Source organism: Xenopus tropicalis, chromosome 4 (genome assembly GCF_000004195.4).
Source record: "Xenopus tropicalis strain Nigerian chromosome 4, UCB_Xtro_10.0, whole genome shotgun sequence".
In the NCBI taxonomy this organism is placed as follows: Eukaryota; Metazoa; Chordata; class Amphibia; order Anura; family Pipidae; genus Xenopus; species Xenopus tropicalis.
In genome coordinates, this window is record NC_030680.2 from 101,611,067 (window position 1) to 101,675,277 (window position 64,211).

At 40.0% G+C, this 64,211-nt stretch overlaps 1 protein-coding gene across 2 annotated transcripts; it reads right to left on the minus strand.

Moving 5' to 3' along the window:
- Window positions 1–1,820: 1,820 nt before the first annotated feature.
- On the minus strand, window positions 1,821–31,789 carry cnn3 (calponin 3, acidic). Of its 2 annotated transcripts, none has more exons than XM_012960766.2 (7): window positions 31,722–31,789; window positions 7,677–7,798; window positions 6,992–7,058; window positions 5,759–5,896; window positions 4,126–4,242; window positions 3,771–3,917; window positions 1,821–3,623 (listed from the first exon to the last, which is right to left on the minus strand). In XM_012960766.2, exons 2-7 carry the CDS (start codon window positions 7,730–7,732, stop codon window positions 3,276–3,278), a joined length of 873 nt encoding a protein of 290 aa, XP_012816220.1. In that variant the 5' UTR covers window positions 7,733–7,798; window positions 31,722–31,789; the 3' UTR covers window positions 1,821–3,275.
- Between the last annotated feature and the right edge of the window lie 32,422 nt (window positions 31,790–64,211).

The window sequence follows — 64,211 nt, forward strand, 5'->3', positions numbered from 1 at the left end:
GCTGAATTTTCGTCAAGCGTTTTTCCGCTTGCCGAAAATATCAATATAAATTTATTGCAAAGCAAATGTCTCTGTTGTTACACCAACCTTTCTCAAGTTGCAAAGAACACAAACACAACTAAGTTAAACCTGTAGTGAATGGAAAAAAGTAGATGTCCATGTGATTATATCCCTGAGAGACCATATGATACAAACATACAACATGCATATACAGTATTTGTTGCACTTCTTAGCATTTATACCACATACTGTGTCTCATAGATATGATGTCACACTGACATCAATGTTTTTGCCTCCATTAGGGGTTTAACTGAATTTTGTTTGTATATTTTGCACCTTAAAAAAGGCTGGTACCATAGTAAGTTGGGTTGAAAAAAGACATATGTCCATCACGTTCAACCATAATGCCTATATATAACCTGCCTAACTTCTAGTTGATCCAGAGGAAGGCAAAAACCCCATCTGAAGCCTCTCTAATTTGCCGCAGAGGGGAAAAAATTCCTTCCTGACTCCAAGATGGCAATCGGACCAGTCCCTGGATCAACTAGTACTAAGAGCTATCTCCCATAACCCTGTATTCCTTCACTTGTACTGAGAGCTATCTCCCATAACCCTGTATTCCCTCACTTGTACTGAGAGCTATCTCCCATAACCCTGTATTCCCTCACTTGTACTGAGAGCTATCTCCCATACCCTGTATTCCCTCACTTGTACTAAGAGCTATCTCCCATAACCCTGTATTCCCTCACTTGCTAAGAATCCATCCAGGCCCTTCTTCAAGTTATATAATGTATCAGCCAGTACAACTGATTCGGGGAAGGAAATCTTTAGTAAGACAGAACCTGTAACTGCAGATTTCCGCCAACACATGGGCACATGTATATATTTATACTGCCATATGCAGTGCTGTTCATAACAGTAATAAAGGTTAGGAGGTCCCAGAAGGCCTTGCAATCTAAAAAAAGAATGATTCCTGAAAGAAAATGTATCCCCAGCCAGGTAACAGCTGATCGAATCATTTAGAGAGAGTTCATTACCTAGGGCAGCGCTCACGCTGAAAACAAAAACTTTGCACAGGTTAAATGTTCTATAGCAGTGCTGCACACAGAACATTTATTTGTTATGCAACATAATTAAAAATTAACAAAAAAAAAAGGAATATGATACCAAATGACCAAAGGTCCCAGAGCCACATGGGCCCATGCCCCGCCCTCCTTTTGCATCATTGGGCACCTCTTTAGAGGAGGGATGGCACAGACGAGTCTTTTCCCTTATATGCCCTTAAAAATAATCTATAAATGGGGGCCACGTTTTCTTTTTGATCTGTTATCAGTAAATGTTGTGTGTAGCACTGCTTTATTGTTTATTAATTTCTTGCATACTTAGTGGTGATTTAAATGCAATAGATGGGACCCATTATCCAGAATGCTCGGGACCTGGGGTTTTCCGGATAAGGCGTCTTTCCGTAATTCGGATCTCCTACCTTAAGTCTACTAAAACAATTATTTAAACCCAAAAGTATTGTTTTGGCTCCAATACGGATTAATTATATCTTAGTTGGTATCAAATACAAGGTTCTGTTTAATTATTACAGAGAAAAACGAAATCATTTTTTAAAATGTGAATTATTTGATTCAAATGGAGTCTATGGGAGATGGCCTTTCCGTAATTCGGAACTTTCTAGATACCTGTATATGAAACCCACTTGTATTTTGGCTATAGTTCCCCTTTAAACACACAGTCTCGCCAAATCTTGTGCTTTGTGTTTATGGAAGAATACCAAAGAATCGTTCAGAAATAAAACCACTAGAACAAATGTGCAGCGGTCAAGAAAACAAAATATCAAAATTTATTTATAAAAAAATACACTGGGATCAGTTTATGCTGAGAATGTGGCAATAAATACACATAAAAAGAACGTAAGCACATCTACGTGGGTACAATATGGCACAGGACAATAAAAATGTAAATGGGATATCCATTTTTAAGAATCCTGTCGAAGCTGTCTGCAACGTAATGTTTCAATCCCGCTGATAGCACAAATTAAGACATCCACGTGGTCCCAAAACTTTATACAGGCTCCCTTTAACTTAATATTAGCATTAGGAGCAGATTAGTGTTCAGCCTATTTCATAATCCCTTTACAGAAGCAGCACGGGAAGAGAAGAAACAGATCTACCATCTGCCCAATATTATCCATTCCATAATATTAAAATGATCACTATGGTAGAAAAGTCAGAAAAAGTATATTAAGACTGAAGAGGTACTGGTGACAGTAGCATTAGAGCCATGCTTATATAGTCACTCTCGCTGGAGTCAGTACTAGTTTAGACATAAATGGGCTAAGACTTTTGTTTTAGAGGCGATAGAAATTATGGCCTCATTCTCCTCATGATAAAAGAAGTTACAATTGAACCCTCAATGACTTCTGCAGCCAGACAGACAGAAACTGAATGACCCCTGTATCTGCTTTAATTAAAGCATATGGTGGCTGTTTCCAAAAACAGATCACTGAATACTTGGCATCAGTTTGGCACCTCTCCTCTATTTCAATCTATCTATTAGGTCTCCAAAAGAATGAAGAAAAAAAAAAAACCACCACCACTGTACTGGGAAATGTTTTGGGGGCTAAAACAATTTGCAGTTCTGCGGGGGAAAAGGTTAATTCTGCAAGAGAAGCTGGAAGTTTTTGTCCCAGTATTGCCAAAGGTGGGTTAAAGGATGTCCCATACCAACAAACAAACCATTTCCTAGAAATGTGCTTTTAGTCCTGCTTTGCTGCAAGTGATTTTGTAGACAGATCTCTATCAGAAAGGAATATGTAAAATATCTAAGATGTAATCAAAGCCATACACAGCTACAAGTTATATTGCTATACCATAATTATCAGTTACTACTGACATACATTATAAAAACAAGGAGTGGGGGTGGGGGGGGGGAGGAATGAATCTGCTCTGGTCCTATTATGCACTGCATGATATGTATAGCACAGATGCATAGTCCTGCAAAAGAAGACTGACTGTACAAACGCTCCTTTCATTATTCACAGTATTCCTTTGTTACTTCATATGAAATTATTGGTAATGCTGTAGATTAAGATCCATCTTAGCACTAAAAGGCAACTAGAGATAAAAGGTGGAAAAGGAATGTACATAAGGCAAATTGTTTCATTATTAAAGCATAGTAGTGTTTAAGGAAGACAAGTAAATTACACAAGGCTAGCTTGGCTTTAATTGAATAAAATAAGTAACTAATACCGAATACATTGTATACATCTAATAATCTATTCCCTGGTCACTGTACTGGCCATGGTAATCCCTAGGATAGTCATCAGGGTATTCTCCCTGATATTCATCAGGATACTCAGCCTGGTAATCACTATCACTGATTTCAGATCCATTTGTTCCAGTTCCTTGACTTCCATTATGAATGATTGGTTCTGTGGGGGCAGCGCAGTACTTTGGATCGTATACTTGCCGCCCAAGGCCATACACACTCATTCCTTTTTGAGAGGCAACTTTATTGGTTCCCATTTGCAGTGAAATAGTAGAGTTATCCACTGGCTGTAATATTGCTTTCTGATCGTAAATATCTCTTCTTGTTCCTGGGGCAGGCATGCCAGCCTAAAAGATAAAACAGATTTAGGGCTCACCAATTGCCAAGTCATTCATTTATTTATTAATATCTCAGTTGGATAAAAGGCTAAAGAAACATTGTATCAGGTACTATACTGGTGACAGCATTAAGTGCCGTGCTCCCAAAAGCCTTACCTGGCTAGCTCCTTTGTTTGTTCCCATCTGTAGGCTTATTGTAGTCTGGTCAAATGGTTTATCCGTTTGCATTTTAGGGTCATAAAGATGCCTTCTGGTTCCATAGGCTGTCATACCAGCTTGACTTGCACATTTGTTTGTTCCCATCTAGAAACAACAATTAGCACTTATTACTTACAACATATTACAGTTAACTACATATTTTGCCTCATGAGAATTTTTTGTAAACTACCATAATTTTACATGGGCATATTAACTAGCAGTTCATTTCCTACCCAGTATCTGAAAGAAAGTTTCATAAGAATAAGAAGAGACAGTAAGGACAGAAATAGACACTTTTTAAGAATAACGTTACCTGTAAGCCTATTACACTTTGGCCAGCTTTCATCTTTTCATCACCAAACTGTCTTTTCTGTTTTTCAGCATATTTGACCCCAATGTCCACTGATGTATGAAATCCTCTTGTCTTTGCCTAGAGTAAGAAAGCAAATTTTTCCATTGGAATTTGCATTAGATTACAAATAAAAAAATACTCATCAAGAAAAATCTACTGGAAATACTAGAAACTACAAGTAGCAGGAGGGAACCAAAAGGCCAAGTGATTATCAACCTGTGAATGGCCACTTCAACCAATAATCCTAACATGGAGGTATTTTGTTGCAATATGTATTTGTTAAGAAAGCACCAAATCAGCTCCCACCAGCTTTGGACAGGATATACCAGTAAACAAACTAGCGCTACGGGCGACTAATCTCCCATGTGCCACTGCCCTTAGGGTGAAGACACAGAGTAAAGGTGGCCATACATGAGCCGATTGTAGCTGCCGATATTGGTCCCTTGGATCGATTCGGCAGCTTATTGCCCCATGTAGGGGAAATGACTGGCCTGAAATCAGCCAGATATCGATCAGCAGGTTAAAAAATTCATATATAAAAATTGTCTTTTGCTACTTTAACACATTGTGAGATTGTTTTAATGGGAAACATCAAATTCTTTGCGCCTCAATGCACTTCCTGTAATGTCAGTTTAACCTCAGTCAAGGTATTGTAATAATTACAAGACAATATCCCTATCCTGCTGCCAAGCACACAGATAAAAAGGTTTCATTTTGCTGTAAGAAAACTCTCATTAACATATGAAATAAATAAAATGAAGCAGGATGTGTTATTAGTCTGCCATTACATCTGCCAGATGGAGGGCAGAGACAAAAACAGATCACTTGTAACTGAGGGGAAAGCAGCTTAAGGTTTTGTACTGATATGATGTTTATTGCATTGCATCACACAGTAGTGTTAACTAGTCTCTAACTTTTCTGCATGTTTTTTTCCTGGTGGGATGGAGGCTTATTATGAATGCAGAAAAAAATAGATCAAGCCATATTTTTTCTGTAATCAACATTAGTTATCATCCTCATGTTAGAGGCCAGAAGAGAAACAAAAGGTTGAGAAATTCACAGGAAAAGCATTTAAACTGCCTGTGGGTAAAGAGTTTTTTTAAAAAAAGGACAATGTGTTTTAAAATCATCCCTACTACACAGTCCATAAAAAAGAGGGACCTGATGTTTTGAGCTGAAATACAGATTACACTTTCAGTAAAAGCTCCCCACAGAACTCTCTCTGGTTCCTGAGTGTTAAATGAGTGTTGGGGTGACCATAAGTTCAGCCCCCAGAAACCAGAAGGATGTGAGTAGGGAATCACAGCTCTACTCCAAACAGAGGGGAAAAAAACTCCATAAACCTTTGCAGAATTCTGAGGGCTGCTAACTCTCCTGAACAACCTGGCAAAGCTTTCATTGCAAGAACAGCTGGCTGGTACTAGTGTTTCAGAAGATACTAGTTAAGTGTTTTGGAGAAATTTTCAGTGTAACATTTAATGGTGCATTTCTTCTATGTTTAGTATAAATTAATGGCAATTTCTTTTTCATGAAACTATATATCACTTTTAATATTTATAAGAATTAATTAATGAACAATAATTTAAGAGCTTACCAAGCCAGCCAAAGACACCAAAGAGGTTTGAACTTGGGTCATGTTTCCATTCTCAAACAGGTCATTGGCTTCAAAAATATCATGTGGCTTCATACCATAGTCTTGCATTGCCTTAATGAAGTTCCCAATGTTCTCCAACTATAAAAAAAATCATACATATATGCTAATTAAAAAACATAAAAGATAATTAAGGCTTATTGTTTGAAAAATCTTTGCAAATATTCAGCAATGCATGTATATGTATATAGACAGACAGACAGACAGACAGACAGACAGACAGATAGATAGATAGATAGAAAGGATAAAGATACATAGATAAATGGATAGGATAGAATAAGATAGATAGATGTATAGGATACAATAAGACATAAAATAAAACAGAATTACCACACCCTCTTCCCAAACCAATTTTTTTTTTTTGAATAATGAAAACAAATATAATTCTAAGCAACTATTGTATTGTACTGTATTTGCGGTTAAGAGCAGAATTTGCTGATGCCTATAATATGATAAAGAGTTATACTGATTTCAATAGCAATTTTTTCAAAATATCTTGTATCCCAATTTTGAAAACTCTATATTAGCTCCTAAACTTCAAGAGACAAATTTTCCATATAAACTTATTACTAACTTTTGCACCATTTGCCCCATCGGCTTGATGATTCACAGCAGCTATTTACAGATCAAAAGTATATGTACCATTTAAAACCCCTAACAAAACTTTAATTAATGTACACTGAACATTCCTTAGAATTACATTTTTTGGACAGAGGACTCCTTTAAAAGTGTTTAATTTTCATGTTCCATTTTAAAACATTTATAATAGAAAAAAAAATTGCATACATTTCTCTATACAAAAAGAAACTGTATTATTTGAATGACTGAAGTAAGCCCAGATTTACAGAACCAACCCACAGTTTTTAAAAGTGACGCTGTTCTACTAGTGTGACAATGGGAATACAGCCATGGCAAGCAATAAAGCACCTTTCACTGATATGTATTAAAAATGTAAATGTTCAATGCAATAATATTACCCTGCACACATTCACAAAATGCTTGTTAAGGAGTTCATATTACACATCCCTTAAATGTTACAAAAGGAATTATCCTGCCTTGCATACAAAATAAAATCATTTGTACATACAAGTTGTTTAGGTCTCAAACAAAACAAGTAAAAAGGGAGAATTTTACCAATGTTTGGCTCTGCTAATCTCACTAACAAATTTATCTTACCTTATGCCAGTTTAATTTTGCTTCATTAATTTTCTTGATTGACCCAGGCTGCAGTTTATTTATGAGACTAAAATGTAAAAAAGATAGATGCAAAATTAGACAAATTCTAAAAAATGCAATTTATTAGCCTTAATTTGACTGCCTCCCAGGAAGGACTGAAGTATTTAAAAGGACCATTCCCATACAGCAGTGGCTTTAAGTATACCTAAGATGGAAGCACAATACCCAGAGGAGTTCCAGGAGGACAGTGCTAATGTCTGCCATAGACAGTAAGTTTTTTTTATTCAAATAAATGGGAAGCACACTATATTATGACAGTCATGGTTCTTCCCAAGGCACCACAGCTGTCAAAATATACTCAGGGCAATGGCACTGGGGGCAATTGCCACCCATGTAGTTTCCAGCTCAGAGTGCAAGTGGAAGAGAGAATTTACCAATCCATTATACCCTGTGGTAGTTCCCAATAACTCTGGGGGGGGGGGGGGGGGGGGGGGGGTCTAGTATCTTAAACATTAATGTGTGTCTACAAGCATTACAATGCAGTCCAAGAATATAAAACCTAAACAATATCTAGGTGGTATTTGAATGTCTTCAAGTCTTAACAGAGTTGTGCATATTATATTTACTTCAAACTATACATTCTGCATTACATTGAGTAAAACAGTAAATTAGGGCAAGTCCTTACTTGCAGAGAATAATACCATCCCGCAAACCTTGCTGAAAGTTTTCGCCAATTATCATGCCAGTCACTTCTTCTATCCAAAGACGCAGTTCCTCTTCCACTTGAGGGTCATATTTCTGTGCAATCTGTAATTAAAATAAAAAGGTATATAAACTACATTAGCTCTTATTATTAACATGCAAAGTAGCTGTAAAGCAAAAAGGTGTTCTGTAAAGAGCCCAGCATAAAAAAAGAACACAGCTACATATAACTGCTGCGCAGACCTCAGACCAGCAGAGAGAAAATACAGAGGAGACAGAGGTATTATAAGCTATATGTGTCCAACACTAAAGTACCAGTATGTCAGTGCCACAAACTGAGCTCTACAATGCCACAGAGCATTGTGTGACAGAACCAAGGGCATAAAGAAGCAATCCCTGTGACATATCAGTGCACACACTTTCCGGCAAGTACAGTCCCTTGGAAGTTTGGCAGTCTATGTTTCTAAGTGACAATCACATGCACTTGCTCCTTTGTAAAGGAGAATTAAAGGCAGTTTAACAAAGGGTTCCAAGCACTGCCCACCCACCCCAAACACAGCTAGAACCCCCCAGGATGACCCAGTACCAATGGTGAAATTGGAGGGTTGCAGAGTGCTATGAGTGGCAAGTTGGCTTCCAGTGCTCTATTCAATGGCATAATGCCAGCCAGCACTTGAAGCAAAGGACATATCTGATACAAGCACACATGCTTTTCTATTTTATGCCAATATGGTTGCACCAAACTAAGAGTAAAGCAGGAGGCCATACAGAACTGGATCCACTCATTTGACAAATACCTCAAGGACATCTCTGCATGTTGTGGGCTAAAGCGGGCTATGAAATTCTGCCCCATGTGAAGGATCAGATTACATAAAGGCCTACACAAAAGCCTAATGCTGTCATCATCAGATGGGAGTTTCCAGCCTTCCCAAGCAATAGCAAAAGTGGCTGAGCTGACAGCCAAGATGGGCCGGTGTATGTCCCTCACAAGGGCAAGGTCACACGGGTGCCAGCGGGTAGGTGCAGGCCGACAATACGCCCAGCTGCTTTAAAAAAATCTCTTTGAGCCTGCACCCAGAACCACTGAAACTGCCCAGGTGCAGCACATGCAGCCGCTATCCGCCAACTAACGCAAGAGGAGGCAGATTCAGTGCTTCCAGGTGCCGGCACAACCAGAACATTTTGTAAGCGTAGGGGCATACTGTCATCCTGTGCTTATCCGCAAACTGACAGTATGCCCCGTGTGACCTTAGCCTAACAGAGGCTAAAATTTGACCGTTTACATAAGTACTTCAATATGCAGGAGCAATTAAAAGGTATATTTATTGGCTTGCATTTAAAAAAAAAAAAAAAATGAAGAATGGATTACTGTTACTGTAAAACATACAGCAGAATTTCACATAAAGCAGATTTTTCCCCAGTTCATTAACTATAATATTTATACTGAGATGAGTACTTTTTAAGCTTTCTTCACTGCAGCATAAAGAAGCAGTTTCACATGACCTAACAAGTGAAAAATCTGTTTCAAATTTCCCCACAACCCCTGGCTTTCTGACAAATGCTATAAACTTTTCCTGCATGAAGCCATGAGTGGGAATTTTAGAAGTTTTCCTTAAAAGGATGTGACAGATACATATTGTCTGATCCATGTGAAGACCTTCCCAGTCCCAAAATGGCAAAGGTTAAAAGCTTTTCCTATACATTTATACATATTTATTTTATTATCTGATAATATTCCAGTATCAAATTACAAAATCTGTTAGATTTCCTCTCTACTTTACAGCAACTGTTTGTACCAAGTGTGTCGAATAGAGCACATTTCCTTCATTGGTATTAGGTGTGGTTACAGGGGTGCTCTCTCTGCAGCTGGTTTTTGCTGGAGGGCAGCGGTGAACTAAATGCCACATGTACCAGGGGCCTTAGACCCAAACACATGTATGTCTAGCTAGAACTCTTGCCTTTGCTTTATCATCAGCAATGTTCCTGAGGTAAACATTGCACTAATAATAACGCTGATTCCTAAACAGGAGACTGATCAGATTATATACTGCACAGCAATCCATGGTTGCCTTAAGTAAACAAAATCCATGCACATATACACAACTGATATAATTATATATCTGCATTGGATAAGGTGTCAACAACTGTACAACAAGCAAATTAAAATCGATATTTCCTTGCACAAATGGGCTCAGTACAAGGGGATACCTATGTTAGCACATCTTTAAAAAGTGTCTTTGTTCAGGCTATGAGTAAACTCAGGGAGTTGTGTCTGACAATTTTAAACCTGGACAATAATGTGTTCCATCATATCTGCCTGGCTAGGCTCAAAATGTCACATTATGCCCCCCTAACAGGCCATGCTTCTTGTGATGGGATTAAACCTAACACAATAAAAAGGCAAATCAAAACACTAAATAAAATACCCTACAAGACACAAATGAAAATGTATATTTGTATACCAACCACTCAGAGGGAAGACAAGGGAACAAAGAACTGTGGAAATAGTTTCACGTGCTTACCTACCATGATACAGAGGTAACTGGGGGCTCATAGAGGTGGGATGTTGTTAAAGGACCACTAAACTATTTGCTTATATAATTTTGCTTTGCTCAGTGGGGAATACTATAGGCTATATTTTTTCTCTCTGTATAGTCAATAACTAACTAAGATTGGCCCCTTGTATGGAAAGAGCTATTTGCTGTCCCTGTTGGGGTTGCTGGTCCATCTCACTTCTGGCTACCAGTTGGGAGCAATACAATATGTGAGCTAATAAGCAGGTGGCGGCCTGACAGCCTGAGAACATGCTTGCAAAGCTAACACTGCAAGCTCAGCAAATAATGCCTTTAAAAGTTACAAAACTTGAAAAGAAGTTTGCCAAAATATCCAGATAAGCTGCCCCTAAAAATGTTAAGGGGAAGTAATGTGCAAATAATGTACACAATAGCATCATTTTTGCTCTATGTACTAAGTTAAAAGGGACATAAACCATCTTGAAGAAAAATAAAATCTCAATATAACACTGCTAAACATTTGCAAAGATGTTTTCCCTCGGGTGTCAGCACAGCTGGAAATGCCAGGGCAGGGAAGTAAGGGGTAAGCCCTGGAGTGACGTTTCAGATAAAAAATAACTGAATTGCAAAATGGGTCAGAAGAGCACTCAGAGTTTAATTTGACAAGAAGTTTTATAAGCAGCTTTAAACCAGCACCTAATGTGGGCATGGGCAATGGGTAAAGTTCTTCTTTTACAAAGTCCTACCATAGTGGTTTTTACAAAAGGTTTTTCTAAAATGTAGGTTTTTAAATCAGTTGGTTTCATTTTCCTTTTATAAACGCTGTAAACTATACTACATTATATATAATAATACATTAAATATAATATATTACATAAAATATTTATTATGATATAAAAAACTGTTGCTCTGCACTGGTTAAAGTTGTGTGTTTGCTTCAGATACGCTACTATAGTTTATATAAACAAAGCTGCAGGGGCAGCCATTTTAATTGAAAAAAGTGAAATGGCACAGGTTACATAGCAGGCAACAGATAAACTATACAAAATATAATGGGAATCTACACAGTTTATCTGTTATCTGCTATGTAACCTGTGCCTTTCCACTTTTTTTCAATTAGAATGGCTGCCCCCATAGCTACACAGCAGCTTTGTTTATTTAAATATAGTATATTTATATACATAACATTTATTATTTTGATACATTTTCCTTTTTTGCGTTACTGGTACGTTAAAGCAAGGTGGCTACTAATCCAATCACAGCAAGAGGATGGATATAATCTTTGCACAATTTTCAGACAGTGTGTGCAGGCTCCTAATTATCGCCCAGATAATACACACCATGACGATATCCTTGGGGGGACCTACAATAAAAGTCACCTTCGTACGACTGGAGTCTGCCAACTATTTCATGTTCAGAACATCGGCTTTATCCTACAGTTTCAGTCTGAATGTTAGTTATAGATTGTTGCATAAATGTACAATTGATATCCGAACAAAATTTGACCGCGTATGGCCACCTTTAACCATCATTGGTTCTTTCAGATCTATTCTTTAAATCCTTTCTATATAAGTGGGTTTTTTTGTTTATTTTTTTTTTTATTATGTTGACCAGTTAACCTTGTTTTCCTTCACAGGTTTGTTGTGCTTTAAGGACAAAAAATTATTTTCACGGTCTTAAAAAAATATTGTGGTTGCAATCCGAAAGTCACAAAATTTTAGAATCCGATCATAAACGGCGCAAAAACCTTTCTGGCTTGGAAACTTCAATGCATGATTATGGAAGCCTTCCATAGGACTCAATGGCACTCTACAGCTCCAACCTGGCCAAAAGATAGTCACGATACCAAAGCTTGAATGAATTCCAAGATGGTTGTAGTCTTTGCGAAAAATATGACATTTTGTGGAAGTTACCGAAAACCACAAAAAAGTTGTGTAATTTTAACAATATTATCGTGGTCATTACAAAAAGTTCTGTTAATTAGAAAAAATAAGATTTTTTTTCTGAAAAAAAAAAAAAAAAAAAAAAAAAAAAGATTTGAGCTTTCATGAATGGGCCCCTTAGTATTAAAATATATTGTGCAAACCCGAACTAGCCTGCAGATGGAGCCAAACTGCACAAGAATAACTGTAAAATCATACCTTGGTAGGCAAATGCTATGAAATGCTGATTAAAGCAAAATTCTAGAAGTAAAAAAACAGATTAAAGGAATAGTGGTGTACAGAATAGGTAAGAAAATAATAAATGGAGGGTCAGGAAAGAAAAAAAAAAAAAAGACTGTCCAAGAAAAGAGCATATGCAACAACTCTGAAGCTTGTCATTATCTGATGAGACTCAAAGAGATTAAGGGCCAGGGCACACAGAGCGTCGGCTCCACTGCTCCCAGTTGGCGCTGTTTCTGCAGGCTGAGAGACGCAGATCCATTCCCTTCTGCTTCTCTGTAAAGTTGCATTGACTATCACAGCTTCTGTCTGTGCATAGCTACAAGGAGCAGAAAAATGTAAAAGCAGGCATTTTCGCCCAATCTCTGTTCAGTTTAGCTATACACAAGTGGAAGCAGCAATAGTCAATACAGCTTTATGGAGAGGCAGAAGGGAGCGGATCCGCTTTTCACAGCCTGCACACTTTTAAAACGCTTGCTGACAGCAGCAGAGCCAACACTATGGGGCCCATTCATCAAAGCGCGATTACCACTATTAGAAATTTTTTTTATTTTTTTCTAAAGTTTTGAACTTTTCATACTGTAAACAATAATATTGTTAAAAAAGTCCGACATTTTCATCATATGTTTGTTATTCCACAAAAAAGAGAAAGTTTAGTTATTTATTCAAGCTTTGGTATTGTGAGTATCTTTAGGCCAGGTTGGAGCTGCAGAGTGCCATTGAGTCCTATGGAAAGCTTTCAAAATCATGGATTGAAGTCAGAAAGATTTTTACACCGTTTACGATTGTTTGAACTTTCGGATCACTACCATGATTTTTCGTATGTCCAAGAAAAGAATTTTCGTAACATTTTCAGAAATTATTGTGGTTACTATGAATTTTTTTTTATAACAATCCGAAATTCGTACTTTAATAAATGGGCCCCTCTGTGTGCCCTGGTCCTAAATGACACTCTACACTTGAAGTCATTCCTGTAGCAGCAGTGATAATGCAACTTCCCTAAAGGTCCCCATACACGGGCCGATTCTAGCAGGCGATATTGGTCCCTTATACCGATTCGGCAGCTAAATCGGCCCGTGTATGGTCACTACCGACGGGCCTGCCCACCGATATCTGGCTTGAAATTGGCCAGATCTTGATTGGGCAGGTTAGAAAATCTAGTCGGATCAGGGACCGCATCAGCTCATTGATGTGGTCCCCGAACCGACTGCCCCATTGCCGCCAATATAAATTGATCGAATTAGCCTACACGCTCCCCGATATCGCCCACGCGTAGGTGGGGATATCGGGTGAAGATCCGCTCGCTTGGCGATCGCGCCAAGCGAGCAAATCTTAACGTGTATGGGCACCTTTAGGTCAGTGTGATAATTTACTAAACATGGCATTCATGGGTCAGAGTAGGGGAACTAAAAAAATTAATGCTGTGACCGGAGGGCCCAATATTATTTATATATATTATATATATATATATTCTTAAAATGTATTTGAATTTTATGTCACATTGAGGTATGGCAGAAATAATCTTTAGAACACAAAAATAAATGGATATATGGTATATTTTAAAACCCACACCTTAGACACTTGGGTGTCCATTAATGCATTCCAGTTTGGTGGCTTATTTATGCATTCACTGCATGGAAACACATGATGTAATGGAGCTCATTCTGTTCAGCTTTCTCTGTAACAATGGGACCAGGCTGAACCACCAAACACTGGTGAGACACAACATGCAGCGTCTCCCCCATGTATCACAGTTCAGTGTAATGCTGTTGGTAGTTACAAATTCGCATGGGCTCTGTCAACTGTCAAATAAGCTAAGATGTTAGCTAAATGGGTACAAGCATTTCTGTATTCTGCTTAGTTACAGACCCAGAATTCAGTGATACCAATATTGTTGCAATAAGGTGGAACACATTTAAATGCACTGCATGGAAATGCAATTTTAAATCGCCATGAGTCCCTTAAAGGGGGTTTTCACCTTCAAAATCTTTTTTAGTATAACGTAGACATGGATATTTTGAGGCAGTTTGCAATTGGTTGATTTTTATTTTTTGTGGTTTTTCAGAATTTTAGCAGCTATCTGGTTGCTTTGATTTTATTTACCTTAGCAACCAGAGTGCTTTAAATGAGAGACTGGAATATGAATAGGAGAGGGGCTGAATAGGAGAAGAAGTAATACAAAGTAACAATAATAATAATGTGTAAACTCACAAAACAGTGTTTGGCTGTTGAGGTCAGTGACCCCCATTTGAAAGCTAAAAAGATATAGAAGTGGAAGGCAACTAATTTGAAAATTATAAAAAAATGAACCATGAATACCTTTTGCAAAGTTGCTAGGAAAAGAACATTCTATATAACAACTAAAAATTACTGTAAAGGTGAAGCAGCCCTTTAAGACTGAACTCCTTAACTAGACTGACCAAATTAAACCTTTAGCTGGAAACACATTAAAAAGGGCACAATTAGGTAACTGATACCTTGCAAAATAAAATATATGTGGAAACAAAAATTACTACTAAAAATGGCTGATCACTAATGCAGAATACCATGGCTTCTATACAAACATGTTGAATACAGCTAACCAGATGCCCCTTTAAATGAAAAAAAAAATAAAAAATACACAGGTCTGAGGGTGGGGGGTAATAATTCATTTTTTTACTGTATATGTCCAAACTGATTTAAAAGAGCAATGCAGCACAGGCATATTATAGGTGACTTCTGGAAATAAATGAGGTGAAAACCATAGCTCTCCTAATTGATTACACTAGCTTTCTAGTAAACACTTAGATTGTAAGCTCTACGGGGCAGGGACCTCCTTCCTACTGTGTCTCATACCACATATATATATACATATTTGTATTTATTGTATTTATTTATTATATCACTTGTCCTCCCTGTGTGTAATTTTGTATTCTGTAAGACTGTACAGCGCTGCGTACCCTTGTGGCGCTTTATAAATAAAGTTATACATACATACAAGTAAGTGCATCCCTACTTTCTAGATTAGTATAGTCTCCTTTAGTTTATTAGGGTTTACATTTAAATAGGGAAAAAAACTGAGAAAATGTTCTAATAGAACATAGAACTGTTTCTGTAATACCACGGATTTCAGATGTTTATTTTTACATGCAATTACTGAAATAAATATAATGGTATTACATTTTTTTTTGTTTACAGTTTAAAATAATGTAAAAAGAAACTTTTAGTAGCGTTGAATAGTTTAATTTCGGATTAAGAAAGACAGACAGATTTATAACTGAGAAGTGACATTGTACCTACTTCTCAAAAATGTATCTTCTCTAATAACTGCAAAAGTAAAATTCAGTTTTAACATGGATACGGCAACACCACTGCTATTGACATTCTTAATTGCTCTTTTAATTTTTTCCCTAGCAAAAAACAGAGTGTACGTTGTTGGCCGAGGGGTAAACAGTTTGCCAATAACGTAGAATATAAGTTTTGGTGTTATTTTTAAATCAGTGAGAAAAAGTACATTGCTAGACTATCCATTGTTACCAGAGCCACAGCAGTAAAAAGGTTAATGTACCTGCCAAAACAAGGGGATAGACAATACTGGAGTCAACCAGATTTTCAAGGTGGAAGCCTGTTTTAAGTAAGGTGATAGGGGAGGAAGAAATGTAAAGTGTAATTATTTAGTTAGACAAATGCAGGTTAGTTAATATTTATGAGACACTATATTTTTCAATCTGAATTTTCACAATTGATCCAAATTTCCCTAGTGGACATATTAAAGGTAGTTTTTAAACAGTTGGCAGACTTTATATAAGATGAGTAACAAATCCAATCTATATGGCTACAACACAGGAACAAACCCAATCACTATGAATCTATAAGATTATGAAGTAAGCTAGGAAAAAGTTTAAGACTGACAAAAAAAACTCATAACCATGTCCTGTAAGAGGATCTATTGTGCCTAATTTGGTGCCACCATAACACATAATTTGGGACATGCTGCTTCCTATACAGGGATTACAGCATAGTGTAAATACCTGCAAACACTTGAAAGGCAGACTGAAAGTTAGCACTAACTCTTTCCAAACAACTGATTAACCATAAGGCCTGCATGGGACAGAGGTAAAGGGGGACGGGGAGTTGTTACTGCCAGTACTTAGAACTTAAGGCAGCCATACACGGGCCACCCACCTGGCTGCCTTCCTACTGTCGTTTGTATGAAGAGCAGTGGCTCCTCTTTACTTTCTTATCTGCCGCTTCACCACAAACTTTCCATTACAGTTCATCAACACATAGGGTTATTAAACCTGCCCTATTCCCAAGGAATGATAGATATTATTTCCAAAGCTGACTGATATCCATAATACGTGGGATTGGTGGACCACCATATATGTACAAATTTCTGATTGGACAATGGACAAGTTATTCCATTTTAGGCAAATTAACTGATTACTGTTCACTAAAGGTGGCCATACACGTGGCGATCCGACGATGTTTCGTACGACCATCGGTCGCACGAAACATCGTAAGATCCGCCACACACCATTCAGGGCTGAATCGGCAGGTAAGGAGGTAGAAACAATAGGATTTCTACCTCCTTCTGCCGATTCAGCTCTGAAGGGAGAATTTTGGTCAGGCGCCTTCTATGGCGCCCGATCAAAATTTTCAAACTTGTCCGATCGGCGAGTCGTCCGATATCGGCAGCTTCCTGCGATATCGGTCGACTCGCCGACATGCCATACACGCACCGATTATCGTACGAAACGAGGTTTCGTACGATAATATCGGTGCGTGTATGGCCACCTTAAGAATGCTGCTTTGAAGCTCCACACACTGACCAACGAACACATCATTCACCATTAGCCTCTGCTAAACCACGCATAGAGACAGTTATCAGTAAATTATCAGCATTGTCTATTTTTGTAGCCCTTACAAGTAGCTGCTACCGAGTAGCTCCAAGTGTCTTCACCCTAAAGGTGGCCATACACGCACCGATATTATCGTACGAAACCTCGTTTCGTACGATAATCGGTGCGTGTATGGTATGTCAGCGAGCCGACCGATGTCGCAGGAAGCTGCTGAAATCGGTCGGCTCGTCGATCGGCCAGGTTAGAAAATTTTGATCGGGCGCCATAGAAGGCGCCTGACCAAAATTCTCCCTTCAGAGCTGAATCGGCAGAAGGAGGTAGAAATCCTATTGTTTCTACCTCCTTACCTGCCGATTCAGCCCTGAATGGTGTGTGGCGGATCTGACGATGTTTCGTGCGACCGATGGTCGTACGAAACATCGTCGGATCGCCACGTGTATGGCCAGCTTTAAGGTCCCCATACACGGTAAGATCCGCTCGCTTGGCTCTGGCACATGGGGAGATTAGTTGCCCGCGACAAAACTCCCTGTTCGCGGGCGACTAATCTCCCCGGATTGCCATCCCACCGGCGAAAATGTAAATCGCTCGAGAGGAAACTTGCGCGATTTCAGCCGCGTATTCCATCCCACCGGCGATTTACATTTTCGCCGGTGGGATGGCATTTGGGGGAGATTATTCGCCCGAGACACAGGAGATTTGTCATGGGCGACTAATCTCCCCATGTGCCAGAGCCCTTAGAGCAGTTAAACACAGGGAGATTAGTCGCCGCACAACAAATCTCCCTACAATGCCATCCCACTGGCTAGAATGTAAATCACCAGTGGGATGGCATACGCGGCACCGCGATTTGCAATCCCACCAGCGATTTACATTCTAGCCGGTGGGATGGCATTGCGGGGAAATTAGTCGCCCGTGACAATGAAGATTTGTTGTGCGGCGACTAATCTCCCCGTGTGTCACTGCCCTTACTGTGTGTGGCCGGAAGTAGACACAAGAATAAAACACTACAGCCTTTGATTAAACCACCATACCTACTAGTACTGCTACTGCATATAACCAGTCCTACTATCATGAGGATAGAGAAATGAAATGAGAATGGCCCTCTGTTTAAGCCAGTGTTTGTATTAAATATTTGTTTGATGTGTACACGCTTCTTTTGTACAGCGCATTATAAAAACTTATTAATTATTATTATTATTATTATTATTAATTAAAAATAATTAAGGAGTTGCAACATTGCCTTGGAAAAGCTTTTCCATTTGCTCTACTCTAGAGGCCTACTCCCAGCTGCAGACTGATTCTGCATCCAAAACAGAGCATACTGTAAATCATTTATTAAACCCTGCATATGTTATGACTTGTTTTTCCACTTAAAAGTACTGTGCACCCAGTATAGACAAATACAACACTATTCTAATGTAATCTGCAATAGGAACAGGCATATCTGGTCAAACAGTCGGCTAGTTATAAATCACGGATCTAATTCCTTTTTGATGTGTGTAAAACTAACACAACAAAATGCTGGCAGCGATGAACAAACAAAACACTTCTAAAAGCAGGAAAGAATTAGAAAGACAATGCTTGAGCACAAGGTAAGAAGAAATACAGTGCTGAAGGGGTTATTGAAATGAGAAAAACAGCAGCAAGCCTTTGTGCTCTGCTGCTTGGCTGCAGCCCCTGGTAGCAGACAATGAGTATTCTGTATGCAGAGCCTACACCATTGGATGCTTCCCCTGCCCAGAAGCTGTGAGGTAATGCCCCAGGAATGTGATGGGGGAAGGGGTGGGAGAAGGATAAGAGTTGATTTTTTTCTCCCTGAATTTTCCCAGACTTTAAAGGAGAGGCTAATTAACATTAAGCAGACAGGCAACACCTCCAATCTTCAGTTTCCTTTGCAGACTTTAACTGCAAGGAGGAAATGAGAAGTAAAATGTGTGAGAGTACTGCTTATCAGGAGAGATTACCACTTACATGGAAAGATACGTTTTAAGGTCTTATTAAATCATCCTTAAATGACATGTAAAGGAATGGCTCAAGTAGCATATGTCTCTACACTTTATCTTCAGGAAGACGCATGGCAACACAACACTAAGTAAAACGGTCTTCACTGCACACTTGTAAATATAATACATTCACTGCACTGGTGGTGCAACCCTTCTGTGGGACTGGCAGGGTCCCTACCTCCAGCAGACAGGAACATCCAGACGAAGGGAGGATGTATCCCTAATAAACATTGATCAGAAGTGGTTACAATAAATGGTGAATATATTGTGTGTGTGCGGCTCTGTTACAACACAACACTGTGTTGTGCCCACATTAAAGGAGAAGGAAATGGAAAACCTAAGTAAGCTTTATCAGAAAGGTCTATGTAAATACAGCCCTCACACAAACGCTACACTGAGTCCTCTATCAAAAGAAACACAAGATTTCTTGTCTCCTTTTTTGTAAACATGTTGTTCAGGTGTCTGACTTCCTCTCTCAGAAAAATCCTTAATTCCTGTGGCCAGAGTCTCTCCTATCTCCTGCTCCCCCCCCCCATAAGAATTCATAAAACTCACTCCCCCCTCCCTTAGGAATGTGCAGAATAAATATATTGTTCTAGGTGGCACTAATGTGGTGAATCTACTGGAAGTAAAATGCCAAAATGACTTTCCTTCTCCTTTAAGCACCAAAATTCCTCTTTAACAACATCCCATCAGAAACTTAGGCCTCTGTGTTTCTGAGTAATAGAGCCACTTGATCACAAAGCCAGCTTCTCCTATGGATGTAATGATCACCCAAACATGAGGTCCATGCCCTTATGACATACAAAGCATGGTTTCCCATTACTACAATGAGAAGCAATCTGCAGTGTCGCCCACACATGACAATCATTACTTATCATATTACAGCTTTCCCTATTTTTTTTTTTTTTTTTGAAAGTACATTCTAATTTGAAGCCGATTTAAAGAAGGATTCAGACACTGCTGGGACTATTAAATTTAAAGTTGTCTCTTTTGGACATCATTTTTTGCCCAGGAAAAAAGGATAGCCAGAAAGTTTTACCTGCCTTGGCTAACTGCCATTGTGTCTACTATTTAAATCAATGAAAGGCCATTTGTGATTTGCAGGAAAATAATGAATTTCATATACAACGCTCCCTTTAGGAAATGCACTAATTTAGCCAATTAATAAAGCAACATTCTTATCATTTTTGCCATAACCATAAATGGGCTTTATTCTTCCCCCTTTCAACATTAGCTCAATGAATAGGGCTTGTGCTGAACATACTTTGCTTATTGTTTTAATAGGAACACTAAGGCCCATCACAGTGAGCATTTCCTATGCTTCTCTCTGCCTGTTTTCAGGCCAATCTCTGGTTCTGCTCCATGTAGCTGTACACACACCAAAGCAGCGATTGTCAATGCAGCTACAGGGCGATGCATATTAGAGCAGATCAGCTTCTCTCCTCATGACTGAAAATCAGAGGCAGAGAGAAGCAAAGGAAAGCCCCATGTGACCTGGGCCTAAACAGGGCAAAAATCTGAAACTAAACAGAAGATGTATCCTACTGCTTGTACTGCTGAGCAAGGTAAAAACAAATTCGCTGAGAGTACACAAACCTTTCCCTTCTGACAGCTACAGCCTGTCATCTTAAAGGAACAGTAACACCAAAAAATGAAACTGAATCAAAGTCATGTATATATTATATGCAATTGCCCTGCACTAGTAACGCTGTTTGCTTCAGAAACTCTACTACAGTTTATATAAATACCCTGCTGTGTAGCCACGGGGGCAGCCATTGAAATTTAAAAAGGGAGAAAAGGCACAGGTTACATAATAGATGAGCTGTTTCGAATCCCATTGTATTATACAGAGCTTATCTGCTATCTTCTATGTAACCTGTGCTTTTTCTCTTTTTTTTCCAATGTATTCAAATGTAAAAAGACTTGGAGAGCAACACAAGCATAATAACAGTTCATGGAGGCAGGGCCGCCATCAGAAATCACGGGGTCCCTCACAACAAAATTTTCTGGGCCCACCTCCCACAGGGCCACTCCCATCAGTACAAAGGACACACAGACATGAGACATTGGTAGCCAGCAGTGCCCCCTAATACATTTGGTATATTCTGCACACTGCAATAAGTTTATAATAAATATTTTTGTATATATGCTTATAAGTTTTTGTTGTTACTTTAGCTCCAAAAGAGAAACAACATATGGAGATGGACTTGGTCATTAAAGGGGTGGTTCACCTTAAGGTTAACTTTTAGCATGGTACAGATTTGCCTATTTCTTTATTATTTGTTTTTTTTATAGTTTTTTTAATTATTTGTCTTCTTCTGAATCTTTTTAAGCATCTAAATAGGGGTCACTGATCCCAGCAGCCAATAACGGTTTACTCTGTGAGGCTACAATTTTATTGATTGTTACATTTTATGACTTATCTTTCTATTTACCGCCCCCCCCCTCCTATTCATATTCCAGTCTATCTTTCAAACCACTGCCTAGTTGCTAGGCTACATTGGACCCTAGCAACCAGATAGCTTCTAAAATTCCAAACTAGAGAGCGGCTGATCAAAAAGCTAAATAATTCCAAAATCCCAAATATTAAAAAATAAAGACTAATTTCAAGTTGTCTCAGAATAGTACTCCATACATCATACTAAAAGATCACCTAAAGATAAATTCCCCTTTAACCGTCAGTAACGGTCAGTATTGCTAGGGCCGCCCTGTTTTCTCATCCTGGCTCTCAGAATATTAGCGGTGATAATTTCTGTGCACTGTAAAACTGTCACTAAATAAATTGTTTCCCCCCCAGGATGTTTTAAGAACACCCAAATATTATAACTATAATATTAGCCTACTGTTCCTACCCAACCCCCAACAGGGACCACGGTAGGACTGAAGATTGCTATTGGCACACAGAATATGCACAAGCTATGGGGGGGGGGGGTGTTACCATTGCAATGCAAAATAACAATGAGTTTATGGTTCCATTGGAGAATTTATTATACACGCACAAGATTTACAAAATGAAATGGTTTAATAAATCCAGCATAGGACCTGGCAGATATATATCATGGACTGACATTGCTAGATATTGGCCAGAGAATGTGCGTTTGTGCAGTTCCCCTACCGGCGTCTTCTTCGGCTCCTCCAGCAGCGGCTCCTTCCGCAGTAGTGGCGGCTCCTCTGCATGTCTGACTGAATGGGACCAAAGAGAGGCCCTTTTATAAGGTTGCGCCACGTGCGTACTAACGTTGCACGTACGCACGGGGCGCGACCAATCGGATTACTGACAGGGCCCGGAATTGATTAAAGGAGGCCCGAGCCACAAAGAAAACTGTAGCTCGGCCGGGCCCCCTTTAAAAGTGAAAATGGCCCGGGCCCGGGACAACTGTCCCCCCTGTGCCCCCCTGATGGCGGCCCTGCATGGAGGTGCCAAATAAGGGCTATGATTGGCTATTAGGGAGCCTCTATGCTTACTATCAGCTTACAGGAGGCTTTATTTGGTAGTAGATTCAACCAAAACTTGCCACCAAGCCAGGAATTCAAAAGTAACTACCTGCTCTGGGGGGAACATCCAAGGGGTTGGTGAGCAACTTGGTGTTTACGAACCACTGGTTGGGATCACCGCTTTAAGGATTAAGGGCTCTGGCACACGGGGAGATTAGTCGCCCGCAAACAGGGAGATTTGTCGCGGGCGACTAATCTCCCCGAATTGCCATCCCACTGGTGACAATGTAAGTCGCTGGTGGGATGGCACACCCTGCGCAGGCAATTTCGGCAAATCGCAAAAGTTGCCTCGCGAGGCATTTTCGGCGATTTGCCAAAATCGCGCCGCCGCGTGTGCCATCCCACCGGCGACTGGTGGGATGGCAACTGATGGCAACTCGGGAAGATTAGTCGCCCACGAACAGGGAGATTTGTCGCCCCGTGTGCCAGAGCCCTAAGAGCAGCTCATTACACAGAGACTTCTAAGTGCAAGGCAGATTAATTTTTACCTTGCTTGGTGGTACATGAAGTAGAATGTGATTTTAATTTCAAATTTTGCCCTTGTGGTGCAAGTAATTACAAAAAAATATATATAATAAAACAACATGCAAAATATATTTCAGCACTAGCCCTATTGACTGATCTGATCTAGAAATGGGGGAATACTGCCCCTTTAAAACTTAAAGCACTCATAGTGGATCCACTGCCAGTAATGAAACACCAGTGCCTGCCCATTACTGTTTCTGTTACTGTGTACATGGACCAAATTTCAGCCTAAAAACTGGATTTCAGACTGAAATTCACCCAGAGAATGCTATTCAGATATAATCAGATGCAAGTAAAATGAACAGCAGAAGGCAGAGTCATTATTGGGCAGGTACTAGCATATCTCTGCAAATAAAAAAATGCTAGCAAACATCTGCCACAAGTGCCCTCAGTTCTTTTTTACGGTATTCACAAGTTATGTTCATAAGAAGACCATTAAGGTTATGTACAAAAGGTACAAATTTAGTCTCCTTGTGTTTAAAGGAGAACTAAACCTTAAAGGAACAGTAACACTAAAAAATGAAAGAGCTTTAAAGTAATAAAAATATAATGCACTGTTGCCCTGCACTGGTAAAACTGGTGTGTTTGCTACAGTAACACTACTATAATTTATATAATAAGCTGCTGTGTAGCCATGGGGGCAGCCATTCAAGCTGGAAAAAAGGAGAAAAGGCACAGGTTACATAGCAGATAACAGATAAGTTCTGTAGAATACAATAGTGTTTTGTCTGTTATCTGCTATGAGCCTGTGCCTTTTCTCCTTTGAATGGCTGCCTCCATGGCTACATAGCAGCTTATTTATATAAATTATAGTAGACTTTTTGAACACACAACTTTTACCAGTGCAGGGCAGCAGCACATTATATTTTAGTTACTTTTATACACTTTCATTTTTTGGTGTTACTGTTCCTTTAAAGATGAATATTGCTAGAAATGCCATATTTTATATACTAAACTGACTGCACCAGCCAAAGTTTCAGCATCTCTATAGTAGTAATGATATAGGTCTTTACAGTTGTCACAGGAGCTTCCCATCTTGGATTCTGTTGGAACTGTCTGGGACAGTGACATACTCAGTGGGCTCCGAGAGGCTGTTGAGAAACTGAGCTTGTGTTGTCACAAATTATCAAGCAGAAAATGCGGTTGGCCTGTCATATAAGCTGATGCTACAGGGCAGATTATTAAATTTTGACGCTAATTGCACTGATTTCTAATCAGCCTTATATTGATATTTATATTCCATATATACAGTATATTGTGAGTGGGTCCCTAAGCTCAGAGCATGTGCAGCACAGAGCATGTGCAGTGAATCAGCAGAAAAGAAGATGGGGAGCTACTGGGGCATCTTTGGAGGCACAGATATTCCCTGCTGAAGGGCTGTGGTTACCTTGGACTGGTACAGAAACCCAAAACATAATGTAAAACGTTTGTAGCCTACTTCTTTAGTTAGGCTTTAGTTGACCTTTAGGGCTCTGGTACACGGGGAGATTAGTCGCCCGCGGCAAAACTCCCTGCTCGCGGGCGACTAATCTCCCCGAGTTGCCTTCCCTCTGCCATCCCACCGGCGAACATGTAAGTCGCCGGCGGGATGGCAGACGCGGCGGCGCGATTTCGCGCAAATCGCCGAAAAAGACTCGCGAGGCTTTTTCGGCGATTTCCCGAAATCGCCTCGCCGCGTCTGCCATCCCGCCGGAATGGGTTTGGGGTGGGGGCACTGTAGATGCAGGTAAAATATTTCAACTGCATAACATGTATTTAAATATTGCACAAAGCGTTCAATATTTTGCTAAATAAAAAGATGGATACTGTATGTAGGGCTATACATGGTGTGGCCACCTTCCTATTGTTTGGACAAACTGTATCATTGAAACAGCAGGAAGTGAAGAGAAGCTGTGGCTTCTCTTTCATTCCCACATCTGCCAACGCAACATATACTAGCCAATATGGTGATTTGGCAGGACCAATCCCAAGCCAAGGGATATCAATAGCACTTGAATATCAGTCAGGAGTTTGGGGCCTCCACACCCATGCATTTGATACAGGGTCAGAATGGGGGGGGGTGCAGAGTCCACCGGGGCTCCCGCCGGCCGTGTCCCCTAACCCCCCCCCCACAGGGTCCCTCACCCGACATCCTCCCCTGAGCGTGCCTAAATTTAACGCGTCAGGGGAGGAACGGTCGTGCAGAGGGAGCACCGGCAAGGGTCGGGTCTGGGCTACCGGGATTTTTACTGGTGTCCCGGCGGCCCAGCCTGACCCTGATTTGATACAATTTTATCTGTGGGTGTATTTAAGACTCATTCTAATGACTTCGCTATTGGCACTACCACCTTGCAGCCCTGTGTTTTCTCCCACACTTAATAACATACAGACAGTTTCCTGAAGAAGCTCATCCTAATGGGTTGTAAGAATGTTATAGGGTCCATAGACTGAACTTCAGTGTCAGACATTGAGTACCTGAATGAGGAACAATCTGTTCACCATGTTAGTGCTATAGAAATGACTAATATTTTCAGTTATTGCTGCTATTAAAACAACAATGTTGATGTCTCTAGCAACTTGTGTGTTTGCAAAATGCCAGCAGCAATAAGGCAGACTGGGCACTCACTCTCACATAGTTTTTTCACAATATTTAAACACACAAGGAAGTCACCTGACTGCCCCTGACAACATTACTTGTAAAATAAAAGTTACATTATTTCTGAGGACATATATTTGCTGGGCTTTGTTTAAAAACATCTGCTGTTTTTTTTTTTTTTTTTTTTTTTAAATATCCAACAACAGCAATTTATATTATATATGATAAATTAAAGCCAGCATAAACCATAGTATATATTTGCCTTGACTTTTCCAAACTGGGTTTTTTTTATATAAAGTTTTCTTTTAGGCACTGACCACCAGACAGTTAATTTAAAGTGCCTTTACAGATGCTAATACCGGATGATGCAAAGCCATTCTCTTGTAACACTATTACTTGTATTGGATTAGCCAGGAAATGGCTTCCTCTGCTCGGTCCCTGTTTAAAAGAACTCTAGTTGCGGATCTCTTATTTCAATGCCTTGTTGGAATGATTTGACTAATAAAATTTGGACCGCAGCAAGAAAAAGCAAAAATGGTTCTTATGTTACTTATCATTCCATATATGTTCCCATCTCATATAGCATAATCATCTATGTGTTGACTTATAACTTAATGCCACAGCCTCAAATTTGTATTTTTCACCTACAGAAGAGTTGTACTTCAGAAAAAGTAATACTTTGGGGGGGGGGGGGGCAAGCTGATATGGACAAAACTCAAAATCCATGTTATACCACTTGCTTGAGTAACAGCTGAATCATTTTCAAAGCTGCAACATAATAGTTTAAAGGGATGGCCAATTAACAATCTATCCACCTTGTAAACTAAAACTTACTAAATCGTCTCTAACCTCTTCACTGCTCTAGCACAGAGTGAGGTAACTTGCCTTGTAACAAGCCTATAGGAATTAGCACACTAAGTCAAACAGACAAAGCTAGTTTGTTCCAGGACAACAAATCTCTCCATTTAGGCGTGTACTGGAAGGCAGGTACTGCGAAAACATCATACAACACGACAGAAAAAGCATGAAAGGAAAAAAAATGCTATAAACTGTTTTTATGAATTATATAAATTGGGAAAGTATCATGCAAATTAAAATGCGTATATCTTACAGAGAATACTGAAAAAGCAATACAGTGTTTACTACCGATATTAGCGAGTATTCAACCCCTAACAGGCCTGAGATGCTATGTGCCTTATAGTAATAGACTGTTACCCTGTACTTTGATCTTCCCAAAGAAACCACTAGCTGCAGAGCAGCTCAACAGCCTGACACCCTCCACCTTAAGCATAAATCAGAAAATTACAGACAATGTAATGCAGTTTTATGGAACTGTTTTGTAGGCAGCTGGGAACAAGGAGCTAATGGGTCCTTAACTAAATCATTAGTGTTTCTATTAATATCTGAAACCAAAGGGTAAATGTAAAACAATCCACCGGTCTCAGGTGCCCCTGACATATAAACTGGCCAGTAACAAAGCACTGCGAGTATTAGTACACAGAACAATAAGGATATTTAAGGCACAAGGATTATTCTCTGTAAGTGTAATAAACTTTAGATTTATTATACCTTTGCTTAACCCAACCCAGTTTATATAGTTTTACTTTCATCTCACAGCTTTTCTCCAAGCAAAACTGGAGCAGATAAAATGCCGGACATAATGTCCCCTAATGAAATTAGCCAGGAAATAGAAGCTTTCCATGGAATGTTACTTAAAGGTGGTATATACTCAAATAGAAAATGGTGGCACACTTGCTTGGATTGCTTCTCTGGGCACTTCTGCAAGTAATAGTATCTAAGTGGTCTGTGATATGAGCCATTTCAGGGCAGTTTGCTCTAGTCTGAGGATCAGTGACCCTGACTGACTAAGCGCTGCCTGTATGGTTAGTTAACCCCATGCTCTCTGACACTGACTCTGGGTCAAGTTGTTCAGGTGAAAGTCTGGTATCTGTAGCTTCAAACTGAAAATATGTCAGAAACTACAACAACTGCAAAACGATTTAAACTGCATGGTTTGGATCCCCTTTAATAGAGCAATAACAATCAGTTTGAGAGTGCATTCAGTGACCCTCCAGCAGAGTCCCCTGGCTGTGCAATACTGGCTCCCTATATAGTGCAACACTGGCTCCCTATATAGTGCAACACTGGCTCCCTATATAGTGCAACACTGGCTCCCTATATAGTGCAACACTGGCTCCCTATATAGTGCAATACTGGCTCCCTATTGTCTCAGGCTGAGCCCCGCTCCTCCCTGCACAGAAAGCAAAGGGGAGTCAGGCACAATTTACATTCAGAAAATCCCCTCACGCACCAACTTTCCTACAGTGAGAATCCCAGGCTCCGTATGCGCTGCAGGAAACATAGTTTAGCATCTGCGCAATCACTGCCTGAGCCCCAATACCAGGGCCAGATGGGAGAGGCAGCTGTTCCACTGGTACCCGAGGATGAGGCATATGGAGGAGTGCTACATTCTATACCAAGTAACAGACCACATTTGCGCAACCGGACAACTCACCTTGTTTTTCACCTCAGCTGAGAGGCCGTAGGCTGGTCCCTTGTTAAAGTTTGCCATTATTGCACGGATGTCTTTCCGCCCGCAACACGCAAAACTATTTAATACCCAATCCTGCACTCCACCAGCCCGGCGCTAACAGAACCTTCTAGTCTCCGCTCTCCACAAAGGAATACGGTAGGCGTGCTTCTATGGATAGAATAGGCGGTGGCAAAAAGCGAAAGGGTGACGTGCGCAATCTAGCAGGACCCACTGTGAGTAAAACCGCTAGAGGCGGGAATGGGAAACATTTTCCCTCCAGTTGCCTGGCAGCCCCGCCCCACCAAGTGGCTCCCCCGGCCACGCATGAATCGCGGATTTGTGGGAATGGGATTTTTTTTTTTTGTTTCCGTTAACCCCAGTGTGCTGTAGGAGTGGTAGCAAGGGCTAGTGTCGGGCAGACTTTATTCGGGTATCGTAGCCTCACTTTTAAGTGTACACACTTGTGCTGATACCGCTAGCACAGTGATGTATTTGCGCACCCAGACTCAAGTATGGCAATATCATACGCGCTGTCTGTGTGAGGTACAGATATGGGTTCCCAGGAGTCAATGCCCTTCAGTGTGTGACCCCTGTAACAAGAGAAACTGCCTTGGACGCTTTTTTTTTTACAAGTTCAGTTCGTTTTGGACACAACAGGAAGACCGGAAATGTTTGGCATTTATATACGAACCTAGACCGTAATATTCATTCAAAACTGACATGTAAAGTACAATGTAATAAAACATTGTTTAAATATGTTACATATCAGTTATAACTTTACAGTGCCCATGTGAGATGTGTTACAGATCATTTCTGAAAGTTGGAGGCCCCAGTACACAAGGTGCTGGCTGAAATTTGTACGTATGTGACTGATTGGCCTGGGACTGAACAGGTGGATATATACAAGTAGTCTTATTAAGGTGGCCACACATGTGGCGATCTGATGGTCGCAAGAAACATCATCAGATCCGCCACACACAGTTCAAGGCTGAAACAGCAGATAAGGAGGTAGAAACAATAGGATTTCTACCTCCTTCTGCCGATTCAGCCCTGACGGCAGATTTTGGTCAGGCGCCTTCTATGGCGCCCGATCAAAATTTTCTAACCTGGCCGATCGGCGAGTCGTCCGATATCAGCAGCTTCCTGCGATACCGAATATCGTACGAAACAAGGTTTCCTACAATATTATCGGTGCGTGTATGGCCAGCTTTAACACAGTATGGCTAATGTTCTGTTTGGGCAAACAGACCAAATGATCTGAACAGTTAAAGAGGATCTGGGGCTCCACTTCCTCTGCTGATGCAGCTTGTACTGGCAGATATAGGGCATCGGCCACCTATATTTTCCAGTGAACAAAGATATCAGTCAGCATCACCTGAATAGCATACATTTACTGACATTTAAATTAGTTTCGTTCATGGGAGCTGCTGTCATGAGATGAGTTGAGAAACTCTCCGCAGGTGGCAGATGCAGTAACTATTTACTGGGCTGGTAGGGGGGACTGTTTGGCCCTCTGTGTTCCTGGAATGCCAGGGGCTATTTTGAATCCCAGTTCAGACCTGGCGGGGTGGCATGTGCTATGCCGCCTCAGGGTGGCAGTAGGTGTCGATTGTTCCCTGTGTATGTATGGCTAACTTTAAATATCAAGAGCTGCTGGATTATTTGGGATGTTGGTGAGATCATAAAGCACCAGAATTCCTCCTATATCAACTCACATATAAAATATTCTGTTGCTATCTATAAAGGAAAATAATACCTTCAGAGTGTATACTTACCCAATAGTTTGTATTGTATTAAGTGGCCTATTAAAGAATCTTAGAAAAGTGAAATATATACATATATATTGTTAATGAGCATATACCATGCAAAGCACCATGTGTCTTTACCCTAAATCAGGGGTGGCGAATACGTTGATGGTGGTCCACCAGTCGATCCCCCGTGGATCACGATGAAGCCGGGGATGCGGAAGTGCTGCGTGAATGCATACATATGCTGCGTCGCGTACGTTCACATTCACGCCGCACTTCTGCATTTCGTGGTCATAAGTCAACCGCGGAATGGAAAAGTCTGGCTACCCCTGCCCTAAATGCATTTGCTCCAGGAATTTCCACTGCCATGTGCACCTTTTGTATGCCCAGATTTGTACTGATAGCCCTGTATATGTGGCGATACATGGGCAGATTTTAGCTGCTGATTTGGGCCAATCTGCCCTCTGCATCCTGTCCCACATTCCCAAAGCACAAGGGACTCCTGAATGCGAAGTGCCAAGTGCTTCAAGAACAAATTCAGGCGTAGCTGGATGCCAAGCTGCCCCTAAAGCGTAACCCTAGACCTTGCCCTGGCCTTCCCACAAATCCGGACCTAAGTGTACTGTGCGACTCGTTAATGACTGTGCTTTTGTCTTACTTTACACCAGAGATTCAAGCTTTACGTGCACGATTTCTAGAAACATTGATTTATATAAAAGGCTCAGTTAGATTTACTATGCTGCTTCCTTGGGTGGTCTTTATTTAGCTATAAAGGTGGAAGAGATAAGAGGTCTTGCTGAAGTGGAAACAAACAATCCACTGACCTTTTAAAAGACATAAAAAATATAAATTGACCTTTAATATGTCAGAAAACAGCACTACTAAATATTTGTATGCAATTAAATGTAAAAATAAAAAATGGGATAAATATCTCATAACAGTATTTCTTTAATTAGCAATCGGGTAAACCACTAGCCAATAGCATAAATAAAACAACTCCTCATATCTCTCACTTCAATATATTGCTTTTTCATAGAATGTAAATAAGGAAAGCTGTGGTAAAGCCTGGGTTATTAATTAGCTGAAGTAAAGTAGGTTCCTAAATCATTCCTTAAAGGGCAATTGCACATGAGAAGATTCTGAGTTTTTCTTCCTGAATGCCATTGCCTTGAGGCAGCATGCAGGTCAACATTCTCAAATTTGTTGATATTTAAGGGTTTTAATTTTGTTAGGCTAAATGGAGGACATTGCAGCAGCTGAACAATTATTGGTTCAGCACATTCCTAATCATTACTAATTAACCATGTAGCATGATGAGCTTTGGAATACAGTATGTTGAACTGCAACTTTCAGGAACAAGGTACTGTATAGCTACTTAATTAATTTCTTCTCTAATGTAAGTTTTAAGTTGTAATAACAAGGAGGTTGCCAGAGACTATATAAATTACCTTTATAACTCTGCCATACTACTTTTTAACTAACTGGGCACAATTTTTACTTACTATTTGTTACAACTAAGGATTTAAAAATTGAACCACTTAAAGACTCTTCCCATTTTTCTCTATGGCAATCATGTTTATGGCAGAAAAGAAGAGACAGCTTAAGGACTCTTACAGACAAATGCTTTTACCTGCAATTCAATGAGTTGTAGCTTTCATTTATTCCAATGCTGGGAAAAGCCAGAAGAAATGCAGCACCTATGTTGAGTGCTTGCCTGCGTCCCAGTGAGTGCAAACTAATTAATTATATAGCCTGGGCTGCATTCCCCTGAGGAACACACCAGGATGCAGGTAAAAACCACTTGTCTGTAAAAGCTCTAACACAAGACAGTTATCCAGAAAGCTCTAAATTAGTGGAAGTCCATCTTCCACAGAGTCCATTTTAAGCAAATAATTATAATTTTTTTTAACAATTTCTTTTAACTAAACTTTATAAATTTATATTAGTGGCAAATTCAATCATATCTGTTTATTAGACTAAAGGTGGCCGTACGCGGTAAGATCTGCTCGCTTGGCAAGGTCGAATCAACTAGCTGACGCGGTCCCAGAGCTGGCTGAAAAATCAAACCTGCCCAATCGAGATTGGGCAGATTTCAGGCCAGAAAAAAATTTCTAGGAAAGGGACAGGATAGTGTTGGTGTAGCTAATTTAAATCCCCCTCTTGGATGTAAGTTCAGAGAAGCTGACATTTGTTTAGTAACATGGTTTCATACCTAAGGCAAATGATGACCTTTGAGAGGAAATGCTGACTAAAGTTTTGTCATAGTTTCACACATGTTGCGTAACAAGATTTCCAGGTAACAAAGTGCCCCTTCTCCCCATCTGGTTCTAGTATACTGTTTATGAAAACATTTAATGTTTTTCATGTCTTTTTTTTGCTGTTTAAAAAATTAGACTCTTGTTGCATCATTCAGAGATGATAATTTAGAGATAAATGGTGAGCATTGATTCATTAATTAATGCAAGTCAAAGTTCTAAAATAAAAAAAAAGTTTAATTGCCTTGGGTTTTACCCCCAATTCAGCCTTTGCCTGGGACTTGTTTGCAATAATTTTACCTGCAAGCTGCAGTGCTAGTTTTCTTTAGTAATTTTAGGTGGCTATGCAGGTTAATAAGTAACTATTTCAAATATTTTTCAACCTTAAGGGTAAAGACACACAGAGCTACTAGTAGCAGCTACTTAATGTGGCTACTAAAATAGACAATGCTGATCATTTACTGAAAATTGTCTCTACATGTGTTTTAGCAGAGGCAATTTTCAGTATTGTCTATGGGAGGGTATTTTCTGCCATTTAGTAGACGTGACAAGTACCTGCTACTAAGTAGCTCAGTGTATCTTCACCCTAAATGCTGTTGCTGTAGACTTTGGCAAAATCTGCCCCCTCTAATGCAAGAATTTGTTATTCTTAGAAACTTCTTAATTTACCTTTTTTTTCTTTTTTTAATAGTTTTAAAATGATTTGCCTTTATCTTCTTCTTCTGCCTCTTTTTATCTTTTAGAAGGGCTGACCCTGACAGTCAAACTAATTTTACTTTTTAATTCCTGTCAATTCATGCCCTCTCCAATTCATGTTCTAGTCTCTCATTGGTAGGTAGGTAGGTTTGCCACCTAGTATTTTAATGGCGTGGCCCAGTAAATGGCCTTTGATGCCAATGGTATGAAATGGGACATATTTTGTAAAAAAACAAGAATGTGCATTATACTCTTACAGAAGGAATGTGTTTAAAATAACTTGTGTTTTTGTCTTTTTTATTGAAAATGTCTCCAGTATCCCTACTAGTCCCACCCATTTGTTCTACTTCTTGCTGCCTCCTTTCTGAGGCTGTGCAGGGAAGCTGGAGGCACTCAGCACAATACACTGTAGGATAGGAACCAGTGAGTAGCATAGCAGACCTAATAGGAATCTGTCTTTGCTTGTGTGATTGCAGAGCTATGATTGGCTATCCCCCTCTACTGTGCTTCTGGCAGGGACCATTAGAACATGCCTATCTCTAATTTAAAACATGGACAGGGACAGTATGAGATCCCTCGGGAGCTCCAAATAAAGGGGCAATTTTTAAAGAAAATTATAATTTTTAGCCCAGAGTGAAACCAGCACTATTTAATATTCATTATTGTCTACAAGATTAGGGGGAGTTTCAGTTATACTACATGTCTCCATTATTAGGGTAGAAACACAAAAATATAAGGACGGTATATTTTTCAGAAAAGGTGGCAAGGTAAATTGGACCCTAGCAAGCAGATAGCTGCTGAAATTGCAGACGTATGAGTTGGTGAATAAAAAGCTAAATCATTCAAAAACCACAAAAAATTAAAAAACTAAAGACAGTTTGCAAATATTCTTAGGATATCACTGTTTACTGAAGTTAATTTAAAGGCAAATAACCCATTTAATAAAATCTCAGGAACTGTAGGGAGTAAACATTCTTAAGGTTCTTATTTTGTGTGAAGTCCCATGCCTGCCTCCACTTACAGTAAAGATTTATTGTGATGGATATTTTAATTTGTGCATGTAACTACATGTTTTATCTTGGATACTGACATTTCCCACTGGTGTTTGTTTTTCTTGACTACGTGGCCACTTCTGGTTATAACGGTTGTGTTTTTGTAAGTGTAGTATTATGACATTTAAAGTAAGCTTTTTTTTCTTCACATTTACTAGTTATCTGTCTAGACAGCTTAAGAAGGGGAAGTGATGTTCAACAGCCATCAATCATATTTGAAGTGGAACATGACAAAATGAACAACTGAATGTATAATCTTTTATAGGTTATTAAAAATGCATTTCAACTCTTTATTTTCTGTCTCACAAGTCACCGTACTCTGGGGAGAAGAATGTCAATCATTCAAAATCATAATCATTCATCAAATCAAATGAATAAGCATTTAGAATTAGTAACTTGATTTAGGCAGGGAGGTGCCAGCCTACGAAAAATATGTCTATGGCTTGTCAATGTTATGATCATAACTTTTGTCAATGTTATGATCATCTTTTTAACTAAAAACCCCTGTTTTTGAAAATACATGCAATTGCATAGGTAATAAATGACTAGTGAAACAGGACCAGGGAATGTGCATTAATCAATCCCCTCTCTTTTATGCTCGTGGCTAATTTGGCTGCATTAGTTGCACTTCTATTGTACTTGGATATTTTACTCAGGTCTAGATTGGGAGTCAAAATAGGCCCTGGTATTCCAAGTCCCAAACAGCCCTCCACCAGCCAACTAAATAATCCATTAAATGGTGTTCAATTGCACAGCCTATCAGACGTGATGCATCAGTATTTAGAGGCTAACCACAAACCTTGTAGTACGATATTTCAAAAGATGAAGAGAGCACCAAATGCTGCAAAAGCTTTATTGTTGTCTACAAACACAAAATTTTTCAGGCCCATTTGAGCCCTTTCTAAAGTGTATACTAAAGAGAACATGATACACAAGATAAACCCTAAGAGCCACCCCCAATGTTGCTGGTGTAAATCCACAATCCTGATTGGAGAAGTCCACAATTCAAAGTGGATCAAATAGTATAAAGTGTTAATTAACCAGTCCATAATCATAGTTCAATAAGCATCAGTTTTCCAAATAAGAAATCCTATTAGACAAACCTGTGCAAAAACTGTGTGGAATTGCCACATTATACATAATATTAGAGATTCAAACAGTACTGCATATGCACTTTAAATATTTCTGTGGTATATGAAGTGGTTTTGGACATATTGCCGACTGCTTTTTACCAAGCTAAAAATGTGGCATTAGAATGCTCAGAACTGCCCTCCATATGCCACCAAATCTGAGGAACAGACATTTAACTAATATACTTCCTTTTATAAAGTAAGAAAGAATCTGAACAATGCTGTTGTAGAAGATGTGGCTTACTTGGTTTCTACCAGGGCGTTTCATTTACAGGAGCCCCTGCCCAAGTGGAGCTCAGAGTCTGAGTTCCCTATTCCATTCACGCACCTACACACTATTATTAATATGAAGCTTTGGAAGGGTTTTATTAAATGTAATTTCAAGACAGATCTCTACTATTCCAAATGGCTTAAGAGCAGTTTCATGCTTAATACAAACTCTTTGAGACTCTCTGGTTTGAGGGTCAGTTCCTCTCAGCAATGCAAAAAAATTCTCTTGTTGACTGCAAATAAAATCACATGCTTACATAAAGCACTCAATTCTCAGAAACACAATTCTCAAGAGATTCATTCCATTTATAATTAGAATTGTTTATTTGGGAAAGGCTATGCTAACATTTTTTAATAGTTTTATTAGTAGTACAGCACAAGTTTATATCTAGTATATATAGAGTGCTATGTCACTATTACCCCTTCATATCATGTTCCAATGATTAAAGCAATGACACTGATGGCAACTTTTTTAGGGAGCCACTCAGACTGTCCTCCAGACTGTCTTGATGGTGACAATAGTCCTAGGTGGAGTACCACAGAGCAGTTGATGTAGATAGGGAATTTACTGCCCCACCAATCACTAACTTTTGTTCAGTTGGTGAGGCCAAACCTTCAGTATGGAGGAATGTGAGTTCAAATTATTTAATTGTTTAAATTATATGTAGGGATGCACTGAATCCAAGATTCATCGAAGATTTAGCTTTTTTCAGCAGGATTCGCCCGAATCCATGCCACTGGCCAAACCAAGTCCAAATCTTTAAAATCATGTGATTTTACATTTTTTGTTCACTTCACACTTCATACACGGTTCTTTTTAACCCTTCCTTATCCTGAACTGCATATGCCAAATCTTTTGCAAAGGATTTGGGGTTCAGTCAGATCCTAAAATAGTGGATTTGGTGCTACTTCCAGGTAACAAAGTGCCCCTCCTCCCCATTTAGTTTTTATATACTTTTTATGAAAACATGTTTTGCATGTCTTTTTTTTTTGCTGTGTAAAACAATAGATTCTTGTTGTATCATTCAGAGATGATAATTTAGAGATAAATCTTGATAAATGGTGTTCAGTCAGATCCAAAAATAGTGGATTCTGCAAAACTGCTATAAACACACATGAAAGGTATTGATCACTGCACATTTCCTGTCCCCAAGGCAAATCCTATACGGTTGTCCTAAATATATAACTATTTTCCATAGGTTCACACCTTCCTGCCTGGTTGCATTATTTAGAAAATATTGTCTTCTGACCAATGCATTTGTCCTACTGGTTGATCCTCTTCGGCTATAGCCTCTTGCTGGAAAAACAGCATTATCCTGCTACAGTGTACATTATTTTTTTCTGCTGAACAAGCTTATTGAGCAGTGTGGAGAAGCTTGCTGACAGCTTCAGTTTTTGACTGTTATTGGATCACTGCAATTAGATATCGAATCTCAGTGATTGCTGCAGCAGCCATTTGCAATGACTTATGACTGGCGAATGAAATCAAATTCACAGAAAATAATAAGTACAGATTGAAAATGGCAGGATGATGTTCAACACAGTGCTAAGCTCTATGCTATATTGTCTCAATAATATTCCAAGTTAGGGAGCTGTCAGATGTAATGGCTATTATAAAACACTGAAACACACCATACCTACTGATGAAAGAACTGTTACTCACCTCCCTTTTGTTGGTGGCAGTACAGATGTATTATATTTGTTTTTCCAACACTGTTCCCACAGACTGCCAGTGCAAACCAAATATTGCATCATTATGTTTCATTTAAGTCCTTACTTTTTTTCTTAAATTCTCTATTTTATCGGGTGATGCTGTTACTGAATTTTATATCTTTATTATTAAAAGAAAAATTCCATCTACTTAGCCACCTTCATAGTAGCATAGTAGGATGCAATTGGTCATAAATCTGCAAAACAAAGTAGGCGTGATGAGAAAGGTAAATAAGACACAACGTAAGCAGGACAACTGTGGATCAAAACATGATTTTGCGAACTGCAATGAAACATATAACTAAACATCATTAGTTAACCTGTCTAGAGCTGCAGGCCTGATTAATGCGTGGTCACAATTCATATGATTCGATTTGTGTATGCTCCATGGTGCTTAGGATAGCCCTGCAGGCAGTTCCATGTTCCAGCTATGCATATATATATATATATATATATATATATATATATATATATATATATATATATATATATATATATATATATATATATATTAGTCCATAGGGTGCACACTATTTGCAGCAACAAAACCTGGGTGCTAGAACCAAAAAAAATGCACTGGAACAAGGACAGCACTCCTAGGATTTAAAGAATTGTGAGAAAAATGTAATGCAAAAATAGAAAGGTTTATTACTCGACATTTCTGTCTCACAGAAACCTTCATTTTTTTTGTTTTTGTTTTTCACTCCAGATGAAGGTTTCTTCATCGAGTAATAAACCTTTCTATTTTTGCATTTACATTTGCTCACAATTCTTTAAATCCTAGGAGTGCTGTCTTTGTTCCAGTATATATATATATATATATATATATATATATATATATATGTGTGTAAGGACCCATAGGGTTAAGCTCCCTATGGCTTTATCCCCTACCTTTTCATATCTCTATTGTTATTGGGTAATAACCCCTGTACTTGAGTTACAGTTCTAATACTATTCTTTATAGGTCTAGTCAGGTTGACCACTCCACCTGCAGACTGATAAAGTGTCTGGCCGGAGGGTGTGGCTGCCTGTCTGCTTCCCATCAACAGCTCCATTGAGCCTGGGTGCAGACATAGGCCCCAGTACAGCCATTTCACCCCAGATACCTACCTACTATCTGGAGAAGTCGGGGACAGGGCCCCGTGAATGAGGATAAGCAAGCACAGCAGAATATTTTATAGCACTCTCTAGGAGAAGTGAGCATAGTCAGCTTTAACTAGAAAGGGCAGCCATTAGCCCCAACAAAGGAGACACTAAGGGTTTAGCCTACCCCAGGCTCTGTATGCCTTGCTGTAGGGACCACAGTTCAGACAAAGGATTCAGGCTAGTACTTACCCCTGAACCACCGTTGGCTGTAGGGATCTGTGCCAGTAAAGGGCATCCATCTTGGGACTCCCAGCTATTACCTCTGCATATCTCCATTGTGGGCTATACTGTCTCTATTGGTCACAACTGCTGTTTACCAACTGTACCAATCTACTGCAACTGCTGTGAGTATTTACTGATCTCTGTATTAATAAAATCTGTCTTGGACAATAAAGAGTTAACTAGTTCATCTGCAAGAGCTCCTGGCGTCCTATTACTTAATACACTACACAGTACCCGTGGGAGTTGTAGTGCAACTACATAGTGCAGGCAACCTTCCACTTAGCGAAGGCCCACTCCCAGGAAAGGGGGTCGCATGTAACACATGCTCTACCATATTCTAGTCTGGATTAACCCCTTCTAAGCCAAACAAGTGTTACATATATATTTATTTTAAAGGAGTAGACTTTTGAATTTTCTCCACAACTGCTCTCCTCTCATGCTTGCCATGCTTTAAGGTGAAAGTAGAGAAGACATATTACCAATGCCAGAGCAGCATGCATGTTGCATGTCTCCGGCACGCCTTTCTTGCACCTCCTGAAAGACCAAGGGGCATGCAAGTGGACATGCATAGCTTGCCCCTGTGACACCCCTCCAGAATACAGTGTGAGCAGGTTCATACAGAGCTGCTTACAGAGACAGGCCCTTGATTCCAAGAATGCAAAGAGTTTTGTCTTTTCCTGCTTTCACATTTTACACATTGACCCCCTTTAGTCATTTAATTTTAGGAATATTTTGTCTCAAGGCAATTAAAGTAAATATGTAGCTAGAGCTTTCATGACCACATCTGCTGTTTATTTATTTATTTATTTATTTATTATTATTTTAAAATAAGCCATTTTCTAACAAAAAGAAAAAAGACACCTTAAATGTAGGAGTGTTACAATTGAGGTGATATTTTAATGCAGGAGGGCTTTTCAGTCAGATACACCTGCATAGTGTACACTCCTTCCCCCTACACTGACACAGCACTGTGCTTGGCTCAGGAGTGATGATCTGAAGGGAAGTTCTCACAGTGTAACTTATTGAGAGTGCCGTGTCCTTGTCATGGAGCAGTGCCATGAGATCGGAGTGGGGCGGAGGGCAAGTATGCGGAAGCCTGCTCACTGGAAAGGCCTCTGAATAGGTAATTAATCCCTGAAAAACTTCCTTGTAATGATATTTGAACACCGCAGGAGGTGACAGAGAAGAGGCTAAACTGCAAAAGTGTTTTCATTTGCTCTGATTCTCTTTAAGCCAATGACAAATATATATGTGCATCAATTTTTGGACACAGTTTTACTAATTCACTTGGCACTGTTTAACCCACTGAGGGATCCTTGAAATAAATGGCAGCAGGGTCAGAACTAGGGGTAGGCAGAAGATGCATTGTGCAACAGAAGGGGGTGCTAGGATTTTACCTTATCTCCCTACCCCTAGTTCAGCTTTCAATAGTTTGAGATTCCTGACCGGCTAAAAAAACGGCAGCGTGATTTTCAATGGTGATGTAAGGGTCCTGCTCATCACTAATCGCACATGGCTTCTCCTACAGGGGTGGGAGGCTTGCCTAGGGCACCCCATAGCTTTGGCCCGGAGCTGAATGGCAGGTCCTGGCTTCTGGTAATTCTGGGATTTCCTTAGCTGGTTGCATCAGCAGCATTAAATAACCACTGCTCCATGGTACTTAGGAAAGCAGTTCTGCGCTATTCACACTGACATGTACATTGGATGTTTGCAGTTTTCTTTGCATCTGCTCTTTTCTGGTGATTGTCAGGCTGTAAGGAGCAAGCAAAAAAGGCATATTGCCTACAGCCTGTCACTCACTGCAGTAGAGAGCAGCAATCAGGGATGGAACTAGGAGTAGGCAGAAAAGGCATATGCCTAGGGCACGAAGGTGGGGGGTGGTGGACTAGGCACATACATCTTTTGTACCCCTAGTCTGTGTCCTCTTTCCCCATTGTATTACTTTATTGTTCTGCTGTACAGCACTGTGTACAGAAATAGTTCTATATAAATAAAAATATACATACATACTCTGCCCTTTCGTCACTTCCCCATCCTCCTGATTGTCACCGTGCGTGGGGGGCGTTTCTCTTCTGAGTCTGTTAATCAGCTGGCTTCTGCTACATTGTTTTAGGATTCAGAACCAGAAGTGGAGAAAAGATAAACAGCCAGACACATACTGTTTTCAGTAACAATTACAAATAACTCTTAAGGTGGCCATACACGTGGCGATCCGACGATGTTTCGTACGACCATCGGTCGCACGAAACATCGTAAGATCCGCCACACACCATTCAGGGCTGAATTGGCAGGTAAGGAGGTAGAAACAATAGGATTTCTACCTCCTTCTGCCGATTCAGCTCTGAAGGGAGAATTTTGGTCAGGCGCCTTCTATGGCGCCCGATCAAAATTTTCAAACTTGTCCGATCGGCGAGTCGTCCGATATCGGCAGCTTCCTGCGATATCGGTCGACTCGCCGACATGCCATACACGCACCGATTATCGTACGAAACGAGGTTTCGTACGATAATATCGGTGCGTGTATGGCCACCTTTAAACCACTGAAAATGTTCAACAGTTGTATATTGGAATTATGCAAAATCAGTCTAAAACTGAGGATTTCAACTATCAGCAAATTAAACTTCTCAATATATTTTTTCCCCTTGTGTGAGGAAGAAACAGTGAATGACCTCCCCCACTCACAGCCCTACATCCCATTCTCAAAACTGGATTGGATAGAGGTACATGGCAGCATATTTATAAAGACAAAACCTGAAAAATTTAGTTGCGAAAATCTTGCTCTGTGTCTTTGTTGACTGTTACAAAGAAGTTGTTTTCTCCAAAATATCTGTATTTGATTGTGAGAGTTGTAGTTACTTTATACCCATTCAGGTGTGCTGGCTGGATGCAGTGAAGCATCGTATTAATAAGGAATGCTGTTAAGTCACTTACATTAAGCCAGATTTAATCTGATCTGCACAGAGCTGTTTATTTCTGCTCTCACTCGTGATATATACTCTAGGGATTAGCCAGGCTTTCTAAATGCTCTTCTCTGATGGCCTCACTCTAATATGACAGGAAGTCTATAGTCTGTGCTTAATGTGCTGCATAATAAAAACTCATTGGAGTAGCTTTTGGAAGAATTTACAGTGGAATTTATTTTTTCAGTTATAAAGCTTCTTTTTTTAAATATTAATATTGTTATTAATATTTAAAGAAAGGTCAGCTAAAGCCTACACTTTATTATGGGTAAAGCACAAACCCAAAGTTATTTAGAGTGCATTTGTTTACAAGACATTAAAAGGGCAGTATACACTCTTGTTTAACATGATTTCAATGAATATCTTGTGCTAAACATACTAGGAGTCATTTATGTAACCCCAGGGCGCAAAAGCCATAGGCCAGCCAGTAAGGATAAGGCCAATTGCTAGCTGTACTTCCTGCCGCTCCTTCCTGCACCTCCTGCTGTAAAGAGGGTGGGAAGGGGGGCACTAACATGACTCCCCCATTCCCTTCACCAATCAGGGCTGCTCCTGCCATGAGGCAAGGTGAGAACAAAATGTTTTCTTTTCAATTATTTTTATTTGCATTTTAACTTTTACAGAATGGATATCGAAATAAAGCAGTTTTATACTGAGCACTATATTTTCTTAAAAAGGAAGGTGAAAAATAAGTGGTCCCACTATTAGTAAATAATGGGTCCAAAGAATGAATTAAAAGAGACAGAACAAAGAATTAAGAAACTAACTTGACAGTTTCCTTGTAATTAAGTCAAACTATCTTTGAATTTACAGAATGATGTTGCCTTTGAGGTCCCATATTATAAATGAAATTTTAAAGGTCCAGCATCTGTTGGAGAGCGGCTTATATATAACCCAAATAAAGTTTGCATTGACTTCTATTTGCCTTGATTGTTATTTCAATAATTAGGTTAAGATCCAAATGTAGATAAGGTTTCTGCATTCGGGAAAGAATAAATATGCCAGGGTTCCCATACCTTCATGAATGTATCATGCTTATTTGTAAGTACACTAGTCAGCCTTTCATTAGTCATAATCTAGTTCATTTTATTTTTAAAGTGGGAGATGGGAATTTGGGTTGATTTCCAGAATTTGGCAATTGTTATTTTAGCTGCCGAGCAGATAAAAGTCAATGATCTAAAGCATTCTGAGGGTCTTTCCTCAGGTTTATTTGTGTTACTGAATAAATAATATTATAAATTCTGGACCAAAATCTTTGAACATTCGGGCAATCCCACTAGATATGCATTACTGAGCCGGTTTGGCCGCATCGCATAAAACAGTCTTTGCTAAATTGAGGGTTTATTTTATGCAGGAACCATATACCAACACTTAAGGACTTTTGTATGTGGTTTCTAGAAGTAAAGTATTTTGGGAACAGCTTGCTGTGGTTTTCCATATCTGGACCAATTTCATCAGTAATGTTAAGATCTTTATTCCATGCTTGGTTATATGATAGCGGGTCCTTTGACTGTACATTCAGTCCACCACCGAATAAAATGATTTATTTGGTGGTAATGAAAGGCTTCTAGGGAGGGTAGGTTATAGGTTGCTTGAATTATCGACCACGTATTGAGGCCTGAGAGAGAGTAAAAGTTATATACACATTTGAAGCTGGTTGACATTCACCAATGGAAAGGGGGTGGAAGAGTGTCCTGGCAGAAAAAGTGGATTACCAAACAGTGGTGCCGTTGGGAGGGTAGGTGACAAAAGTTCAGCTGAATGTTTATATTTGTCCCAGATCGCTATACAATGAACCGAAAACGGACGTTTTAGAAGGGGGGACCATAATAGTGCACATGGGGAAATTGGATGCAGCTGGTACTTTAGTATAGGCTACAAAATTTTTATTAAGAATACTTAATGCATCTATACCATCTGTTTTTGCAATAATATAATTACTATTACTGATGCTGCCCCTTCTATAATGACCATTTGCATGTATCTTTGTTCAAAACTGGCAAAGCAGAACATCCTGCCCTAATTGACATCAAATGTGATTTAGGCTAAGGGTTTGAAGTCTGCTTGGTTTTATAAGATTACCTCCCAATGCAATGTACAGTTAACCTTTCTAGAATGAGATTTGGAGGAGGCTGTTGTCAGCTGCAGGTCTCAGTATGTTCCTTTGAAAAAATAACTTTGCTTCAACATTGGCACATACATTCTTTTCCCCTATCTGTCTTGCCCTAGCTGTAGCATATTCAAAAGACTTTATATACAGAGTACAGCTACATTACGTAACCAAGTCCTTACTGGGCCCCCCTATTCCTCTGGACTCACCCCCAATGTTATCAGGGTCTGCTTATAAATAGTTATATTACTGGTAGGCAACTGATTATTATATAGGGGCGACTTACTAAAACTCTAACTTTTCACATTTTTGTCTTTTTAAAAATTCAAATAAACTCATTTCCACAAATGTCTCACATTTACTAAAAAGTCTGAACTGAAAAAGTACACACACGAAAAATTTGCAGAAGCCATGAAACTGCAACCTTTTTAAATTGTTGCACTGAAAACCAGTGTCAATACTCCAAAATTCTCTTAAGTTTTAAAGCAAACAAAGATCCTCCAGGGAAGGAAAGAGACATCTGCCATTGACTTCTACATGATCTTGAAAAGTTTTAGCTGGCGAATTGTCGGATTTAGATTTTTAGCATTTTCATAAGAGCATCGTAAAGCTTGAAAAAGTTGCAAGTTTTTTTCTGTGACATTTAGCAGCAAAGAATCAGAATCGAAAAAAAATAATTTTGACCATTAGTAAATGACCCCCTATTACTATCTATTATAGCGATAGGGAGGCACAAAATCAGGATACTGTGAAAACCATTTGTTAGTTAGTAGGAAACATTATATTCTTTAGCAGAATCTAGTAAGGTCTGGTTACCTCTAAGATATTTTAAAACTGGATAATCCAGTTGCATACCAGACATTACAGTACATATATGTGCAGGATTTTTTCATGTCTTTCAGCAGCTATTTGAAGTTTAACACTTGTGTTCAGACAGTGTAGCGATGTCAGAGAAGCATTTTTACCGGATGCTGGCACCATATTTTGGGTGCCGCTGCTTTAGAAATAACAAATGTGCTGGTGGATCAATGGGGTTTAGAGAGGGAAGGGGAGATCAGAGCAGGTGAAGCATAGCTGCTGGAAATAGAAAACCCAACAGACTAAGCAACATATTTGGGGTTCCTATCACTCCACAATGTGACAGTTTTATTTCATTTTTTAATTACTGTTGCAAAATCACAGAATATCTGACAAGGCACTTTAAATATTGTATGATTTATTTTGTTTGAGATAAATATAGTCAGGTTTATCAAAGCCTAAATTTGTTTTCTCTTTACATTTCTTGTTTTTTGCACACATCTTTCTATTGTCATGTTTATTTAATTTTGTAATAATTTTTCAGTCACAAATGAGTTCACTCTGCCAGAATGACTTCAGACTTTTCTGTCCCATGTAGCCTAGCCCATAGTGAAAGCAGGGTTAGAATATCAATGTACAGCAATATGGTTTCTGCAGTTGTACTTATATGGTATTATGCTGTTTAAGGGAAACAGGGAAACGGACTAGACAGCCATGAAGTAATGATCTCTGGCATCTAAAACCATTATGTTCACCTAAACAGACCATACGTGACACTTTCTGTAAGCCCAAATATGTTATTTTGAGAGTTATTGCATATTGTACTCTTAGGCTATTGTACTCTTATGTGCTGGAATAGTTCTCACTCAGCAAAAGGCTCAACAAATCATACAGTGGTAAATATGGTATTACTTATGTTTACATTCTTCACATAGTCAAAAAAAAAAAAAACAGGTTCAGAATTTCCGCAGGTCCGATGTGAGTAATTTTCCATACATAGCACATACCCGGTCTTGGCAATACAACACATTGTTTGGGACATGTGTCCTTTTCTGGTGATTTGTTATAAAACATCTGGTTTAGCTGGATTTACTGAAACCCAGATTAAATCTCAAGGGAGCATAAGGGATTCACTGTCCCACAGTTCCTGTCTGTGTGCTTAATATTTCCCAGCAAGATAAGCACTTACCACTGGGCAACCTCCTCCTTGTTCCTTCCCCCCTCTTCTGTAATAAAACAGGAAAACTATAATTAAAAAGCCTCCTAAGTTTTGTCTTTATTACATGAAACATATTTAGTGGATTGAAGACATTTCAGAAACACTGGCTTTATACCTTTCCTGCCTAATATATTAGTTTACTGCTTTGGCCGGAGATGCTAAACCAAATGCTGGAAAGCTACAACCCCAAGTATTATGAGATTGGTAGTTCAGCAGTAATCTGTCCATAGCTTTGGAAACGCATTTTTAGAGCACTGTATTTATATCAGGCAATGCTTCACTCTGGTTATAGCCCTATTTCTTAAATTGCATCCCCAGATATTGGTTGAATACAACTCCCAGCACTCCCTAATATATAATCAAGGCTTTAGGAATGCAGGAAACTGTTGTGAAAAAGGGTCTTGGAGTTATCAAGGTGCCTTTTTTCCTGCAAAACTGCCATTTTCTTTGTCTGATAAACATGATGCGGACATGTTTAATGACCTCAATATTGGCTAGATAATGCTGGGGAAAATGTTATTTCAGTGGTGTAACTAGAAGTGACTGAGTCCCAAATTCAATTTAGGGCCCCAAAACATTGGTAAGTTGACCTACTCCACCAAGATATATTGAAATTGATTACTAATTAGGTCCTTACTGGGCTCCCTTCACTCCTGGACCCCCCTGCAGGGTCAGCTTCCTCTGTAGTTACGCCCCTGTGTAATTTCTTACTAGGCAATTGACAGGGTAAACTCAAAGCCTTTTTATAAGGTCCCCATAGCTAACAAAGAAAGTAACATCTCCTTACTCTTACAAGGGATTCTGTCACCGGAAAACATGTTTTTTTTACAAAACACATCAGTTAATAGCACTCTTTCAACAGAATCCTGCTTTGAAATCCATTTTTCAAAAGAGTAAACAGATTTTTTTATATTTAGTTTTGAAATATGACATGGAGCTAGACATATTCTTACTTTCCCAGGTGCCCACAGCCATGTGACTTGTACTTTGATAAACTTCAGTCACTCTGCTGCGCTGCCTGTTGGAGTGTCACCCCCCTCCCTTTCCCCCCAGCAGCCGATCAGCAGAACAATGGGAAGGTAGCAAGATAACAGCTCCCTGATACCTGCATTGCTAAAAATGCTCCCATGCCCCACCTAATAATAGATGAAAATAGCATTCAATAGTAAAAATCCAAATCCTGCTCATCCAAGCCAAGACTCCTCCAGTTACATGGGAGTAGGAGAAACAATAGGTTACCTGAAAGCATTTCTATTGTGTAGCGGATTTCTAATTTGCGCGCTCCAAGGCTGCCCCCATTCTGCACGGACACAACCCTCTCTCCTCCTCCCCCTTCCACGCGGTTCATAAGGGAGCAAAATGTAAGTGTGTGCCGCCCTAGGCCCGGGCCTTTGTGGCCTCACCACAAATCCGGGCCTGGTGTTGGCTCCTTCTGAAAGCTCAGACTCAGGCACAATGCACTGAGATGGCTGCCTCACACCAATATTACAACTAAAAAAAATAAATTTGTTGATTCAAGAATACAATTTTAAATGGTAGAGTTAATTATTTACAGTGTGAACAGTGTGATACAGTAATAAAGTCTATGCCACAAAAATCATTACAAAACAATGTGTCAAATATAAAATTTACATATATAAACTGATCAATGCAGGAGGGTCAGGAGGGCCCTGCTTAACATAGCTTACAAACTAAGAAAGTCGACAAAGTGAGATAAGCCATTGAGCAATGCACTTGTAGTAGTATAGAGTGTATTGTAAGAATTCTAGACTAGATTCGAGTAAACTTCTTTAAAGAAATTCAGAGATGATTAAAAGCCAGAGAGATCTGGGAAATGAATCAGGTGTCTATGATTAGATCAGTAGGAAGAGGAGTATGAGCAGTTTGGTGAGTAGTTGAAGATAAATTCAGAGATGTAAGGTGGGGCAGAATTCTGAACTGCTTTGACTGTCAGGGTCATTAATTTGATTAGTTTGAATTTGATCCTGAAAGGTGGCAGAAGCCGCATAGAGACTGGCAGAGTGAAGAATGGTTGGTAAGGTGTGGTGACAATGTCTGAAGGGGAATGCCAATAAACAGAAAGTTGCAGTAGTCACATGATAAGAGTGAAGTAGTATTAGTATGTCACATGATGACAGTGAAATAGTAGTTGTAGTATGTCACATTATGAGAGTGAAATAGAATCCTGGCAGTGACTTACATGATATATAATTGTATTTTAAAAATAATACTTGTTTAAAAAATGACATGATTTACTTGATTGGATATGTCCAGTGAAGAAGAGGGAAGAATCAAAGATAACCCATAAGCACAGGGCCTGGGGTGTGGGGGTGACAATGCATATTTATTCACATTTCTGCCGCTTGTCTTTACCTGGGTGGTAACAATGCTGTGCAGGAAAGGTAGGCGGCTGAAATTTAGTGCCATGTGGCATCAGTCGTAGGGGGCAAATCCATGATCAGAGTGAAAGCATGTCAGTTGGTTATACACTAAACGCTAAAGCAGTTTAGTGAAAAAGGAAATCTTATTACTTTATTAAACTAAGCCCTTCATCTAGTTAAAGGATACTGTCCTTAATTCCCATACCTGTTCCCATGCCTTACTGTCTCCCACGCATATAGAAATCTTTATACATATAAACATGAAACCCATATTATTTTGTTTATTAAAACATCCATACCTGTTATAAAGGTATTTAAAAATCTGAGCTATCAATTATATATTGCCTTCCCCACCTCTGTGCCTCAGGAACCTCTCACTTGGTCTATAATTGTGTAGCCAGTGCATGGGCATGGGTATTATGTCCCCCATTCTGGCACATACACAAGATTTTGGGGGGATACATAGCTTGCCTGAATAACAGTGCCAATAAAATTATGCCTCCGAGACTGAATTCCAAAAGGTTTAAATAATTTTACATAGTGTAAGTCAACCAATGTGATAGAAAAGCATTTGGAATTAGTCCCCTTTAAAAACTCCTACATGTTTTCCTGCAAGTGTTTTGTTTTTTTTTTGCTGTGATCAATTTACAAAACGTAATGAAGAGGAATAGGCTTAGATTCTTAGACAGATAAAAATGTCTGCGCAAATGAGCCATGAGTTAGTCAACGTGTAATTTGCTTCCACAGAAATTGAGTGACTTCTTGTAAATGCCAACACATCAGATGAAGAGCATTTTTTAGTTTATTGCATGATTCTTTCATGTCTCAGGCAGGACAAGCTCTAGACAGAAAAGGTCTTGTTTGGAACAGCATTTCTAAATTACCCTGTTTACATAGCAAATAATAAATTACTCTGCCATTTAAAATGTTATTCTTGAACCAACAAATTGTATTTTTTTTTGTTATAATATAGGTGTGTAGGCGCCATCTCAGGGCATTGTGCCTGAGTCTGAGCTCTCAGAAGGAGCCAGCGCTACACATTAGAACTGCTTTCAGGTAACCTATTGTTTCTCCTACTCCCATGTAACTGGAGGAGTCCCAAGCCAGACTTGTTTTTCTTATTATTAAGTGCTATTTCAATATCTACTGGGAGCTGCTATCTTGCTGCCTTCTCATTGTTCTGATGATTGGCTGCTGGGAGGGGGGAATATCACTCCAACTTGCAGCTCAGCAGTAACGTGTGACTGAAGTTTATCAGAGCACAGGTCACATGGCCGGGGCACCCTGGGAAATGAAGAATATAGCTAGCCCTATGTGAAATTTTAAAATTAAATATAAAAAAATTCTGTTTCTGTTTTTGAAAAGCAGATTTCAATGCAGGATTCTGCCAGAGAAGCTCTATTACCTGATGCGTTTAAAAAAAAACAAAAAACATGTTTTCCCATGACAGTATTCCTTTAAGTAATCATCACACTGTTACAAAAAAACTGTACACAGGATCAACCCAAACACTACTTACAATAGCCAGTATCATCATTCTAAAAGCAATTCTATACCTACTTTAAGACAACAGCTTTATAGGTATAAATCACATCTCTAAAATGAATTGTTAGAGGCACTATTTTGTAACTAAAGCTTTATAATATTGCTTTAAAAGAACTCTAGCAGTCTGATATGTTCCTCATGTTGTGAACTATGTATAATCTTTCTAAAGCACTGAATAAATCTGTCAGTACTATATGAATATTCTGCTATGCGGCAATGCAGCCCCCCTTGACTTGAACCCAATACAATTATACGTTCTTTTTATGTGAGAACTACACCCCCCAGCCATAAAAGCCCCCTTAACTGGCTTGCCTCGACCACCCTCACCTCTCCTTTATGGCATAGTCTGTAACTTTAAAAACTGTCCCTATCGCTAACCCCAACCTAAAAGAGCAGAATAGCGCAGCTGCGTACCTGGGCGACAATTTCCCTGCAAGCCAAAATTCTCCGGTCCCACCGCCGATATGAACACTGCTTGCACATGCGCAGTTGGTGGTAGCAGGAAATCAGCTTAAACTGCGCATGCGCCCAGGTACGTAGCTGCGCTATTCTGCTCTTTTAGGTTGGGGTTAGTGATAGGGACAGTTGTTAAAGTTAGAGACTATGCGATAAGGCAGGGATCCCCAACCTTTCTTACTCGTGAGCCACAGTCAAATGTAAAAAGACTTGGAGAGCAACACAAGCACCATAAAAGTTCATGGAGGTGCCAAATAAGGGCTAAGATAGGCTATTAGGCAGCCTCTATGCACACTATCAGCTTACAGGAGGCTTTATTTGGTAGTAAATCTTTTTATTCAACCAAAACTTGCCACCAAGCCAGGAATTCAAAAATAACTACCTGGTTTGGGGAGAGCAACATCCAAGGGGTTAGTGAGCAACATGTTGCCCCCGAGCCACTGGTTGGGGATCACTGCAATAAGGAATTGATGAGGGGGGGGTCGAGGCAAGCCAGTTAAGGGGGCTTTTATAGCCAGGGTGGGTGTTGTTCTCCTTTAATAATTTCTAATATAGAGAAGTGGTGTGTAAAGTGGTATATGGCTGCTTTATTTACATTTACATAACTAATATGTTATGATGGTAGCCTTTGTAGCCTGAGTATCTATTAATTGATACTTTGATTTACCAGAAGTTGTGAATTGATGCAGAGATGCTCAATGCAAGGTGTTTGTGTTTTAAAATTCCAGAACAAAACCTGAATTTAGTATGTTGTCTAAGGCCAATGCCACACGGGGTGGATTCTGGGCCTGTGGATAAAATTGCATACGCAAAGTCTGCTCAGTGTGCCTGCGCCTGGGCAGAAGCAATGGCTCTGGGTGCAGGACACATTAATAAGCATAGGGCAGATTCTTGACTTGTCCTGAGGACTGCATCAGTTAGCTGATGCAGTGCTCTTTCTTGGGGCCTGCATATATTTGTTGCGATCTGATCGTTTGGCCCTCAGGTAGGGCGTATTGAGGAAAGATCCACTTCTGCTTTACTTTCTATACATTAGCATTGCTTTGGGGAAAGCCTGAACTTGAGGAAACTTACAGTGGTGTGAAAAACTATTTGCCCCCTTCCTGATTTCTTATTCTTTTGCATGTTTGTCACACTTAAATGTTTCTGCTCATCAAAAACCGTTAACTATTAGTCAAAGATAACATAATTGAACACAAAATGCAGTTTTTAAATGAAGGTTTACGTTATTAAGGGAGAAAAAAAACTCCAAATCTACATGGCCCTGTGTGAAAAAGTGATTGCCCCCCTTGTTAAAAAATAACTTAACTGTGGTTTATCAATTTCAATTTTCAATTTCAATATCAATTTCTGTAGTCACCCCCAGGCCTGATTACTGCCACACCTGTTTCAATCAAGAAAGCACTTAAATAGGAGCTACCTGACACAGAGAAGTAGACCAAAAGCACCTCAAAAGCTAGACATCATGCCAAGATCCAAAGAAATTCAGGAACAAATGAGAACAAAAGTAATTGAGATCTATCAGTCTGGTAAAGGTTATAAAGCCATTTCTAAAGCTTTGGGACTCCAGCGAACCACAGTGAGAGCCATTATCCACAAATGGCAAAAACATGGAACAGTGGTGAACCTTCCCAGGAGTGGCCAGCCGACCAAAATTACCCCAAGAGCGCAGAGACAACTCATCCGAGAGGCCACAAAAGACCCCAGGACAACATCTAAAGAACTGCAGGCCTCATTTGCCTCAATTAAGGTCAGTGTTCACGACTCCACCATAAGAAAGAGACTGGGCAAAAACGGCCTGCATGGCAGATTTCCAAGGCGTAAACCACTTTTAAGCAAAAAGAACATTAAGGCTCGTCTCAATTTTGCTAAAAAACATCTCAGTGATTGCCAAGACTTTTGGGAAAATACCTTGTGGACCGACGAGACAAAAGTTGAACTTTTTGGAAGGTGCGTGTCCCGTTACATCTGGCGTAAAAGTAACACAGCATTTCAGAAAAAGAACATCATACCAACAGTAAAATATGGTGGTGGTAGTGTGATGGTATGGGGTTGTTTTGCTGCTTCAGGACCTGGAAGGCTTGCTGTGATAGATGGAACCATGAATTCTACTGTCTACCAAAAAATCCTGAAGGAGAATGTCCGGCCATCTGTTCGTCAACTCAAGCTGAAGCGATCTTGGGTGCTGCAGCAGGACAATGACCCAAAACACACCAGCAAATCCACCTCTGAATGGCTGAAGAAAAACAAAATGAAGACTTTGGAGTGGCCTAGTCAAAGTCCTGACCTGAATCCTATTGAGATGTTGTGGCATGACCTTAAAAAGGCGGTTCATGCTAGAAAACCCTCAAATAAAGCTGAATTACAACAATTCTGCAAAGATGAGTGGGCCAAAATTCCTCCAGAGCGCTGTAAAAGACTCGTTGCAAGTTATCGCAAACGCTTGATTGCAGTTATTGCTGCTAAGGGTGGCCCAACCAGTTATTAGGTTCAGGGGGCAATTACTTTTTCACACAGGGCCATGTAGGTTTGGATTTTTTTTCTCCCTAAATAATAAAAACCCTCATTTAAAAACTGCATTTTGTGTTTACTTGTGTTATCTTTGACTAATAGTTAAATGTGTTTGATGATCAGAAACATTTTGTGTGACAAACATGCAAAAGAATAAGAAATCAGGAAGGGGGCAAATAGTTTTTCACACCACTGTACATATTAATTACAGAAACAGGACATTTTGGGCCATATTTATCACTACAATAATGCTGAACACCAGCAGCAATGTAATGGGGGAGGGAGTGCAGGTCTTTGCTCTTCAATCTGCTCGTGGTTGCATAGTGCAGGGCAGGTTACAAATGTACAAATGCTTCTGTTTACATTAAAGGTTGTGCCTGTTTTTTGCACTTTGACATATACTTTAAAAAGGATCCCAATGAAGTCATAGCTGCATCAAAATGAAAAGATGCATTCAATTTATGAGCTATGTAACTATATAAAAATTTGTTACTAAATGGTATTATAGTTGTTTAAGAAGAATGAAAAGGTATAAACACTTCTTTTTTTAATCATGTGATGACAGTATCTCTAACTGGTAACAGTATCTCTATGGTAATAGGGGTGCCAACTTTTAAAGAAGAATAATAGGTTAAATTATTAGAGGGTGCTAAATGTAAAGCATTACACAGTGATTAGAATCACTTACCTGATACCCTGGGCCAATGCTCCCATTAAGAGAAAACTGCACCGTCAACCAATGCTCAGTAGAGTAAAAAAGTTTGGCTTTTCACTCTATTGCACATGAGCAGAAGGGAGAAGCAGGAAGAATATTGCCTAACTTTTGGCACCCCCAGTTATTATAACTTTCCTTCTCCATTAAAAGCTGAATACCAGTGGGGGTGGGCTAATGATTTAAAGGGGGTAGGGTGATGGCCTGAAGGGGTGGATTGTGGAGTCAGATTCAGGACAGTTGGCACAGGTATGTTTAAACAGTAATTAGGGTCAGGGACAGAACAAGGTATTACACTGAAATCTGTAATAAAGGCCCCAGCCTTTATTGGATAGGCCAGTGAAATACCAGCCAGGTGGCAAACAGTGATGAACAGTAAACAAATATTATTTACTGCATTAAAAACAAATAAGCATATATTTTTAGTAGTTTTAACGTTACTTGTAAGGGCAGGGGTGCACGGGGAGATTAGTCACGCCACGACAAATCTCCCTTGTCGGGGGTGACTAATCTCCCCACAATGCCATTTCACTGGCTAGAATGTAAATCGCCGGTGGGATGGCATATGCGGTGCCGCAATTTGCAGAAATCGCCAAAGTTGCCTTGAGAGGAAACTTTGGAAGACTTTGGCAAATCGCGGCGCCGCGTATGCCATCCCACCAATGATTTACACTCTAGCCGGTGGGGTGGCATTGCGGGGAGATTAGTTGCCCGCGACAACAAAGATAACAACGACTAATCTCCCCGTGTGTCACTGCCTTAAATGTAACTGCAAGTGGAAAAAGTATTTGTCTGCAAAATTACAATTTCTTTCATTAGGCAAACATTTATTTTTGGGTTTAGATTCCCTTTAAATATATATGCAGATATACTGGTTTAGCCTAACAAGTAGTAACTAGGTACCACTAGGCAGGTGAGCACTTGCAATCATATTGACAAGACAAAGCAGACGTCACAATATAGCTGCATGCATTAAATATAGCTTTGCACCTGCTGAACCAGAGGCCTTAGGTAAGATCTATTCTGACAGTATTTTATGGCGCCTGTGTCATTATTATCCCATTAATAAACTAAATAAACTACATGTCTCATAATAGTGGAAAAAATGAGGTGCAGATGGAAGGCTTCCTTCAGAAATGGTCAAAGAGATTTTGTAGAACTGGTGAGCTGGATAGTCACTTAGCGTGTGGAATAGTGCAGTTCTATCCCCTAGTCACTGACTCCATTCACCTGCTGTCATAGAGGAAATAATAGAAAATCCTTTTTGTTGACTGATATTTTTATAAGGCAAACAATACTTATTCTTCTTAATTCTCTTAAAAGAACATAAACAACAATTTAAAGGTGAAGTCAAGGCAGTGTTAAATATAGTGACCATAATATTATCTCATTAAATGTTTGTTGCAAAAAAGCAAATCTACACTGGGGCAGCAAAGCAAATGTTAGCACCTTAGGAACTGGAAAATTGGAACATGAAGAGTTCATCAAAAATACAGAACAGAAATGGTTGTCTTTGAAATGAAGAGGAAAGAGGAAGAGGAAAGTATTTCAATACTACTAAGTCAGAGGGGACATAAAGTATATAAATACTGCAACAAGTGATGTAAAGCAGCTGTAAAGAAGGTGAAAATAGAAAATTTTATGTATGTCAGTAATAAAAAGATGCAGGCTGACAGCAAGGCTACATTTAAAGGTTGAAATAATTTGGTACAGGTATAGGACCCATTATCCAGAATGCTCGGGACCAAGGCTATTCTGGATAAGGGATCTTTCCGTAATTTAGATCTCTATACCTTAATCTACTAAAAATCAATAAACCATTAATTAAACCCAATAGGATTATTTTGCATCCAATAAGGATTATTTATATCTTAGTTGGGATCAATTACAAGGTACTGTTTTATTACTACAGAGAAAAAGGAAATCAGTTTTAAAATTCGGAATTATTTGATTAAAATGGAGTCTATGGGAGACGGGCTTTCCGTAATTCGGCGCTTTCGGGATAATGGGTTTCCGGATAAGGGATCCCATACCTGTAATAAGGGTCTTACAATAGTTTACAATAGAGGAGCCATGGATTCAGGTGGTCTAGGACAGTCAAGTCAAGTACTGAGAGAGTTTGGTCCAGATTTATCCAGGCCACCTTTTGCTGACCCTCTCAAAGCCCTTTTAATATCTCTGCCATCAATTGCTCCTTTTAGTGGCCACCATCTTGGAAGCACTAAAACTTTTCAAAAAGTCACATTGGAAAGTTGCTTAGAATTATGTTTTATTTTAGTAGGCAAACAATTATTTTGGGGGTTTACATGCCCTTTAAGTACCCAGTGGTTCAAACAACTTTCACATGACCACTATAAAACAGTGGTCTATGGCAGATTGCCAGTCTGGGCCTGGTTGTCACTGCTGATAGGATACAAGCAAGAATGTCTGCATGCAATGTATCCCACCCCTAACCAGTCTGGAGTACTGTGCTTTAGTCAGCATTGCAGGTTAGGATGCATGGACAGGCCAGTATGACTACTGATTTGCCAGCAGTAGCATGCAGGAGCTTATGTCAGTAACATCTGAGACGTCATTAATATATGTGTAGATTTGCTTATGTGAAGTTCCAATAATAAAGACAATAAATGTACATTTAAGAGCCACTGGAGCCCACTGTATTGTAAAGCAAGAAAGTGAGTGTGAGAATCAGCACTGAAACCCTTTCTACAGGACTACAGTGAGACTTGTGCAGGAGTATAAGAGTACAATTTTGGACACATTCACCATGGTCTTTACCCACAATGCATTGTTTCTCCCATAATTGCTGATTAATAGCAGTTGTGACACAGTTATGGACAATGCATCAAAATTCGCCCAGGTGCTATTGCGCTGAAATTAAGTCCCGATGGAGTCATTTTCCCATTTGCTGTCAAAATTACATCTGCAAGCGCTGTGTAAATTGATGGCGCTATATAAATAATAATAATAATCAGTGGCTGAGGCTTTAGCCACAACTGTATTGTATCTATTGCTGCAGGCTGCTCTGGGAACCCTGGAGCTACAACTACCAAGCAATAGTTTCAGGGTCCCCCTGTGCCACTAGGTGCAATGCAAGTGACTCACAAGATGGGGCAGGATGCTGAGCACAACATGGGGAATCACTGTCACCAATAACCAAAAAATTTGAGTCTTTCATTCAAACCACTGCCTCGTTGCCAAGGTAAATTGGACCCTAGCAAAGAGAGTTGCTAAAAATCCAAACTGGAGAACTGCTGGGAAAAATGCTACTCAATTCAAAAAGCAAAATATAAAAAGTATCTGCAGATTTCCCCAGACTCACTGCCTCTTTATCATGCTAAAAGTTAATTTAAATGTGAACTGCCCCTTCTTAAGAAATAAAGTTAGGCACTTTCACATCTCTAATTTGTAGCCAAATGTGGTCACTGGGGACACAGGGCACTCATAAATCACATGCATTGATTTATATTGAAGCCAGATGCAATTTAGCGTGACAGCGTGATTGTAGTACATTGCAAATTTGTTGCACCAGTAAAATGCCTCTACAAATTATGAACTCATATACTTCTGAATATTAATTAAAAATATACAAATTTATTTAAATCCATTAAAAACAGTAGCCACTCCATACATCTAGCCTAACGTGTTCCATGCTTAGCCAGCACTTAATCATAGGCTCCAGGGGGAGAATACACATGCAGGAAGTAAATATAGAGATCTTATTTATAAATTGGGGACAAGTACAAGACCTTAGAAGAAGATTAAATGAGCTAAAGTATTGCAAGTGCAAGAATGAGGTGTGTGGGCAAGACATAGCAGCTGCAGATCAGATGAAATTTCCCTTGGCATTTGGAAAATCTGAGGAAAGTGGCATAAAATTATATTAGGCCCAAGAGGCAGCCACAACTCCACTGCTAATGCTGTTCTTAATACTGTCAAATATGTGAGAAATTTGGTTTGATAAGGCACATGGTGAAATAACATTTACAAGAGTATGTTGCCTTTTGCTGGGTGAGGTCTCACAGCACCGCTTCATGTAAATATCAGGAGCCAGTAGGCTGGATACCAATATAAATGGCTAGATGTATAGTACTACCAAAGGAAAATGCAATTGTTTTACAGAAGGAATTACATAAAACAGTGCTGTCCAACTTGTGCAGTGCCGAGGGCCGGAATTTCTCTAGCATACATGGTGGAGGGCCGCTAATGGAAGCCAGTTTTGACCACTCCCCTTTTTGAAACCACACCACTTCAAACCAAACCTATTTCATCACAATGGTGGTAGCACACAAAATCCCAAATGCTTGGCCCTTACTGTGGGGATATCAACCATCATTCATATGTGAAAGAATTATATTATGTCATATTAAGATATACCCTTAAATTCCATATGCCTCCTCCTCCTCTGTGGATAGCACAGCAACCCCCAGTACATAATTACACGCTTTAAGGACCATTTAATGGCTATTTCCAACTGCTAACAAACTCCCACAACAACCCCTGCCAGCTTCAGCTCCCACAATCAGCATAGGGCAAGCAGAGTATAGCACACACAGGCAGCACTCTGCCTGTCCTATGCTGTCTGTGTGCCATACTCTGCCTGCCCTACCCTGCCTGTGTGTGCCATACACTGCCTGTCCTATGCTGCCTGTGTGTGCCATACTCTGCCTGTCCTACCCTGCCTGTGTGTGCCATACTCTACCTGCACTATGCTGCCTGTGTGTGCCATACTCTGCCTGCCCTACCCTGCCTGTGTGTGCCATACTCTACCTGCACTATGCTGCCTGTGTGTGCCATACTCTGCCTGCCCTTAGCTGCCTGTGTGTGCCATACTCTGCCTGCCCTACCCTTCCTGTGTGTGCCATACCCTCCCTGCCCTATGCTGCCTGTGTGTGCCATACTCTACCTGCCCTATGTTCGCTGTGTGTGCCATACTCTGCCAGCCCTTAACTCCTTGTGTGTGCCATGCTCTGCCTGCCCTACCCTTCCTGTGTGTGCCATACCCTCCCTGCCCTATGCTGCCTGTGTGTGCCATACTCTATCTGCCCTATGCTGGCTGTGTGTGCCATACTCTGCCTGCACTTAGCTGCCTGTGTGTGCCATGCTCTGCCTGCCCTACCCTGCCTGTGTGTGCCATACCCTTCCTGCCCTATGCTGCCTGTGTGTGCCATACTCTGCCTACCCTTTGCTCTCTGTGTGTGCCATACACACAGGCAGTACCTACATAGGTACCTACAGTACCTATGTCTGAGGTGTGAACAGTGGGGGTGATTACAGCCTGAGCCTGAGGTGCGAACACTGCAGGGGTTGAACAATGCAGGTATTAAAAGGTGTGAACAGTACAGGGGATTACATTTTTAAACAATACAGGGGGATTACAGCCTGAATCTGAGGTGAGAACCATGCAGGGGGCCAGTTAATCTCAGTACTGATACCATTTAAAGTTTACACAAAGGTAAACCATCAAAGCAGCCAGACAGGTGGGGGGGCCACACAGAGGGGGGTTGCGGGCCGCCAGTTGGACAGCACTGACATAAAAGATAGAGCCAGTTGGAAGGCAGTTGCAAATGATAGAAGATAATATACAGTAATATATATATATATATATATATATATATATATATATATATATATATATATATATATATATATATATATATATATATATATATATATATATATAATACAAATCTACAGGGAAACTTTGATTTTTATGAATCCCTGTGGTGGTGCTCATAAAGTGACAGGGGTGATCCAGCTTACTTCAGCTTACTTTTGTCTGAATTAACATGCAGTTTCTTACCTTGCCTAAAGGCAAAATCACCCTGCTTTAAAGAGCTGCTTGACGGTGTAAGTTGGGGCATTTTTGCTTTGAGGCAAGCACCACATTTCAGAGGGCATGCCTACACTGGAATACATGTAACTTTCATTTCTGCTCTTATACAAACCATTTTGAATGGTCTGTGTTTCAGACAGCCATGCCACATTAGGGAAATACAAAGTAGTGTCTGCAGTGTCTTTGATAGAACAGAACCCTCTTGCCTGCCCCCACACAGGCTCTGTTTTTCAGCATTTAGCTGGTGGCTTGCACAGGGAGTATATACAATACTAATGACTACAAGCCCAGACAGAGGTTGAACTAGTCCTGCGCTAGTCAGTGACTACTTTGCGTATGCAAGCAGTTTCGTGCTGAATTCTGCTTAGTGTGGCTGCACCTGGACTGACGCAATGGCTATAGGTGCAGCCACAACTATCAGATTTTATCAAGCATAGGGGCAGATTCTCGGCCTGTGTTTATCCACAGGCTGAGAATCTACTCCGTGTGGCACTAGCATAAAGCTAATGGAACTTGGGGGCTGGGATCAGGTATTCTTCTCCTTTGTTTTATATGCAAAGGGAAAAAAAGCTGATCGAACCCTCTCCTTTCTGTATTTGCACTGAGAGGCACAGCATTGGGAAGGGGGTAGGCAATAAGGCAGTTGGGTAAGGGGTAGACAATAGAGGCACGTGCCTACGGTGCAATAGTAGTGGTGGGGGCTTGGAATATATCTTTTCTGCCTGAATTTGCCCCCCTCTAACTGTGGTAGCAGGCTGACTGAAGTTCTAATGGAATCAGTGCAATTATCATGCTCCAATGGTGACAAGTAAGGGGGTTGAAGGGGGATGTGATGTCACCTACGCTCATCATCGTTGGCACACATGGCGGATTGGGTGGGAGTGCTTGCATCAGGGCATACATGTCTTGGCAGACGGTATGAATTTGGGCATACATTTTTCAGCTAAAATATGCTCCATGTGCCTGCACACAGTCAAACACCATGCCAGTCAGTGCAGGTACAGAAAGAAACACATAAGAGCAGATCATTTTTTCTCTACCTACATAAAAAAACAGACAGAAGAAAAGCCAATCCCCAGCCCTATGTGCCATAAGCCTAAACCTTTATTCATAATTGCTAAGGTGGGGTCTGTAATGACACTGTTCTCACTGGTTCTCCACCTGAAAAAAAATGTTTTCATAATAAAAGGAAACAGAATTCTAAGAAACTTTGCAGTATACATTCATGCCAAATCTTCAGTGGTTTTAAAGTTATGTGTAAATGTTATTGCTATTGAAAGCAGTATCTGTCTGGCTGTTTACATTCTTTGCACTCCTAGCTATGACTCCTGAAACAATGTGGCAGAAGCCAGCTGGTTTAAATGTAGAGGATTTCAGCCTTCTTGCTACATTGTTTCAACAGTCTGACCTGGAGAACAGAAACGAATAAACAAATACTACTTTCTGTTGCAATAACATTTACAAATAACTTTGAAACCACCAACATCGTTTAATTAATGTATATTGAAAAGTTGCTTAGCATTATATTTTCTTTTATTATTAAAAAAACCTGTTTTTGCTAGAGATTCCCTTTAAATGCACCAGCTGTTACTAACAAGACTAGACCATTACAATGTAACAACTTGCTGTAAAATGCCAGTCTCTTCATGTTGATTTATGATGGATTCCAAAGACATGATATTCTTTTTCAGTAGTCTGTGTGAAGTACCTAAAGGTCCCACTTACTGCTGAGCTTGTAGGCCCACGTGTAACATGCACAAACTCATAAATCGTACTAAACAAACAAGGATTCTAGCAGCGCTGGGTCAGGAACCACCCTCAGAGCTCTCCAGGGATTGACAATTCTTTTTCATGACAAACATTTTTCTTCTCAAGTTTTTTTTTCCCCTAAACTGACATCTGTTGTCCTTTTGTCGGAAACAGTCTGAAGATAAAAAGGGACATATGGGCCTTAACACTGTTAACTTTGCTCACAGTGCTCTGCAGCATAAGAAGTTACCGATTTGTCCAGTGAGCCAGATTTAAAGACATTAGGAAGCTAAATACTGCTTAAGGCTAGAGCCAAACAGGGCTGATTATTGGCCTCTGTGTAGATGCAGGACAAAAATCTGCTGATCTGCACTCACAGGCACTGTGTTGGCTAGGGAGAACCGGACATCCCAGTTTTTCAAAGGGCTATCTGGTTTAAAACATTGAAAAACTGGACAGATATCCAACGAATTGCGTCTGGATGCAATAACCCTACACAGGCGTCATAACCCTGTCCACCATCATTGTGCCCATCTCTGGTGTCATCATAGCCACCCCCAGCATCACTGCCCCACCACCCCTGAAGCCATCTGCCCTGCCTCTTTTGTTTGCATTTAACCATACGCAAAGGTGGCAAACCTACACACAAAGCAGATTTTCAAGGGAGGGCATGAGCAGGTCCAGACTGGGATCCAATATAGGCCATGGCATTTCAAAGACACAGAAACCCATACAACCCCCCACAGGTCCAATAAATAGTTACTATCTATGGCAGTGCTGTCCAACTGGCGGCCCGCGACCCCCCTCTGTGTGGCCCCCCACCTGTCTGGCTGCTTTGATGGCTTACTCCTGTGTAAGCTTTAAATGGTATCAGTACTGTGATTAACTGCCCCCCCTGCATGGTTCTCACCTCAGATTCAGGCTGTAATCAGGCTGTATTGTTTAAATATGTAATCCCCTGTGTTTTTCACACCTTTTAATCTCTGCATTGTTCACCCCCTGCAGTGTTCACACCTCAGTCTCAGGCTGTAATCACCCCCATTGTTCCCCTGTTCACACCTCAGGAGCAGTAGAAACCCACAAATAAACCCTGCACACTACAAAAAGAACATATACTGAGGTGGTACTGCAATTAAAACGTTTTTTAATATATAGTTATTGTGCAGACTGTAGGAGCAGTGCCAGCATTGTGTCACTGTAGGCTGCCTGTGTGTGCCATATACACAGGCAGCATAGGGCAAGCAGAGTATGGCACACACAGGCAGGGTAGGGAAGGCAGAGTATGGCACACACAGGCAGAGTATAGCACACACAGGCCAAGTTTGGCACAAACCAGCCAAGAATGGCACACACAGTGAAAGTATGGCACACGCAGGCAGGGTAGGGAAGGCAGAGTATGGCACACAGGCAGGGTAGGGCAGGCAGAGTATGGCACACACAGGCCAAGTATGGCACAAACCAGCCAAGAATGGCACACACAGTGAAAGTATGGCACGCAGGCAGGGTAGGGCAGGCAGAGTATGGCACACACAAAGGCAGGGTAGGGCAGGCAGAGTATGGCACACACAGGCAGGGTAGGGAAGGCAGAGTATGGCACGCACAGGCAGGGTAGGGCAGGCAGAGTATGGCACACACAGGCAGGGTAGGGAAGGCAGAGTGTGGCAGGTTTTTGCTGTACTACAACCATTAATATGGGTATGGTCATGTGATAACATGGGTGTGGTTTCAAGTGGGTGCGGTTTTAAAAAGGGGAGTGGTCAAAACTGGCTTCCATTATCGGCCCTCCACCACGTAGGTCGGAAAAATTCCGGCCCTCGGTACAACAGAAGTTGGACAGCACTGATCTATGGTATCTCACAGCTGCCCCTCTAGCAGATTGCCAGTGCAGGCCTGCACATAAGTAAGCATTTTGCACTGAAATGCACTCCGTGTGTGTGTGCAGTGTCTGTAAGTGCACTCAAAGAAGAGGCAGATATAGGACCTAAAGGTATATATAAGCGCAGGCTCTTTATGCACAGCTACATTACAGTACTTATTTTGCACATCAGGTATTCAGTCAGTGCCTATTTTTGGCATGATTCCTATATTTTTACACCTCACAGCTACCAGCATTGTTTAAACAGCCAGGGATGAGGTGCAGTGCGGTGGCCCAGGGCTTGGCTTAAATTATTATGCATAGGATAAAATCAAATCTGATGGCTCTGTGCAGAAACATTTCCCTCATGTTGTTATCAAGGGACAGTAGAAAATATTTAGGAACTGCTATTCTGTAACAGAACACAATTTATTACCTTTGGATAGATTAAATCTCCTGAGACCTGCACATGGTTTAAAATTAGGTTAGATCAGCCTTGAGAACCCCATATCATGAGAGCCTCCACTATACCCACTTTTTAAAACCCATAACTTAAAGAGGTAGTTCACCTTTAAATTAACATTTAGTATAATGTAGACCAGGGGTCCCCAACCTTTCTAACCCGTGAGCCACATTCAAATGCAAAAAGATTTGGGGAGCAACTCAAGCATTAAAAAAAATTCCTGGGTGCCAAATAAGAGCTGTCATTGGCTATTTGGTAGCCTCTTTATGGACTGGCAGCATACAGGAGGCTGTTTGTCAGTACCCATGGTGTCTATGCAACCAAAACTTTCTTCCAAGACAAGAATTCAAAAATAAGCACATGCTCTGAGGCCACTGAGAGCAACCTCCAAGGGGATATTTTGAGCCATATAGAAATCAACCTTCATTAAAAAGATAAGTAATAAAAATATATTTTTAATATAATAAAAACATTATTCTACAGGCTATTTCATATGAAACAAAGCAGAATGTGGCATTGTAAAATAATTATTATTATTGTCTTGGATTCTTGATTCAGGGCACTATATACACTGATCAGGTTTAGTCTTCCTATGTTTGCAGACACAGCTCCAAACCACACAGGCTAGTTAACTATCTTCTAATGATAGTCAGTCAGCTCTTATATTCGACATGGTTCTTGAATTATTACAGCTCACAGTTAATAGCTTTGTTTAAGCAGCCAGGGATGAGGTGCAGATTTTCAAAGAGAGGTCCACAACTGTAACATAGAGCAACCAACTAACCCACAGGAGTATCTGAAGTCTGGTCTTGGCATCTGCTTCTCTGTATAACAGTGATTTTTAGCATTATAGCTGCCAAAATTGCACACTGAACAAAAAGCTAAATAAATAAAAAAAATTAAAACCAACTGCAAAGTGTCTTAAAGTTAGATTTAGATCTGAATAAGCCCTTCAGATTTTCTAAGCACGACTTTATAGTCTTGATATTGCCACAACCCATTCCTAAAATGTGTACAAAAGGCCAAAACAAAAGTGTGAATGGC

Coding starts and splice junctions, on each gene's coding strand:
- cnn3 (XM_012960766.2), bottom strand. CDS start 7,732: ATGATAATTGGCGAAAACTTTCAGCAAGGTTTGCGGGATGGTATTATT. Junction 7,059..7,676: donor GATGGTATTATTCTCTGCAA/GTAAGGACTTGC, acceptor TTTACATTTTAG/TCTCATAAATAAACTGCAGC. Junction 3,918..4,125: donor AAAGTGTAATAGGCTTACAG/GTAACGTTATTC, acceptor TGTTGTTTCTAG/ATGGGAACAAACAAATGTGC.